At 44.4% G+C, this 72,089-nt stretch overlaps 1 protein-coding gene across 1 annotated transcript; it reads right to left on the reverse strand.

Moving 5' to 3' along the window:
- Positions 1 to 7,274: 7,274 nt before the first annotated feature.
- On the reverse strand, positions 7,275 to 32,034 carry EGLN3 (egl-9 family hypoxia inducible factor 3). The gene is made up of 5 exons (XM_080925100.1): positions 31,403 to 32,034; positions 13,726 to 13,845; positions 12,075 to 12,211; positions 9,907 to 9,980; positions 7,275 to 8,847 (listed from the first exon to the last, which is right to left on the reverse strand). Exons 1-5 carry the CDS (start codon positions 31,757 to 31,759, stop codon positions 8,816 to 8,818), a joined length of 720 nt encoding a protein of 239 aa, XP_080781226.1. The 5' UTR covers positions 31,760 to 32,034; the 3' UTR covers positions 7,275 to 8,815.
- Positions 32,035 to 72,089: the final 40,055 nt, after the last annotated feature.

The following is a 72,089-nucleotide window of genomic DNA, read 5'->3' on the forward strand; positions in this document are numbered from 1 at the left end:
AGCCAAGGAACCCTTAAGCAAAAATACAAAGAGCAGAAGGAATCCTGAGTGGTGTTTATTGTTTGTCGCGGACATACAGCCCTGGCAAGGACCAAAGTTTCAGAACTCATGGCATCAACAAAGCCTTCCTCAGGTCTGGTTCGTAAAAGCAAAGCCTATTGTTGGTCCAAGTACTAGAATTTACCAATTATTGGCAAACTAGCGACTGTAGCTTATGTCTCCTGGATGCACTGTTCACCTATAGAGACCTCCTACCCAGACTAGATAACCCCTCCCCTGTGCTGTACATAGGAACTTACTGAGGCTCCAGGTTGTTCCCGTAGTTGGTACTGCCCCATTAGAGAGTGTATGACCCACCAGACCCCAGCTTTTCTGTACCTATATGCCTGTTAAGTCTTCCCTCACTCCCTCACCATTCTCAGCCAGGTTTCCAGAACCAAGCCTCCTGACTGGGTCTCTCACTGGACTTGGAATTATTATTATTTTAATGATTTAATTTTAATTTATGTGCATTTGGTGTTTTGCCTGCATATGTGCCTGTGTAAATGTGTTGGATCCTCAGGAACTAGAGTTAAAGACAGTTGTGAACTGCCATGTAGGTAATAGGACCTGAACCCTGGTCCTTTAGAAGAACAGCCAGTGTTCTTAACCTCTGAGCCATCTCTCCAGCCTGGAGATATTATTTTAGAAAATACTGGCTGGTAGAAAGTTCCCCTCCCCCATCCAAATCCCAAGGCTCCAGTTACTGTGCCCAGCTTTTATGTGGGCACACTGACTCTGACATTAGGTTCTGATGCTTTTGAGCTTTAAGGCCTGCTCCATCTCCTCAGCCTGTATCATTGCGAGATTCCTCCACGCTGTGGTCTACCTCTGCTTATTGCATTGTTGTGGAGTGTAGACTGACGTCCTCAGGCAGTTTTGTGTTTGGTAAGTATCTGAGTATTTCCTACCTGGAGGTGTTGTGAGAAGCAGTGCTGAGCCGTTTTGATTTATCTCTGCCACTGTCTTTCATGTTCTACTTCATAGAAGCCCATGGGTACAACTGCAGAGTCAAAAGATGCATGTACATCTGTGCATGTATGCATGTATGTGTGTGTGCATGTACCTGCCCAGCATTATAGCAAAGTCAGCAACCCTCATGAAATGAATAAGAGGCTTCATCCTCATCAACCATGTTCGGTCCTTTCTCATTTGGACAGCTTTGATGAGTGCATATTGATTTGTGATTTTGTATAGTTTGATGAACTTTCCTATACTGACACACGTTACCACCAGCATCTAGACACCCCTTTCATGTTCCCTCCTCAGTGTTGTACATGTTCTTTGCCATCAGTTTTCTTCTGTGATGTTTTTATTCCATCTTGTTTCATGGCTTTTTATGGAAGCTCTTTATGGTACATATAAAGTTCACTCTTAAACATATAGACTATATTGTCGTAGATGGGAAACTGAGACCCCAAAAGGGAAAATGGCCAGTCGAAAGTGGAGTGAGCTAGGTGTTTGGACCATAGTGTTATTCCTTCTTCTGCAGGGTTCAACCTTCAGAGCTGGCATGGTTACCATCCTGTACCATGGAGCTCCCTAACTAGTAACAGGCTGGCCTTGTGCCCACAGAGCCACCTGCCTCTCACCTGAGTGTAGGGAATAAAGGTGTGTGACACCATATCCAGCTACACAGAGTGGTTAAGCACCTTCAAAGTTCTAGAGAACTTTCCATACTTTCCCAGAGAAAATGATTGCAGCATTTTTCACAGGCTTTCTTGGCTAGGAAGTCACTGAAAAAGTTCCAACTGTTGCAGCGCACCAACCAATGCTGCCTGCCCTATACAGACTCTGTTTTATGAACCACCACTGTCTTTTCATCCTGGTTAGAGATGGACGGAACACAGTCACATTGAACATCATCCTCCCATCCTGTCCCAGGGCCCTGAACAGGCCCAGAGACTCTTCTTTATGCCCTACATCAGAAGACCTATCTGACAATCCCTTCAAGAGCTAGCCTGATATAAGTACAATGTCTCACAGTGACAGTGGAAAGGACCCTGGAAAAATCTATTGCCTGGATAGTGCATCTAGACCCCACCTGTGCACTGCAAGCGTGAAGATCCATGAATAGAAATAAGTCATCCACGGTTGTGAATAAACACACATCACATTGTAGACTGCCTTTGGTCCATCATAGAGACTGAAAGCTCACTTAGTGTCCTAGTCAGGGTTTCTACTCCTGCACAACATTCCATGACCAAAAGGCAAGTTGGGGAGAAAAGGGTATATTCAACTTACACTTCCACATTGCTGTTCATTACTAAAGGAAGTCAGGACTGGAATTCAAGCAGGTCAGGAAGCAGGAGCTGATGAGAGGCCATGGAGGGATGTTACTTACTGGCTTGCTTCCCCTGGTTTTCTCAGTTTGCTTTCTTATAGGACTCAGGTCTACCAGCCCAGGGATGGCACCACCCACAATGGGCTGGGCCAGGGATGGCTCCACCCACAATGGGCTGGGCCCTCCCCGCTTGATCACTAGTCGAGAAAATGCCTCACAGCTGGATCTCATAGAGACATTTTCTCAACTAAGGCTCCTTTCTCTGTGATAACTCCAGCTCGTGTCGTCAAGTTGACACAAAACCAGCCAGTACACTTAGCCTTATGTCTGTGAAGTAGGTACCCACATTTTACCTGGGGACTGAGGTAGAGCCATGAACAAGCAAAGGAGGAACAAACTTTTGGCAAACAGAATCAGAGGGTAAAGGACAAATAGGCATTAGAATGCCACAGGAAGACCTGCAGAGGAATGAAAGACCAGACACAAAGGCCAGACGGGACGCAAACTGGTGCTACATTTCTCTTCACTCAGTGCTTCTTGGCACATCATAACTGCATTTCACTCCTTCCAGTGGGTGATGTGGCCATAGCTCACCGGCTGGGTTTGAGCCTAAGTGGCTATCCATGCCCAACGAGCTCCCTGTGAGTCTTGTGCTCTAGACGTGCTAATTCAAGCCCCAGTGTTTATGATGGTGCTGTCAGCCATGAACCAAAGCAGGCACCTTCTTGGACAGATTCCTGTGTCCACAACCCTTCCAAGTGTCCCTTCCTCAGAGTTACAGTGAAGACTGATGTGGCCCTGGTCACACACATTACTGTCTGTCATTTTAGTCTTTTAAGCATCACTTCCATGACCTTCATCTGAGCATGCTCAGGAATATGCTGGCCTTCTCCCACTGAGCATGCTCAAGAATGGACCTACCCATCTATGAATATATTGAAGCTCCTTGAATCAAACCCCCCATGCTTTCTATGTTCAAGGAGACCTTCAGAATGGAGACCATGCTCTCTTAACCTGCTGCAGGTATTACACATTCTCTAGCCTTTATCACCCATCGCTGCTCATTTTGGCTTTGTACTCTCTGGCATAACAACCCTCTGGTGTTTCTAAACACAGTAAACATGAGTAATGCTGTTCTGATTACCTCAGGTGGAGGACCTAACCTGGCTATGGCTCCTTCCAGGCAGAAAAGCCCTTCGGGTGAATTAAGGGGATCATCCACTCAAATGAAGAACCTAGACAAATGGATACTCGGGTGCAGTTTCCTAGTCCTGATGGCCAAGGCCTATAACCTCTGCAGGGAATAAGGCCATGTTGGCTGGTGTACAGATGCAGTACAGGGGCAGGCTGGCTTTGTTAGCTGGCCACCCACCTCTCTTGGGTAAGACTCCAAGGGAACTATCAGTGTCTCCTGAGCAGCATGAACATGGCTGTCCACAGGGAAGCCAGCCGGGCTCTTGGTTGGCACCTCTGTATGTCCCAAAGACCCCAAAGACTCAATGTCTGTCCTGCAGCCATGCCTACTTAGATCCACTTATTTGGCTTATCCCTACGGACTCCCCCCGACAATGCAACCTCCTTCCCCCACCTGCTGGTTTTACAAACCAAAGGACTGGCTCAGTAGCCACCTGCTCACCCTGATCCCATGAGCAAGCTGTTTGGTATCTCTGGCCCTGTTTCCCATGTGGGGCTGTCTGGGACTTACATGGTGGTCATGGTTCTGGAGCATGATGTGGTGCAGTGGGTAGGCCTGTGATAGCAGGAACATTTTGCCATGCCAGTGGGAGATGACTTGGCCACTCCCTTCTATATGATGTGGTGCTCCACAACGGTCTGGGGACAGACTGACAGAGTGAAGACCTACTGTCTCCATCACAACAGACACCAGGAACCCTCTGCACTATCTCAAGTGTCCTTTGATCTTTAGTAAGGACACCTGGGGGTTTGGAAGGCTTGCTCCAGCTGCCTTACACTTCTCTAAATTCAGACCATCAGTAGTCCTTGGAGACCTGTCTTCTACCACAGGCCATATTTAATGGATTCACTGTCACTGTCAGCAGTGCAGAGATTAGTCCCCTCCTTTCAGTACGTGGTGCAACCGCTGCTAATTCCAGGGAGCTGCTCTCAGCCTGGAAAGTACCCCATGAGAACTCTACAGGATCCATCAAAGGCTGACAGCAGCCCCGTGACTACCATGGCTTCCTGCTATTCTTGTCCCCGATGTGGCCGCCATATACAAAGCATGGTTTGTTGGCTGTGTGTTAGCTGATGTCCTGGGAGAAGGTTAAGTAATACACCCCCCCCCATGTATTACTTTACTGGGAACAGGGCCTTTTCTGCTTATGGATGGATGCCTATGTCCTGTACCTTCCAACTCTGCTCTTCAGGGGGAGTTTGTCCCAGCCCAACTCACCCACCCCTTTCTCCTCAACTGGGTAAATGGAATTTCCTCCAGACCCTTTTCCTCCTCCTGTTCCTCCTTCTTTTCCCTGCTTCATTTCTTTCCCTCCTCTTCTCTTCCTCCCTTTCCTCTCTTCTCCACTTTCCCCTGCCCTCTTCTTCTCCCTCCCTTCCTGCCTGTCTTCCTCCTCCCGGGCTTGCACAGAATCTGTTCAGGTGGCTAGTGTGGATTTTGGTGGGGATGAGGAGAGAAGCTGCTGAAGACCCTGAGCCCTGTGGGGTGCACAGTGAGAGAACTGTGGGTGCTGAGTAGCTTCCTAAGATGGAAGCCATGTAGCCCTGTTGGTGTCTGACAGGCTGGTACACAGCCTCCTGGAGTTCTGGCCTGGTTTCTTCCTGTGGCCCAACAACGACAGAGCTGGTCTTCAACCCTTGACAGATGTCTCCCATTCCTCAGTGTTTCTTTGTTCTGTCATAGCAAGGAGTGGGCCAAAAGGGCAGGGAACAACCCAAAATGGCTTCTCTCATAGTCTGTCTCCAAGGACCATATTGGTTATTTTTCTCATGGCCACAATCAGTTCCCTGACAAGAAGCAACATAAGGGAGGAAGGGTTTGCTTTGGTTTGTGCTTTCGGCAGATGGCAAGGTGTGGTACTTGGAAGGAGCGCTGGCTTAGGGAATGGGCCTGAAGCAGCTGGGCACATGGTTTTGGCAGACCCTCATTCCCTCTAGTTACCTAATTGACTTGCTCATTTCCATCCCCTGAGGGTTTCATTACTTCCCCTGAATAACACCACTTACTAAGGGTCGAGCATTCAAACACATGAAATAGTATGGAGCCTTTCACATTCATCCATAAGAAGATTTTGACTTTAATCAGAGTAATGGTAGCAATGAAGACAGACCAAAGCTTTGTGCTTCTCTGGGTTGGAGACATGGGCACTGGCTCGTTACAGAGTGTGCGTATAAGCTGCTTCACTGGACCTTTAAACTGGGCCCTAAAATTCCCTAACACTACACACCTCATTTCTATACATAAGATTTTCTTTCTTAAACTCATATTTGTGGGCACCAAAAACCTGGCAACATCCTGTTCCTAACACTGTGAGGCTGTCCCTCAGGTCACCCCAGGGCATATTTCATCTCATCTGTGACATGGTAGAAGGGGAAGAGACCTAAAAGCATATTGAAACATAAGCCAATGAAAAGACTAAAGGAAATAGAAAAGGTGAATAATCAAGGCGCATGCTGTAACGAGACTCCTTATCCTGTACAGTTAATACATATTGACAAAAATTGGTTTTGTTATTTTGTCTCGTTTTGTTTTTTGAGACACAGCTTCTTTGTGTAGCCCTGGCTGTCCAGGAACTCACTCCATAGATCAGGCTGGCCTCCAACTCAGAGATCTACTTACCTCTGATTCCTGAATGCCAGGATTAAAGGTGGTGTGCCATCACCCCACTAAATAAATGTTTTAAGATAAGAAAAATAAATAATAATGAATAGTTCTCGAGATGTTAGTAGCCTTGAAAAGGTAGTCATTATTTTTACAGAACCTGAAATGCTTGACACACGACCTATCTACCTTCCTGACACTGAAGCTTTGAAAACAGTCTGAGGGTACCCTCAGACACTCTTACCATTTCACGGCCATAAAAATGCAAAGCAAACATTGCTCCTGGTGGCAGAGCTGTGCGGGGTGCAGCTCTGGCTGGGAACGTGAGTTGAAAGGAAAGAAAGAAACTCACCTTCCTGAGGTATATTGTTGATGTGGCCATGGCCATGTGAAGGGTCCAATGCCTTAGACCCATGGGAATGGCAAAGCCTGCCTTGGATGGGTGAAGCTCAGGAGGGCAAAGCACTAATGTTGACAGTGTGTGCAAGCATGAGATTGTCTACCACTGTGTACAGCTGCCTCTTCTCAGAAGACCGTAACCTGAGACTGCACCCCTACAGAGACATCTACTAAGATGACCTAATTCCTCTAGTGCTATATACAGGCCCTGTTGTGTATAGGAGGAATTGCTCTATCAGAGTGAACACCACCCACCCGATCCCAGCTTAAATGTCTGTCCTTCTTTTCATTCAACCTCAGCTCCCGGTCAGATCAAGTCCCAGCTGTGTGAGACATGGTACCTGTGAATGACCCACTCACCATGACCAGAATTTTCTATACCCTCAGCCTAAGATTATAACCACAAGGGTCATAATGGCACAATTCAGCAGAAGAGTGCTTGCCAGGTATGTATGAGCCCCCCTCCCCCATCAGTGGTTCTTGCTAATGCTGGGACCTGGTAATACAGTTTCTCATGTTGTGGTGACCCCTAACCATAACATTTATTTTCATTCCCCCTCCAGAACTGTAATTTTGCTACTGTTGTAAATATCTAATATGCCCTTGAGAAATGGACATTTGACCTCTAAAGGGGTCACACAGGTTAAGAACCACTTTCTAGATCCAAGAGAGAAAGAAATGCAAACAGTCTAAATGCTAGAATCAAAGATATAAAATCCAGCAAGCCTTTCCTGCCAAAGACAACGAGTCAAACCATTACAGAGACTGAGTTTATTGAACACGTATGTACTAAGCCCTTGCTTGCTATATATGCCAGGTATTAGGTTAGGGGCTGGGAATATGTTGCATGGATCAGAAAACGTACAAAATCCCTGTCTTCGTTGTATTTAACACTCTAGGTGTCATAGGCTACAAGACAACAAACATAATAAATAAGGAAATGACATCAGTTAGAAGGTGGGAAATACTAAATAAGACAAAACAAGAGCCACGGAGGAGGGAATGACAGTTCTTCCTGGACACTTTCCAAAAACAATTAAAGGAAAAGTATCAACTTCTTTCTTGGAAAGTCTGTATGTCTGAACATGATGAAATCCAACACTGTCGGGTCCGTGCTGCTTGTGGGATTCTAGCGAGGAAATTAGAAAGGTCTGAAAGATGGGGAAGTAGCAGCAACAAACTAGGATGGCTAACTTTCGTAAAATGGGGGTTTTATGCAGAGTTCTGGAGGAAGCGGCACCCGAGTCCTGCAGCAGGAGAACCTCCCACAGTTCTAGGAAATTCCACAACTCTGGCCACACTACCAACCAGTTGCTCTCAAGGATCAAAACAGCTAAAGTGAGGCAGGCAGAGCAGAGGCCGTGGAAGAACTCCAATAGCTTTGAGGTCTTTTTATTTCCATATCTTTTAAGAGTACAGCACGCAGTTCTTTGTTATGAACGATGAACCTTTAAAGGGAGCACTGATGAAAGGGGGCTGTCTGCACTCCCAACCACTCCCTCTCCAGATGCTCACTGTACACATGGTGATTGTAGACCGCTAGGCTTTGCTCTTTCCGCAGAGACAGCAGAAGCTAGTGCTAAATTACCAGGAAGCTTTCTGTCCTTTGCTTTAACTTCAAATTTCAATACCAGAAAAACAACCCAAACTGCCTGGAGAGTTTTATTCTCTGGATAATTGGGTTCCCCAAGTAAGAAGTAAAAGTAGAGCATAAATGCTGGGGTCATTGATTTAGTAATGACCTCTAGGAAGAAAAGGTTGTAGGACCAGGAGAAAGAAGCATCCACCGTGGGATACTTATAAGTCTATCACTTGACAGCAGCCCTTTCTAGAGGTTACAATGTCATTATGTCGTCGTAATTGTCCAGTCTTGGGTTGACAACATCTGGAAATCGTTCAGATATTTCTTGCTGTTAGGGTTTCAAGGGTGCCTCTCTGTGGCACCTTTCCCCAAGGAAGTTTCTTTGCAAACCTCCTCCTATCCAATCAGGAAGTTTACATAAAGTGCGAGTAAGAGGCAATCCTGGGCTCAACAGCTGTATTCCCAGATCTGTCAGTTAAACCGCTGGCCATCTAGGATGTCTGCAGGTATTCCTGAAGTTAGCAAATGAGTCATCTGGCAAAGAGAGGGTCTGAAGGTCAACGCAGTCCCGCCAAGAAAACATGAAGTACCACAAACAAGGTGGGGAGCTGAACGATGCAGGCATAGGGAGATTGTACAGACTCTTTGGATCTTGACATTTAACATTTCAGGAACTGTTACTAAATGAATGTGGCCAGCGGGCTGCACACCACAGTCAGTCTTTTGCAAGAGCAGATTCAGTTTTTCCTGGGTTGGAAACAAGAAAAAAAATTTAGTCAAATTTAATGAAATATGTCAGTCATCATCATCATCATCATCATCATCATCATCATCTCTCTCTCTCTCTCTCTCTCTCTCTCTCTCTCTCTCTCTCTCTCTCACACACACACACACATACACACACACATACACTCCTCTAGTAAACAACATACCATTTTACATAGCTAATTGAGATTCTGCAAAGCTGTCTTTCTTGGCATTTGATACAATGGTCAGAGGTCAAATAGGTAATGAGTCAGGTAAAGTGATGTCAATTTCTTTATGTCAACATACATTTTATTTATCTGGCAGTGGACAGAATTATACCTAGGGCATGCCACATATTAGACAAATGCTCCAACTCTGAGCTACACCTCTAATTCTCCTTGTAAGACTTCTTAGTATCAATTCAATATACTAATGTTCAGAAGGATACAGGACATAGTATTTCCTGCACTCAGAGAGCCAGAAATTTATGTTTTCATGAACTGACCTGGTAGAATTACTGCTTTTATGTAACTTTTTGGGGAGGCCGGACATTACAGAGGTCAGACTGACCTCACATTCATCTTCCTGCTCCAGCCTAGAGTGATGGTTCCACTATGCTTAGCTTATTGCAACCAGTATTGAGAGGTGTGGCTTATAAATACTGGCTGCAGAGGACAGGGACGATGTTAGATCATATCAGTTTGACAGTGTGAGAGCCCTGCTTCTATACTGAGCCACAGTCCCATACCAACTTAACCACTGGAACCAAGATCCATTCTGTTTTCTATATAAATGCTAAATTTATGAACAAAGTTTTACATTGCATACGACTGATTAAAATTCACAGTAAAAAGTTAACTCTTTCTATCTATTACAAACCATCACACCGTCAATGAGCACCCGGAGGGGGACTGTCCCATGCATTTCCTTCTGATTCTCTTAAGAGCATGAAGGCCAAGGCTTTAGATATTATATATGAAGCCAGGTCACAACTAAGCTCAAACAATGTCATCACGAAAGATACAAAACTAAAGTCATAGAAAACAGACAGACACCTACTCGTTAAATTCCTGAATTTCTTTTTGGCTTCTGCCCTTTCTTCAGCATCGAAGTACCAGACAGTCATAGCGTACCTGTGGGAGAAACGCATGTGCTATTACTGACCACCAAAAGCTTCAAATTCACTCTGTGAAGCTCACGGTAAAATCTTTTACACTATTTTAATGTACAATTATTTCCTTGCGTTTAATTTTGTATAATGTCATATAACACAGGTGTTCCGGGGATAGCCAGATCCTGGTCCGAGCACTGGGAACTCAATGACGTTATCCCTAGAAACTTCTTTGAGAGCTCCGGCTCCTGCGGCTGATTGGATGGGTAAGGACTCAATGGGGAAATGAAATCTGCACAGAAAGGGCTGCTCAGGATGGAGGCTCAAGGCACTGGGAAGGGAACAAAGAGAGGTGACATTTGAGGGAAGCTTTCACAAGTAGCTTCGTTCAGTCACAGAGCCTTTTTTACCCTCGGCCCTCCTCTCTTTAGTTTTAGGCACTGGTACGAAGATTCAGTTCAGTACTGATACCTGTGGGCTTCCCACTGCTCCTGTTACTTGCTTTACCTTATCCATGGGATTGACTGTCATTGGAGCGATCTCATGCTTGGATTTTAAACCTTTCCCTTTTATTATTAGCCACAGTTCTTCCCGCGCCCTATCCCATCGCCCACTCTACCCTAAGGGCCTCTAATCTCTTTTGCTAATGTTTCCTCTATAAAGTTGGTCACCATGGGGCTGGGAAGTAACAAGAGAATCCTGCCACATAGGGTCTTGTTATTGAACCCCATAAAACAATCCACAGGTAGACTTCAGCGGTGAGGACCAGTGGCCTCTTTATGCAGAGCATGTCACAGTGTGATGGAAGCTGTAACTCTGGGGTTCTGATCAGGAAGTCTGCAGGGAAACTCTGGAGGGCTAAGCTTGGTAATGTTTAACACCGTCCTTCCTCAGCCTTCCCCGCCTCGACGCCCTTCCCAGTACAAGCCCCACTCCACATCACGCCGCTCCCTGCCTGGCCCATGGTAAGGGAAGAGGAGGGGGAATTCAAGGCAGAAGAGGAGATAAATACTTTTATCGCCTTTCTAGATTAAGATTAGACAATTCTAAGATGTTCGGTGACTTTAAAACTCTGCCTATCCATGTGCCAAAAAAGGAAGGAAGGAAGGGAGGGAGGGAGGGAGGGAGGGAAAAAGGGAGGAAGGGAGAGGGAGAAGAAGGGAGGGAGGGAGGGAGAGAGAGAAGAAGGGAGGGAGGGAGAGTGAGAAAAGAAGGGAGGTAGGGAGGGAGAAAAGGAGGGAAGGAAGGAGGGAGGGAGGGAAGGAAGGAGGGAGGGAGGGAGGGAAGGAAGGAGGGAGGGAGAGAAAAGAAAAAAGGTTTTAAGAACATTGAATTGTGGTCTGGGGTCTACTCAGTTGATAGAATGCATGCACTGTGTGTATAAAGCCCTGGCAAGCATCAGAAAAAACCATATGTGCCAGCACATACCTATGGTTTCAGCACTTAGGAGGTAGAGGCAGGGGATCAGAAACTCAGGGTCATCCTCTGCTACATTGTGAGTTCCAGGCCAATAAGAGATCTTGTCTCAAGGATGGATGGATGGAGCGAACAAAACTATAACAGCCAATTGTTATACCTCGGATGAAGCTAGCTCAGACAAACTTTAAGTCAGAGTTGAAAAGGAAGTAACTTCAAGACAAATTACTCTTTCCTCTCCCAAGGTTCCTTCTTTGCTTCCACTGACTGTAAACTCACTCAAAGAAGCAGAACTTTTGACACATGATAACCAAGGCTAGCTCATTAGCTCTGTTCCCTGATGCTTTTGAGACTGGGTCTCACATTGCCTTGAACTCTCAGTCCTCCAGCTCAAACCTCCAAGTGCTGGAATCATAGGAGTGTACCCCAAAACCTGGGAAACTCTAACTTTTTTCTTAATGGTTAAGAAGGAGGGAACAGAAGGCTAGGGGAAAACAATCTTTGGTATGTACAACTCACAGAAAAGGAAACTAATAGTTACTTTAAATTGGAGTTGGATTTATAAGCTAATGAATCCTAAAGAGGCTTCTTCAATCACTCCAAGCAGGTTCATTCGCCTATCAGTTTTGGGGTGTACCCAGCACTTATTTATATAGGACATTATGCACCCCGGAAGAGGAACTGTGGCCCCAGCTCTTACCTGGTGGCATAGGAGGGTTGAACTTCGTGTGGATTCCTGCGGTCTGACCAGAAGAACAGGAGTCTATCAAAAATGGGTTCCACATCTGCTACAAATGATTTTCCTTCTGGAAATATCCGCAGGACCCCTCCATGTAACTGAAGACCAAGAGGATAAATTAGTAATTTCCTGGTCTCACATGAGGTTTATCAGCAATGATGTCTTAGCAGTGATTTCTCCATCCAGGAAAAATACTCCCGGTAGCTCAACTTTAAGTGGGTTTCATCTCATAAATATTTACCCCCTCTCATACTTTGGGATCAAACTTATATCAGACTTAGCTATAGACAGCTATATCCAACTTCAGCTCAGCGTCTTCCCATCCTTTCCCTTGGCCACAAAGGCCATAGACACAAAACAGAGGACAGTCTGAGAGCACCACACAAAACTGTCCAAGTTAGATTGCTTCAACCCACCAAAAGCAAGCAGACAAATCCTGAGCGATTTCATAGTGCCATCAAATACTAAGTCTAAGCATGCCTCCCATACAGCTGCTCCTCAATAAGAATTTATAGCTGTCCTCTGAACTCTTCAAATGCCCTCTGACCCCACTGACTGGGCAACTCTGTGACCGTTCACACTACACTATCTACATCTTGTCCGACATCCATCACTTTCTTCACTCGCCCTTTCTTCTTTCAAACGTACAATCTACTTGTCCTACTGGAACAGTCATCTTCTGGATAGAATTCAGGCTCCACATGTAAATGTTTTCACACAACACAGTCCAACACTGACAGAAACTCAAATCTTTGTTGATCTCATTCTTCCTTATCCATCGTTGTTGTCCCAACAACTCTGCACATAATAGCATCTCAAAGATACATTTTAGCCCTTAAGGAACTATTCTAGTCTTTCGACCAAATAGAGAGGAGAGATACAGTATCACATTGTAACAGCAGCAGGCTACACTAAGGAACAGCAAACAGATGCAGAGTTCAAAAGCTTAAGAAGCTTGTGAAGTTCCCCGGCTTCACCGACTCCTAAGTTATTCCTAACTTTCAGAGAACTTTACATGAACTTCTTACCACTACCATCTGCCATACAAAAAGAAGCCACACGAACCTCTGCCATTCACAAGCTACCAAAAATGCCATCCTCTTGGGACATATCATCCTGAGATAGAGGACTAAAACTCTCTCAGGGACAGTTTTGATAATCCACCACTCTATTTTTGTGAACTTCTCTTATTTTTGTGAACTTCTCTCAGGGTTGCTGCTGGAAGGGAAAGCTGAGAATCTCAACTCTGCATCCCTTCACTAACCCCTGGTCACAATCACCCCCCCCCACACACACACTTACTTTAGAGCCACTGTTCTTAATCTTATCAACTTTGGCACTAATTCCATAAGTGTGTGGAGAAGTGCATAAAACAGTGGAGACCAGCTATCAGATACTGCAACTCTCCTAAAGTCACCGGAAGGTTTTACCTAATTGGAAACAGCGTGCTCTTTTGATCTGAATTCTCAATACACCCCTATCTGCACATTCTGTAACATATAACTCTCAAGCCACACACACACACACACACACACCCACACACACACCCACACATACACACACACACACACACACACACACACACACACACACACACAGTATACCACAGTACCTTGGCATCCCAATTCTTATTCAGGTAGTAGATACAGGTGATACAGCGACCATCACCATTGGGGTTGTCCACATGGCGAACATAACCTGTTCCATTTCCTGGATAGCAAGCCACCATTGCCTGTGGAGACATCCCAAAGATGCTGTTTAAAAAGAGTTTCCATAGTATCCTCCTAGGGCAGACATATACAGTGCATAAATTTGGATTACTATCAGAACATAAAACTAACACAAGATAATCTTTGGTATGAAAGCTTAACAGGCAGGCCCTGCCTTCAGACTCAGTGCATGGTAAGTAATTCAGTCACATTCCCATGATCTAGAACATTGAGAACTTCCTAAAGAAACCCATCTACATCACCAACAAGATGCTTGCCTTTCTTTAATATTTCTTTTTGGAAAAACATGTTCCGGGTTTCCATCCAAACCCACAAGATCAGGATTCAGAGACATGAGAGGCAGGCATAGTGGACACGACCATGGAAATGTCAGTACTCAGAAGCTGGGGCAGGAAGCATGAGGCTAGCCTGACCTACACAGGGAGACCCTCTCTAAAAGGTGGGAAGGAAGAGAGTGTGCAGAGAGGAAAAGACAAAAGAAGGAATCTTTGGTGTGGGGCTTAGAGACTGTGCTTGGTTAGCAGTGCCCCTAAGTTGTGGAATCATGCTTGTGTTACAAAAACATATGTCTGATTCTAAAGGGAATAAAGTTCAACTCAATAAAGGGCTTAGGACTGAAGAGAGAAGGGTCAGTGGGAAGCCAGACCTTAACGCTTTACAAGTTAGCACAGATAACACATGGAGATCTCTTTGAAGGGGAAAAAAATCCTACATTTATTTATGTAAATATATATATATACTGTACACACACATATATAAGTATAATGTATAAATGTAATACACATAAACAAATGTGTCCCTTAATCCTATGCTCTTCCCGATGATCATTAAACCTATACCTTTAATCTGAAAGAAGAAAACCACCTAGAAAAATCCTAACCGAAAATTACAAATCTTTGTGGTTTCGTGAGGGAAATGTAATGGAGATGGGGAACAAACAAGCAAAATATAAAACCTGTTCTCATTGTAAGACACTCTATAATTTTTAAATACTTTACAGGGATTTGGGGTATCTGAGGAAAACACTGGAACTGGTAATGACAGCCCAAAGCTTCCCGCCTATCTTGTTTACCAGTGTGATCTTGGCACTAAGGAGTAACAGACACACAGAGACTGTCCACGGAAACGCTGACAAATCCGATCAATGAACTCATGGATGGTTCTCTGTTGAAACCACATTAGCAGCTTTTCTTCCTCTGCTTTGAAAGCATACTTACAGACATACTGAGGGGGTCTGGGTTGAAATACTCCTTGATAAATAGCAAGGTGACTTCACGAGAAAAAGGACTAGTCTGGAACAGCCCCAAACTGAGCCACTGACAGTTCAGGGAGCTGATTCCCAGTAGAGCCTGAAAACGGAGCTGTAACTCACACACACTGTGTGCTAGCGGTTGAATGGCGGCCTGGCTTTGTGATGAACCTGAAGCTAAATCAGAGGATATCTGGACTTTACATTTCCCGCAGCTGGCGATCGCTCAGCTGGCCTCAGAAAGAGCCGCTGTGCTGTCATGTGTAGAACTGAAGTTGCTCTGTTAGCTTGCATGTCTCCCCAAAAGTCAGATTTTGAGGTAACTGTAATGAGGATTTGATTAATTATGGTGTTACCAAATCAAATAGATGGTGACTTGGAATAAAGGTGATTGGGAGCAACCTGAAGTGACTGGCCTGGCCTGGGAGGAAGAATGAAGTTGCCTAGAACACAGGGAATTACCTATTCCTGGAACCATCGGTCATGAGTGTAAGGGCCAGCAATGAAAGTCACGTAGCACAATTGCTCCATGATGTCCTGCCCCATCCCAGTCTCCCCACTACTGGGTGGACCTAAACTTAAAAAAAAAAGCCTGCTGTCAGTCAGTGCTTGAGCTTTATATTCTGAAACAGCTCTGCTCCCAGAAAAGGTCAGCAGCGGTCTGGATGCCTGCCATCTACCTCACCTGCAACCGACCGTGATCCCAGGCTTCCTCCTGTGATCACGAGGACAGGCTACATGGTTTCTATCGATTGCCGATTTGACAGGATGTAGGTTCACCTTGGAGAGAAATCTCTGGACATGTCTGGGATAGATTTTGTAGACTGGGTTAATTGAGTTGGGAAGACCTGTCCTAACTAGAAAGGAAAAAAATGAGCCGGCCACCAGCATCCTTCTCCCTCGGCTTCCTGACTGTGGAATCACCGTGACCAGCTGCTTTGAGCTGAGACATGACTTCCTGCCACCAGGAACTGGGCCCTGGGACTTGAGCCAAAATAAATCCTTCCTTCCTTCGGTTGCTTTTGTCGGGTGTTTTGTTACAGCAACGTGACAAGTAATCAACACAGTCCTCCAGTGTCCAAAGAGAAGACTCAATCTAAGCTCAGCACAGAAGAGAGAGTGTCTGGGAGGACATTAAGAAACACGAATGGACTTTAGAACTCAGCTTGAATTAAAATACAGGCAGGAAATACAGATTTCCTCCCCACCCCCACACCTTCCCCTAATGACTGCAGGTATAAAACAGAGAATGTGTTGGCACAGTTCCTTGTGGACTTACCACTACCACTAGGACACCCCTCTAATTGTGAGTATACACGTTGTTAAGGGAAGGAAGAAATCATTTTTCTGGCCAGAGTGCAAGTCACCCTCTCTCCAGAAGCCATGTGCATCACGTTTAAACAATGGGAGGAAACCAAGGGAAGCTCAAAGGTCTTGCCGCAACCTCGCTGACCAATTGTACCACTGAGGTTTCTGGCTGAGTGCCACAGGAGATGGGTTTTGGCTCGGACACATTCCCAACTGTCTGCTGGTCCTTGCCAGGATCTCAAACTGAAACTTAGGGATGCACTGACAGGCAAACCTCAGTGAGGAATCATCACGCCTGTGCCAATTCCTGCACGGGGCAGTAACAGACTCCGGAAACCGATGGGTTTATCAGATCTGTTATCTAAACCTCATCAAGTCTGTAAAAGGAGCCCGAGTGCAGGTCAGAGGGAAACGCTGCAACACTTCATTGTTTTATGGGAATGAGGAAGGTATCTTATTATAGGGTTTTTTATTGGCAAAAACTTCCTGGCCTAACCAATACTTGGAAACTACAGCAGTTTAATGGTACATCTGTGCCCCTGTGGTAGTGTGGTCACTGTACCCCGGTTCTAGTTCTGGCTTTGCAATGAATCAGCTTGTCCTCTGATTTTGCACGTTCTCTGATGCATCACTGGTCCCGGCAGTGGCCCCTGAACAAACCGCCATCCCCAGAGGCCTCTCCATTGCTCTGTAGCAACAGGAAATGAGAGGAATGAACCAGGTGTTCCCGAGCTGGCTCTACACCAGAGATATGTTCTTCAAGACACCTCCATGGTCACATTCAGGCACAAAGAGTGAACAAACATAGAAGAAGTATAGCAGAATCCAAGTGTAAAATCTACTTAAGAAAACAATGCATCTGTTAGGGCTGTGGGAAAATTAGAAAAACAAACAGAAAAACAAGTTCAGAGATCAAGCCCAGGTTGTACACTCCAAGGCCTCAATTGGATGTTCTAAAGCAACTGTCCACAGCCTTACTAAGGATCCAATTTAAAACCAGAATCAACAGCCTCAACAGTTCACTCAGTGATAATAATCATTTTCAGACAGTATACTTAGTACTTCTCTATAGATCATACTGCAGACCGGGGAAATAGAGTCACACCTAACATACATGGTAGCCTAGGTAGAGAAAGAAGCCATGCTGTGTATTTTATAAAAAATGAATATATACACATATAAATGCATATGTATTTTATATATTATATATGTATATTACACACACACAGCTCAGGACTCGGGAAATAGATGCCTTAATATAACTTCACAAATGCAAAGTTGCATTTTATGCAAATATTTACTCAGCAAACTTTTTTTAAAAAATGATCATTTCACTTACAAAACTCACAATTGACATGCAGATATTGCTTAAGCCTGACACTGTATCACACACCTGTCACTCAGTTCCTAAGGGGACTGAAGCAGGAGCATCACAAATTTTAGAGTAGCCTGTCCAACAAAAGGAGATACAATCGTAAAAATAAAAAGCCAAGTCAGGAACAGTAGAACTTTAAAGATATCTGCCTGAACAGCCTTTAAAATTTGGTCTACTAACAAATTGGACCTCTAAGTTGCTAAACAAATATTAGCAAAAGTTTTTTTTTTAAAGAATTATTTATTTATTTCAAGTATGCAAATACACTGTAGCTGTCTTCAGACACATCAGAAGAGGGCATAGGACCCCATTACAGATGATTGTGAGCCACCATGTGGTTGCTGGGAACTGAACGCAGGACCTCTGGAAAAGCAGTCAGTGCTCTTAACCACTGAGACATCTCTCCAGCCCTAGCAAAGGCTTTTTAAGATTTTTTTTTCTTTTTCAAGATTTTTTAAAAAATTTTTCTTTGGGGGAGTGATATTATTGCTTAATTATGTCTCTATGGTGTGAAGAGACCAGCTCTGGGAGGCCAGGTGGCATCGGATCACAATGAAACTGTCTTAACAAGCTGCTCTTAGCTGCTTGACCTGAGTGCTAGAAATCAAACGCAGGTCCTCGGTCAGAGCCCTATACGCTCTTAATCACTGAGCGCCATGTCTCTTGTCCTTGGATCTGTTTAATTAAGAATGGTTCTGTTAAGGAGACACGGCCTAGAAGAAGGAGCAGAAGACAGAGACGGAGGAGATGGGAGAAGAGGGCAACAGTGCAGGAGAGGAAGGAACAGATTCTGTGCATAGAACAAACCCAGTAAGTGCAGCACAGCCTAGGCACAGGTTAACAGTGCTTAAATCTCTTTGTACCTCAACTAACTCATCTGTAAAATGGGTTTAAGCAAACTGAAGTAAATAATCCATGTAAAAGTCATAGCTCAAGACCTGGGATTGCTTTCATTAGCATCGAGAGCCATGGAGGTCCTTTCCTTCTTTTCCATCTCTACCCTAAAGCATAGCCACACAGAGAATTAGCTTGGACAAAAGCCCAGTGGGGGAGTCACAGCTGAGGTCTGTGGCTTGAAACAGTCTCATTGGTACTCAGGTGGCAAGGTCTAAGTAACATGTGGTGGCAGTGTTTTTGGGGTCAGTGAGCGGAGGAATGGAAGTCAATACCTGGGGAGAGAGGTTTGTGTTCAGCACATATTTTAACTCACACAATGAATGTGGACAGTGAGCCGGGCCAGCTGCCCTTCGAACACTTCGTGTGCTGCACTGGTAAAGGGACCTGCTCAGGCCGGGCCCATGAAGTGACACATGGAGACAGGGGCAGGGTGATGAATCACTGAACAGAGACCTACACGGCAAGCAACAGCCCTAAGCTTGAATTTCCCCTATTAGAAGGGAAAATAAAAATCTCGGAATATCCAAATGCTTTCTGCAACGGTCCAACCACAAAGCGCCGAGTGAGCTGACAAAGCAGAAGAGGCTTGGTCTTTGCGAGGTTTGTTCTTGAACGTATTTTTTAAGTTAAAGGCAACCGAAGCTGGCATGTCAACTTACATTCCGTATTTGGCTCTGACAACAAGCAAAAGAACTCCAAAAATCCTTTACAAATTAAATGCAGAGAGCTTGAAGCCCGAACTAGAACTTCAGCTCCGTCCCTCAGACACGTCCCTCCTCCTTCAGGGGTTGGTGTTCTTCAAGGACATCAAGATTAAGTTCTACATTAATGGCTCGAGAGCAGTGGGTTGACCCTGGGAAATATACCTGCTACCAAGCCAGGCTACCTGAGCTTTATCTTTGGGAGCCACAAGGAGGATGGAGAGATCAGACCCCATTTGTCATCCACTGACCTCAAGGATGCACACCGCGGCACGAGTGTGCCCATATACTATTCTCACGTACACATAAACGCACGCACACATAAACACAAAAATTAATGTGAAGGCCTCTTAATAAGATGGCAACAGTCATGCAAAGCCTGTTTTAAGCTTAGGAAAATGTCACCAGCACAAAGTTCACAGTAGCCACCAGCTGAGCCAGCACATGAAACAGAACAAAAAAGGGAAGGTCTGAATGTGAAGAAGAAACCGCACTCAAAATGTTTCAGAAAAATTTTAGTGGCTTCTTAAACTCTTATGATGATTTGTGTGTGTGTGTGTGTGTGTGTGTGTGTGTGTGTGTGTGTGTGTGTGTAAGCATGTGTATACACACTCAGAGGCCAGAAGTGAACTTGTGGGAGTCAATTCTCTCTTTCCCTGCGAATTCCCAGGGACTAACCTCAGAAGCTCAAGTTTGGCGGCAGCAAGTGCCTCTACCGGGTGAGCCAACTCACTGCTCAGCTTCAGAACTCTTACAAATTTATTTCAAGCACTTACAGGGTAAAGAAAGGCGCCGTAGACAACTCAAGCACTTGGAGAACAAAAAAGCAGATGAGGGCTCAAACTGTCATTACTGGTCTTCGCATCTTGCTTGTTATCCCTATCAATGGTTCCGATCACGCCCTCCCATTTCCTCCCTTGGAGGGCCTCTGGTTAGAGACCAGCAGGACAGACTGAGGGGAGAAAAGAGAAGCGCTTTGGTGGCCATGGGGCAGCCCAAAGTTTTCCTTCCCAAAGTTTCAAGATGATAGAATCCAGGGCTTGTCAGGTCACAGTCCTTTCAACAAAGTCCAAACTCCCTCATGTTCCCTGTGGGTCTAGTCTCACAAGGAAAACTTCCGCCCTCCTCACACACCCTACGTTCACACTAAAACCAGCGCCATTCCCTGACCCCACATGCCCGGCGTGCTGCTACACATTAACCTCACTGCCAATGCAGCGTGGTGATGTGCGTGCCCTTCCACCTGAATTGCACAACCAAGAAGGAACTTCGGGACTTCTGCAAATGGGTGTTACAAATGGCTGAGTTCCTTTGAAGTGGGTCTGCCTGCCCTTCCTGTTCTGGCAGGGGCGCTGCACCTAGAAGGGAAGATTAATTCACCATCTTCGCTCTCCAGCCACTCCTCCGTGAACTTGGCCCTAGCTTCCAGATCATACAAACACGAGCAATTATGGAGAAGATAACCTTCTATGTAATTGTTCTGTGTTGATCATAGAGCTAACAGGTACCAAGTACCTTAACAGTCTTTTGAGATCTATATGTTAAAGAAACAGGCTCCCACTCCACACTCTAAGAAACACTCAGGAGAGCACAGAGACATCCCCCGCACAACACACATAGGCCCACAAGGTTGCTTAAAACTACGGGAGACCACAAGACTCCAGTATCTAATGGTATCCCGTCAAGATTCTTCGGAGGGTCCTGCTTCATGTTGGAAGTTCTGAGAGAGTTCTGAGGGCTCCCCCAGGGAGTCCCTGAAACGCTCAGGAGACCAGGGCTTTATTTAACAGACAAGCTTCATTCCTTTCTCAGCTGTAGCTAATTCCTTGGCTTGAAGGGGATTCTTCTAAGTCCTGCAATTAGGCACAGTAAACAGGCCCGGCCACATCCACATATCAGCGCAGGCTGTCTGGGTTTGGGAAAGCAGCCCTTCCCGTGGACGTCTGGCTCTGGGCCAGCTGGGAGATGACTGAGTGACAGGGCTACGTGCGCTTCGTGAGAGTGGCAGCCAGCCCACACCCGAGCACACCGCCAGGCAGCCAGAGGGGGGGAACAGACTCTGGGGAGCCCTGGCTCCTCCCCCACTGTTCTCCAGTCAGCAGAGAAAGGCTTTCAGCGGGGGCTTTCTCCTGGCAATTACAAAATCGGCCCGCCTAGCAGGCTGGGGGACACAGAGAGGAGTGGTTAACCATCTCCTTCCCGAGGCGTTGGCCCAGATGTTAACAGTTGTCACTTCCTAAAACTTCCACAGAACCTGTTTAATGGCCTGGTTCCTGGGAGGGTGAGCAGAAGCTTGTTCAGAGTCGAGGCTGTTCACACGTTCTCAGAAGGGAGTCATTAGCCCTGGTTATTATATGGACCTAGAGGTTACCACATGTCCCTGGAGAACAAATGCATTAGTCACCCCAAAGGCACCGGTGGGGTTGAGACTCAAGGCATTTAACTTCTTTAACGTGAGAAACAAGCTTATCAGAAAAATCAGACTTCACCTGGAGTGCCCTAAAGACCACACACAATACAGAAAGGTGTGACAGCCTCTTCATGCTTTCATCTTAAATCAATCCCAAAGTATATGAAGAAACTCATGGCGATTTAAATACAACCTATAAGGAAACTTTATTAACAGATACGGTCACCAATAAAAATGTCCAGGGAGAAAAAAGGCCTTCAAGCATCGGGAATTCCATAGGAGAATCCTATATTTGCATTTCAGCACTTAGGAGGAAGCATCAGTCAGAACTCAGGAAAAGCAGCACTCCCATGCAGTTACTGCACAAACACTCATGCAAGCTGAAATCCAAAGCTAAGGAGCAAGACCAATCTGTCCCCAAGCTTTCTGGGGGAATTAAGGTCTTCAGTTCTATGCAAAGTACAACTGCAGGACCCACCTCAGATACCAAAATACATGCTGAAGTCCTCCACATAAAATGGTGGTGTGTTTGCATTCAGCCTGCCCAAACCTTCCCAAATTCTCTAAGTCACCCTGAGGTGACTAACACACCTTTTAGAATGCTATGCAAACAGCTGTCAAACGCTACGGCTTAGGAAATGACAAAAAAGATCTAGACTTGTTCAGTGCAGAACCGTCTTTTCCTGATGTTTTCAGTCCAGTTGAGATACAGATTTAGAGGAGCTTGCTATACTTGTCTCGCCGTTTCCCACGGAGTTAGAAAGTCACGAGAGGCAACAAACAAAAAAAGAAAAAAGAGAAGAAAAAGCAAAACCAAGGAATGAGTGTGCCAAAAGTCATTTATGAACATAACCTGAGGACAGAGCCAAAGGTAAAGGGAATTGCCTAAATCACGCGACAAAGCAGGCTGGCAGAGATGTTGTCTTGGTTTGTGTCACCATACTACAGAGACAACCCCAACCCCATTAAGTTGCAGCTGCCCCTCGGCCTCTGCACCGATGGGCTTTTCTTCCCTCTCCTTTCCCAGTGCCCCAGTCCCCATGTTAACCCAGGGCCAGTCCACAGCCAGCTACACTGTCCTTCCACAGTCTGGGTTGTTGGAGACTTCTTTCAAGCATCTTCCTTCATTAGGTCATGTAAACACAAACTATGGCTCCCAAACTGGCTTCAAAGTGAGCTGATAAATGGCCAATTCAGGAGAAAAAAATTTGAAGAAACATAAAAATTCATTTCCCCCCTGGAAAGAAAATGAGAAACACCAAGTAAAAGCATCCCAGGGAAGAGATCAATTTTCCCTGCTAGGGCATAAAGCTAGTTTGGGAGACATCTGAACTCTGCTACTAGCACATTAATTAGAATTCACAGGATGCAGAACTTCTACAGTCACAGTCACGTTAATTAGAATTCACTCGATGCAGATTGCTGGCTTAAAGGAGGCAGGCATCCAGAGGACCTTTAACAGGGGTCGGAGGGGGCTTCTCAGAGAGATGCCTCAATGGTTTGGAGGAATGTAAAGGGAACTAGAAATAAAAATGCCTGGCCCCAAATCGAGCAGCTAATTCAATTGTCCCAAAGCTCCTCAAAGACAGCTATGGACCTATCTGACAAGTTTTTGGGAACTGCCAGGTATGACCCCACCCACTTGTAATCCTGGTATTTAGCAGAAGTCAGAGGTCTATGGTCACAAATTCAAGGTCTATCTTAAAAACAGCAAAACCCACAAATGAATGTGAGAACTGAGGGTCAGAGACTCCAGGAAGGTACTGGACATTATAAAGCTAAATGTTCCAAAGCACTGACCTTCCCCGCACTCAACACCACTTCCAAATCACTAGGGAAAGTGTCATCTGAAATAAATGCTATTCTTTCTAGAGGGGCCAGGGACGAAACTGCCTTCCTTCAACTCCAAAAAAAGCAAGGAAGAAGCAGGGTACATTGAGGTCAAGCCTGTAATCTTAGCACTTGGGAAATGGAGCGGATCCACAGTTCAAGAACGTCCCCCAACACCCAGCTAATAGTGAGTTAAAGGCAGCCAAGGCAACTAAACTGTCTCCAAACAAAACAAGCAATAAAGAAAGAATTCTAAGTTCCTCTGAATTGCCAAACATACCTTCCAGCACCCAACCTGGGGGAAAAAAAATAACCAGGACAGCGGCATCCATACCTAAGCAGGATGAAGCAAAATGGCAGCCACACCCTGATTTCTATTGAATCACACCTTCGATTCTAGTCAAGAGATGTCAGGGCAGAGAGTCCCAAACTTTGGCTTTCTCACGCCCTTTATACCTAGGCATCTTTATTCTGGAGGGCTAGGGGTTCTGGGCTCCTAAGTGGTATCCATAGTTGGAATATATAGATAACTTTTCAGAGACTCAACTGTTTGCAAGGTTTCAGATTTGCAATCACCAAAGTGACCATGAAACTTTTTTGCTCCTTTCTCCTAATCTGTGGTCACCAACCATTTACTTTCCTGTGGACTTACAAAAGGGGAGGAGACCAGTTCCAAGCTTCCTTCCAACCACAGCGTGAAAAATTAAGCAGAAAAAAATATAATAGGAAAGCCACAGACATGTGCAGCACGGTTGTTCCCCCAAAATCTCACAAGTAAATTTAAAATGCTTGCTCCCCATTAGCTTCAGCAATAAATAAGCCTAGATTTGATCAACCAAACTCTTGCTAACAGAGAAAGTGGGAATAGAACCACACTATGCTCCATGAACTACGTGGTAGCTCTCACACTAGCATGTCAGGGACTCACAGAGATTCAGTAGGTCCAGAGAAACCCAAGAATATGTGCTTAGAGCCAAGGCGATACCAGCCCAGAGGCTCTGAGAGCCACAGCTATTCTAGGCCAGAACCAAGAGTGTGCAAAGCCTCCCTTTAAATGCTTGAAGGTAAAAAGGTCAGCTGTGCACTGGTTAGTTCAGGGAGCCTGGTGTTGAGCAGGAAGCTTTCTGTACAAGCTTGGCTCCCCCCATTCTAAAGAAGGAGGAACACCCAGCTGTTCCTTTGCAGCATGCTGTCTGTGCTAGGTTCTGCCTCTGAGGACAGTGATCAGGACAGTCCCGAAGTTGGGATGAGCTGGTGGGAGGCCTGTTATTATTCATCTAGTGAATGCCAGAGGCAAGCTCAGGACAACATACAAACTACATACACCTCCACACATCCGGACAACGTCAAGTTGTAAAAACCAGGTTGCGATAACACTTGGAACCGAGTTTCCCATTTTGTCTTCTGACTGGCAAATAATCCAGACTACTCTTGCATCCTTCGATTATACATATTTGGAGGTTACTTTTGTTTTGAAAGGCAAAAATAATTAATATGAAATGCACGCATTATTTTAGGTTTTTTTCCCCCCTGGCTGATGTGACCAAATACCTGACAAGAAGCGTCTTAAGATAGGAAAAGTTCATTTCAGATTAAAATTTGAGGGACTTCCTGGCCAGGGGAGGTTAAGTGGCAAGAGTGTGAGGGTGCTGCCCAATTTCCTACGGACAGGAAGCTGAAAGCACAGGAAGGCTCCCAAACCACAAGACCCTCCTCCTCCTGTGGCCCACTTTCTCTACAACTTTACAAAGCAGTGCCAACTCAGGAATAAGTGTTCAAACACCTAAACTTATGGAGGGGGGTAGCTTACGTCAAAGTGACAACACATATTTACCCTACAACTTAGGCAACATTATCGATGTACCTTCTAAAGAATCAAAAGCTGGCTTGCCTTACTTAATAAGGATGTATCAATACTGTTCTGAGCATAGATAGGGCACACTGAGCAAGGGACCAAATAAACCCCAACTCAAAACCCGAGGGGCTACATTTTACAGTGTAGAGCAGGGGTCAGTAAGGCTGAGACGGGCAGAGGGTCAGAGATGCACAGTTCATCATAACCATGGGCAGAAACTCATCCACAAATGAGTATCACAAGAGGAGGCAAACTAAAGCAAGAGCTATACTGGTTTAAGATAGAAATAACCAACAGAAAAGGGTACAAATCCCATGTATAATTAACCAAGCTCACTAATCTTACTTGGCAAACACCCACAGAGCTACGAATCCAAGCCAAATCAATGGTCCCTGGCCATCTGCCAAAGTTGAATTCTTTAGTCTGGCATCATAAAATGATCTGTCGTATTTACAATTCTGGTACCTCTGGATTCAGCCACCCACTGGGCACCCCTGGCACATACCCAGCAGAAGACATCAGAACATCATTACTGTCTGAACATGTGCATTTGACAAACACCAGAGGAAAGCTGACAGGCACCTTGAAGCATTAGTTAACAGCTACAAAGTACTGCTAAAACAGAATCATCAAATCTGTGACTAAAATAGCTTTTTAAAAAAGTGTCTACAGTATAAACTTGCTCACTACTCTTTGGTCTTCAATGGGCATAAGTCAAATGTTCTTTGTTTACCTAGCACCAGAGAATCCAGCCAAAAGTAGAGGTGCCAAGCTCATCAAACAAAGTCCCAGGTGAAGAGCCTTCTGAGTCTTGTCCTGAAGGGACACATTGTACTGTGGCACTTGAAGATGCTCACCAGACAGTTCTGTTCAGTGAAAGTCTTCAAGCCTCCGCATATTGTCTCCCATATATGGTGTGCTCCCAGGATACAGTCCTCGGGTGCAAAGCTATTTTTATTATTGGGAAAAACTAGTTTTCCTAGCCAGAGTCAGGAATCAGGAGAAAATTTACCAAATTTGCGCAAGCTGTCAGAAAGGGAGATTGTTCTCTGACATCCAAAAGCCCATTACAGAGATGAGCAATTTAATTCTACCATAAAGGTGCTTAGCATTTTTAGGCTGAACCATATTTTAAGATCTCAAATAAAATACTGAATTCACTAGACAGTTCTGGGCCACATGACCCATGACCAGATGACCCAGCCCCAGCCTTCGAGGCACCTGTTCCCACAAGTCCTTCTCTGTGAAGGTGACTGGTGAAGGATTCCTCTCCTAGGAGAAACACCTTTTTTCCTGAATGAGGGACCAGACACACACATGCACACGCATGTGTACACACACATATTAGGAGCTGGAGACATGGCTTCACTGTAAGCAGGAAGGACTCCTGGATGACCACACAGCTCCCTTTACATTCCCCAAGTGTCATTCAACAACACAGACCATGAAGTCACCCTCCACAAAGACAGGATTCCCTCTTAGTGAGACTGTGTTCTATAAATGATTCCTCAGACTGTTTAAGATTTTGACCACAGAGACACTACAAGTCTCTGCTCTCTAAGGATCACACCTCGTCATGGGCTCCAGCAACCATATTTGTGACATATAATTCTATATGCTTTCACCACCCCAACCAAGGCTCATAGTTCCCCAGAGCTAAGGTCAAGACAGACTAGCTTTCTCCAGGGCAGTGGAAGCTGGGATTCTGCTTCAGGCCACCTTGACCTAACAGCTGAAGCAGCCATTATAAGGGATCATCTTGAGCCATGTGTGTAGAGCAGCAGTAAAGGCTGGATTAGAAGGACAGAGGGGAAGAAATACAGAATCGAAACAGAGAAAAAAAGAAAGGTATTCAAACTCAGAGAGCTCACACTAGCTGGGAATGAAGGTTCTACGTTTACAGCCCTAGTCCTCTAGATTCCTGACAGCATTTCCTGAGCTTGTGTCCTGAGAGAAATCAGATCAGCATGGTACATCACCCCATTTTTTTCTTTTTTCTTTCTTTCTTTTTTTTTTTTTTTTTTTTTTTTTTTTTTTTTTTTTTTGCTTAAGAGTCATTTCCAACCAGCATAAGTTTCATTAAGTAACAAGCATTCTTCACACTACCAAAAGGGTGGGCCAAACAGCTGCTCCACAAGGGGAAAGCAAGCCCCCCCCACACACTCTCTCATTCATTAACCTCAAGCTGTTCAGTCCTCTTATTGTCTCCAGCAAAGGACTGGCCTGTCTCTTCACAGTACAACCTTTTCATCACCATTGTCCACAGATGTGCTGGTCAGGGTCCTAACAACCAGTCTAGCAATACTTTCCCCAAAACAACACTGGAAAAACTAACCCAGAACTTCACTTGCACCTCAGACTCACTCAAGTGGCCCACTTCCACAATGTGTGGTGTGTGTGTATGGCCTGAGACACAGTTAACAAGGAACTAGACTACCCTGCAGTTCACATGTATTTGTGAGTGTAAGCTGGTTCACAGGAGTCCTGTACAGAGACTCAAAGACATACATGCACATCTGGGTGCTAAACAGGAAGGCCTGATGTTAAGACCAGATGAGAGTCAGACCAATCTGGGTAAGGATCTCAAACCTCCTCACCTGGAGCTTTTAAACAGGGATGGAGACTAGAAATTCTAAGAATTTTACATGTATTGTCACAAAGTTCTTTCTCCCAAAGCCTTTGAATTATTATTTTTACACTTGATAAGACCCAAGTGACTTATCTAAGACCACAAGGCTTAGTTACCCCAATTGTCCCCCAACCTCCTTCTAAAGCTGCCTCTAGCCCCTGACTGTGAGAGACTTTGGGTCTATTATTTAAGTGTTTGATTCATTATTTGGGGATGGGGGAGCCAAGGCTCAAAAAAGTCAAATTAGTACAGTGCCTCGCAGAGCACGGGGCAGTGCAAATTGCTCAATAAACAGTATTTATTATTGTTAGAGTTCCCAACTCTGAGTCTACGGTGAATGCTTCAGGCAAAGGGACATTCGGTTCTATAAATTACACGTTCTCTGGAAAACAGCCATTCGCAAGCTCTAGGCAGCCAAAGAAATAGGAGCAAATTATAAGCAGTATTTATCTTGGATAAGGCCTAGATCTCCAGAAGGGAGTAGAAACAGATAAATGTTGCAGGTTGGAAAGCATGACTACACTTGAGGTTAGGGGGCGCCATGATACTCCTCAGGACCACAGGGATTTGCTTTCCCCAGAGGGATTCCAAACCCCATTCTGCTACAAAGGCAAAGCAGACAATTTCTAACACACACACACACACACACACACACACACACACACACACACACACACCAACCACAGGTACACAGACAGGGACAGGACTACTAAGAGTTCTTCCACGGTTTAGGTCCAGTGAATATTCTTGTTTATCCCCAATACCTTTGCAAATCTGCTGACTTTGATTCAATGACCTTCCTTTACAAGTTCGGTTTAAAGAAAAAGATGTAATGAGGATGGAAGCATCTATAAGTGCAATGCATAGGAGTTTAAAGTATATTTTTTTAAAAAGCAATCTAAATTAAACTGGCAGTTGGTAAAATAGCCTGGTGGGAGTTCATGCTAGCCTGTCTACACGTGTGTGTGTGTGTGTGTGTGTGTGTGTGTGTGTGTGTGTGTGTGTGTTTTGAAATTCCCTCTATCAAAAGTCATAAATAAGTTTAAAATCAGTACAAGTTCTCTCTCTCTCTCTGAAGAAACCCATTTTCCCCTGGAACCATAAGCAGGAAATTAGGTCTATCTATATCAGGACTGTGGGAAGCAGTACAGAAGAAAAGACACTGAGGGAGGAAAGGCACGTAAGAAAGAAAACAGGCCAAGTGAAAGGAAGCCAGGGTAGCTCCTATAGACAGGATGTGCCTTGACAATGAATGTATCACCAGTGAACTCAAGTACAGATCCGAGGCCACAAGAGTCCTGGCGGAAGTAAATCAAAGTTTTATATATGAAAAAAACTATAGTAATTGTTTTGTTGGTGGTGGTTTGGTTTGGCTTCCGTTGTTGTTGTTTTGGTTCTAATTATCTAGGGAATAGACCAATGGAGAGGTGGACTGTGTAAACGGTGTGAAGGAGAGCTTTGTGTCAACAGCCAGGACCTGGATACGGAAAGATGCCTCTTCAGCGGGTCCGACAGATCTCTTTCCATGCTCAGTCACCTTCTTACACGGTTAACTGAACAGTTGCTTGGTCCACCCCGGGATCTACAGAGCCTGCTTTGCTCACCCTGGATGACTAAGTACTTTTTTCATTCCCTTTGAATTAAATTCTAGCTCGGGGTCCACCTGGCACCCACTAAGTCAAAGCGAAATAATAAACTATTAGTGGCCCGGCTCATCATTCATTCCAATCCCTCAGGAGACATTATTCCTAAACCACCTAGGGGACATTCTTTAACAGCGAGACTTGGAAGAAACTTCACAAAACTGAGAAAGTGTCATTTGCCTTTCATTAAAGGTTAAAGCGGCAGGTGCCTCCCAGTACAGAGGATAAGCCCAGGGTTATCAGCAAAGATTATTTATAGCAGAGATGCCCCAGATGAAAACAGACGATTGAGTCTACCACCAAACTGATGGAAGAAAAAAAAAACTCCCTATCATCTCTAACCGAATTCAGGTAACTGCACTACTCCCAAATCAAACTAACACTCAGAAACCAACCCTTTGTTCAGAGCCCCCTAGACTGACAGCAGCCTGCAGCTCCTACTCTTCTAACACATCTAGACCCTTTGCTTCCAGACATTTCCAGGTGACCACTTGCCTTTGATAAGGGTGCTTTTTCCAGCTTTGGGGACAAACAAAACTACAGTAGTTTATCCCAAGAACAAAGCTACGCCGAGAAAGTTTACATCTGTTACAGGGAGTGGCAGCAGCTGGCATGCTCTACCTTGCTGAATTTGCTCTGAATTGCTCCTGGAGAGACGGTTTGACTATCATCATTGGAAGAAATGGCCAAGAGCACCAGACTAACCCAAAGTAATGTTACAGCTTCTCCACCTCCCATTGGCCTACCTGCCAGCTACTAGTAAACATTTTCAAGATAAATCATCACCACCCACTGCCCCATTACTGTCTGTGAACAAAAACAAGGATTCTACTCGGAAGTACTCAGAAGCTCTCTGTCTCTCTCTCTGTGTCTGTCTCTATCTCCCTGTCTCTCTCTCTCCGTTTCTCTCTCTCCCTCTCTGTCTCTATCTCCCTCCCTGTCTCTCCATCTCCCTCCGTCTCCCTCCATCTCTGTCTCTCTCTGCCCCCCCCCCCCCACACACACCTCTCCCCATGGACCTTATCATGAGTGGACTTTGCCATGAGTTTATAGGAAACGAAAGGCGATGGTGTGGGGCTCAGCACCAGGAGAGAATTTTCACTTCGGCTGAGGGGTCTAAAAATTCTGGGCCCCAGGGCTCAAAGGCTGCACGCAGAAGTGGAGGCTTACTTATCCTTTTCGAATCAAACTCTTCCCTCCCACCCTAACTCTACAAGCCAACTAACACAAGGCAGAAATCACACTTGCCTCTACTGTAGAGTTAAGAGTGCCTCTGGCTACTGTGATGGGCAGTACCGGATGGCTTTAAAGCAGGCACTTCGGGTCATGAACATGTGTGTCGCAGTGTTTCGAATTATCTTTTCCCTCCACCAGCCAGTTGTCCTTGCAGTCATCACCAAAACCAGGGCAATTCTTTCAGTCAGCAGAAGCTCATCAACACGAGACACCTGAACCCCTTAACGTGGGCTTTTGCTTAAGGGGTTAGGCTGGGAGGTGGAGGGGACGCAAGTAGGGCAGACAAGGCAAGCTGACTTCTTGGTTAAAAAAAAAAAAAAAAAAAACAAAGTTCGCTGTGGCCCAGCGAAGGCGCCACAACACTCCGAACGAAGGCTTCCCGTCCCCGGCAGCGCAGCTGCGGCTGGGCGCACGCACGCATCCTACCTTGGACCGCTCCTTGACATAGTATTTGCCCAGCCGGCTCCCGCAGTACAGGACCAGCCTGTCGATGAGGGACAGGAGGAAGTTGATGGCCTCGCAGCCCTCCTCGTTGCCCCCAATCCACGTGATCTGGTCGCCTCGCAGGTGCCGCTTGGAGACGCCGGCGCGGGGCCCCGCCAGCTGGCCGTCACGCAGGACCCCGTTGTAGTGCAGCTGCTTGACTCGCTCCAGTACGCAGTCGCCCACCACCTCGCCTAGGAAGTTGTCCAGGTAGCAAAAGCCGACCTCGTGCAGACAGGGCACGATGTACTCCAGGGCGATCTTCTCCAGATCCAGCCTCATGATGTGTCCCAGAGGCATCTCGCCCAGAGAGCGGAGGCGGGGGACCCCCAGGATGCACACACCGAGGGCTTGCCCAGCGCGAGGGCACAGCGGAGAAGCAGAGAGTCGGGCCGGGGGCTCTCCCACCTGCGGCAGCCACGGTCACCGAGCCACTTTCGCTCCAGAGGCAGGGAAAGTTGCTTGAAACTCTAAAGAGAAGGGAGCCCCGCTCTGAGACCTGCGGGAGTAGTCACCTAGCGCCGGACTGGCCCAGAGAGAAGTCGGAGGGCCCCTTTTGGAGATGCAGAGCCACGACCGCGGCGTCCGCAGCCGGGGGAGGAACCAGAGGAAGCCCCGCCTTGACCTCAACGTCATGGTCCCGCCCCTGGGACTGCCCTCCTCTTGGCCCTTCCTCTTGGACCGGTGCTGCAGAGCATCTGGGCGAGCTCCACACTAGCTAACCTGTGTGTGTGACCCTAAAAGGACTGAATTTTTTTTTTAATGCTCTCTATTTGCATATTGATTTGCATTAAATCCCCCAGCAAACTTGAAAACCTGGATCTCAGGTCTGAAGATGCACAGGAACAGATTTTGCCACTTTCTGGGCTAGTCACCTCTCTGGTGACTATTTCTTAAACATTGAAGTCTAAGCCTGGTGTCTTTCCTCCCTCTCCTTTCCTCTACTGTTTGACTCGGGTCTGGCGGTTCCAACCCCTGAGATAGTGAGGTGAATTCAGTTTTAATCAAAACTGACTGATTGACAAGCATTCCCCTTGACCTCCCCACACCCTGTGTGCCAGGCTGGTGTGTATCCCTTAGGAGGGGGTGGAGGGCAGGGGATAGGGAGGCACTGCGGGAAGGCACTGTTGCCAAATTCTACACATTTTTGTATTTTGCCCTGCGAGACATGTTCATGCACCATTTATACTCAAACTTTCTACTGAAAGGTTCTGAAATTCTCCCTCAAAATCACTCGTGTGCTCCCCCAAAGATACACTGTGTTCCAGGTCTCTCTGGCATTTACCACAAGCAACTGGACTTGCAAGAGAGCACTAGACCCTACCTAAAAGATTTAAATAACTATGTGTAAGCTGGTGTCTATACAGATTTCTTATGCTGGGGGGGGGGGTAGAGGGAGGGAGGGAGGAAAAGAGAGGGGGGAGGGGGATTCAGTTCACATCTTTACACATCTGGATTTTCATTTAACCGATTGAAAAACTTCACCAGCCTTTCAAGCATCATTTATTATGGACATAAAGTCCCTACAGTCTTTTTGATTTTATTCTCTTCCCAATAGTCCCTCTGCTAACCTCCTCTGAGGGGAGAAGTGGGGTGCTATCGTGACAAGGAGAGGCAGAAGAGGAGAGAGTGCTGAGAGACTGGGAAGAAGCCTGTGTTGTAGCTGGTAAGGACAAACAGAGCCTTGGGGAGTGGCAGTCAACTATGAAGGGTGTGAGCAGCTTTGGGGAAACCTAGCTAGCTCTATGGAGAACGGGGCCCTGTTCTCAGCTGGCCCCTTCCATATGTCTGTCCGGGAGGAGGTGTCTTTCCTTAGGGTAAAGGCTCCAGTTGTCCTAACTTCAAGAAGCTGTCATCCAAAAGCCTACAGCAACACTAGGGTGATAGAAACCAATGTCCTTGGAACATTTGGTGCCAGCACATGATAGATGGTTGGAAAATAGTTTCCCGAGACACTGACATCTGAACCTGCAATCACCAGGGATTGTAGACAGGAAGCCAGCAGGACAGGACCCTTTGCAAGAGGTACTGAGGAGCCTCCCAGGGTATCTAGTCACAGGGACAGTATCAAGCAGACTAGCCTGGTCTAGAACAAGACCTCAATGGCCACTGGAGGGGGACAGTGAGAACTTCTGCAGGACAGCTCTCTGGTCCCACCCCAGCAGTGGCAAACAAGGGCTGGAGAGTAATTTATCTTCATTGGGAATGGAATGGAAATGAACTCTAAAGAGGGGAAAGGCCACTTCCCTACTGTCATCTGAACCCCTGTCTCTGGGAGATGCTCTGACCCCTCTTGTGATCTGCAGGGACACCTTGGAGTAGGCAGCTGTGTAAGATGGAGCTTTTGCAGCACAGACTGTAGCAGACTTGAGAGGTATCCCAGGACTGAAGTTATTAACTTAATATTTAAATAGTATTTCCATAATTTCGGAGCACGGTGGCTTCTAGTGTAGTCACAGCTAGAACATCAGTCCAGGCAAGTTCAAGCCCGATGCTGTTCTAGTTGATTTAGTCCCCAACTTGTGCTGTTTAGGAAGGGAGTCGATCCTGCAGGACCATCCTTACTAATCAACAGCCCTGCCAATCAACTCAGGCTGGCCAGCACTGAGTATAGGAGGGTAGTCAGACATACTGCAGCTGGTAGAAATCAAAGTTCATGATTATATAAAGGGCACAGTCAGGCTCTGAGGCCAAGCACCAGATGGACAAAATCCAAGTTACCTTTAAGTATATTTATTTCAGATATTTTTCTATTAACCTGAGTCACTTTAAAAATGAATATTATATTAATCAGCTTTTCATCGCTATGACAATGTACCTGAAACAGTCATTGTGGTGGTTTGACTAGGAATTCCCCCTCACCCCATAGACTCATGGGTTTGAATGTGCGGCCCATAAGGAGTGGCACTATCAGAAGGTGTGGCCTTGTTAGGGTAGGTATGGCCTTGGTGGAATACATTGTGGAAGAGCAGGCTCAAGGTCTCAGAAACTCAAGCTTCATCCAGGGGTGCACAGCTATTTCCTGCTGCCTTTGGATCAAGATGTAGAACTCAGCTCTTCCAGCACCATATCTACCTGCATGCTGCCGTGCTTCTGGCTATGACAATAATGGACTAGAACTCTGAAACTGTAAGCCAGCCTCAATTAAATGTTTTCTTTTATAAGAGTTGCCATGATTACGGAATCTCTTCACAGCAATAGAAACCCTAACTAAGAAAATCACTTAAAAGAAACAAAGATTTAGTTTGGCTCATGGTTTTTAAGGTGTCTGTCATAGTCTTTGGGGACTGTGGCAAAGCTCATCATGTCAAAGAGAACCAGGAAGAATGACCAAGAATCCAGGGTTCCGGGTTGAGGTGTTGAGGCAGCCAGGGCTGGCCTGTACACTGAGTTGAGACGATTTTTAATAAAAGTGCACAAAAACAAACAAAAAAGAATCCAGGGTTTCATATCTGATACAAGGGCGCACCCCCAGTAACCTAACTTCTTCCTGCTAGACCACCCTCTAGAGGTTCTACCATTTCCCAGTGATGCCACCGGCTGCTAATCGGCCTTCAGGAGACACTTAAGAGCCAGACCATACATAACAAATATCAAAATAACTTTGAAAAACATAAGACCAACTTTCTTGTTTTCAATTCCTTTATGATAAAATACCCTGATAAAAGCAACACAGAGGAGAAAGGGCTTATTTTAACTCAGAAGTCACAGTTTATCACTGCAGGGAAGCCAAGGTATCAAGATGTCACATCACATCCTCAGCCAACAGTTGAAAGGAAAGCAGTGAGGGACTACATGCGTGCATGCTTCACCATCTCTACTCTTACACATTTAGGATTCCCTGCCTAGGGAATGGTGCCACCCAGAGTGAGCAGATCTTTCCCACTCGGTTAAGTTAATAAGTAGGATATTCCCACAGACTTTTTACAGGCAAATCTGACTATATAATTCCTCACTGAGGGATTAGAGAGATGGCTCAGCAGTTAAGAGCACTTGGTGCTCTTCCAGAAAACTGGAGTTCCATTTCTAACACCCTTATGATAGCTCATGACCATTTAAAACTCCAGTTCTAGGAAATCCTACTCCTTCTTCTGTTCTCAAGGGTAAGTGGACACATATATGGTGCATAGACATGAATGCAGGCAAAACACACCATTATATATATGATGAAATATAGATGATTCCTTACTGAGACTCCCTTCCCAGATGATTCTAGATTGGGTCCAGTTGGCAAAACTCGCCATCACATGATTTCAAAGTGAAAATTTCAGCATCATTTAGTACATTCCCAGCATGCTACAATCACCACCTCTGTAGTGCCAAAACATTTTCACTGCCCCCAAAGAAAAATCTAAACCTCTTGGTCAGTAATTTTCTGTTCCCGCCTTTCCTCAGTCCCTGGCAACCACTGATCTACTTCTGTTTCCAAGGATTTACTTATACCATACATTCCCTGTAAGTGAGGCATACTATATGGCTTCTTTATCTTCACATAAAGTTGTTTTTCAGGTTCACCCACATTGTACCACATATCAGTACTTCCTTATTTATGGCTGAATAATTGTGGCTATACTATAATATCCTACTTATCAGTTGATAGATGTTTGGGTTCTTTTCACATTTGGGTTAGTTAGTAGTACTGCTGTGAACATGTGTGCCTAAGGGTTTAAATACCCATTTCCAGTTTGGGGTGGGGGAGAGTGACATTTTGAAGTTCCATTTTGAAGAGCCACCAAACTATTTTCTTCTACAGCTTTACCATTTCACATTCCCACCACTAATGAGGAAGGAGTCTATCATTTGTTTTCTTCAAGAAAGATCTTGCTATATAGTCCTGGCTGTTCTAGAACTCACTACAAAGTCCAGGCTACTCTCAAACTCATTGAGATCTACTACTTCTTGTGTGCTGAAATTAAAGGTATATGCCACTGTGTCTACCTCAAATTCTTTATTTTATGTGTAGCACGTTTGTCCTACATGTATGTGTGTGAAACATGGGTGTTCCTGTTGTCTAAAGAGGTCAGAGGGGGGAGTTAGGTCCCCCTTGAACTGGAGTTACAGATGCTTGTGGGCCCCTGGGTGGGCCGGGTCTGGAAGAACAGCTGGTGTTCAACTGCTGAGCTGTCTTTGTAGACCCTCAAATTCTTCCTTAATCCTCATGTAACTTATTATTTCCTATCAAAGTCCTGCAGTGTCTGAGTTTTCTCTTATCCTAGTAGGTGCCCAAGGATCATTTGTGTCTGCATGCAACTAAAATACTTTTGTAACATTTAATGTGGTGTCATAGCATTTACAACCACTAATTCGGTCAATTTTTATAGCACTAAGACATAACTTCTATTACGAGCCCCCATTGTGAATATGACCAAACAAGTGGAACATGGGGATGGTAAATAATTTGCTGCAGTTTACACTGAAAATAAATTAATGTAAGGTGGGCAGTTCTCCCAGTGTACTGGGGCTGTGGGAAATGCTAAGCCTCATGATGGGTGTAGCGTTCTCTTACTCCTGAGCACTGTTGTTGTTGTTGTTTTGTTGTTTGCTGTTGTTCTTAGTTGGAATACTTTCATATTCAATGACATTTTTAATTCTTGACTTTCTCACTAATACTTGTTGTAGATGGGACATAAGCAAATATACCATACATCATTTAGATGACAGTCACTTTCCAAACTGCAAATTAAGATCTGCTTCTTGCTCCATCCTAATTATAGCCCAGTGTTCCAGGATGCAGGATATACATTTCAGTGATGTATTAGCCTGTTGAGAACAATCCCTGGTCATGAGCTACATTTCAGTCCCTGCTTTTACAGGATACAGGAAGTGAGTTCATTTCATCATGGCTAGTGAAACAAGACCAAGATGAATTAATTTATGGCTGTAAACTCATGGGCATAACTCAGGTTCAGAGAAGGAAGTATTTGGTTACATTATTGTCCCCGTGGACCTGAGCCATCCTGGTCTTTCCCAGGTCTAGGAGGAGGACAAAGAAAGCAAGCTTTGTGTAGAACCTAATTACTTCTCGGTTCACAGGTGTGTCTGAGTCCATCTCCTTTGTCCTCTGACTACTCTGTCAGGTTCGGGCTCTTAATTTTCAGTTTTCTCTTGTTTAGGCTTCAAGTGTCTAAATCTTTTGCATTAATCATAAAAATATAGTTATGTCAAATTTTAAGATGGAGTGTTTTAAAGAGCCGTGTTGCTTAATTTTACAAAGGCCTTTCCTAAAATGTTTCTATTCACTAGAATTGTACACCATATTGTACATATTTTTTAAAATAACCACATCTTAAAATAATCATAGATGTAGAGAGAAACTGTGAAGATTCATGCAGAGTTTTCAAATACCCCACAGGCTGTTTTCTCTCACTGTTAACATCTTGTATTCTTTGGTAGAGCAGTGGTAACTTATGAGCAGTGCTGGTATATTCATAGTAACAAAAGCCCTTATTTTTGCCAGATTTTCTTTATTTTCATGCAGTGACCTTTGTCTTTTCCAGGATCCTTCTGACACTGTATAGAGGTTGAAAGAAAGCTCATAGATTCCCAGCCCTGTAGCTCCTGTAGAAAGACCAAAAGATTAGTCCAAAGACCCCTGACATGAAGAGAAAGAGACAGCAATCAGAACTGCCTGTTTCCTTCCTGTGTGCTAATTTGTGTGGCTAGGAGGTAGTGAGACTATTAGAAGGTCTCCTTTGGCTATGGAGGGATCTTTGGGGCCCAGGTAGCTAACTTTGCCTTTCTTTCTCTTGGCCAACGGTGTGAACTGCATGATAGGTCCAGCAGCCCTTGGCTCTAGTCCTACCAGAACCCTGTTTTGCTTGACCTGTGTCCCTTTCCTTGCTACAGAGAATGCATTTCATGGCCTAAGACAGACAGTCTCAAACTTGAGCTTCCATGAGAATCCTTGGCAACAGAATGACTAAGATCAAAAACTCAGGTGACAGCAGATGCTGTCGATGATGTGGAGAAAGAGAAACACTCCGCCATTGTTGGGATTGCAAGCTGGTACAACCACTCTGGAAATCAGTCTGGCAGTTCCTCAGAAAATTGGACATAGTACTACCTGAGGACTACTGCTGGTCATATACCCAAAAGATGGTTCAACATATAACAAGGACACCTGCACCACTATGTTCATAGCAGCCTTATTTGTAATAGCCAGAAGCTAGAAGGAAGCCAAATGTCCTTCAACAGAGGAATGGATATAGAAAATGTGGTACATTTACACAATGGAGTACTACTCAGCTATTAAAAACAATGACTTCATAAAATTCTTAGGCAAATGGATGGAACTAGAAAATATCCTGAGTGAGGTAACCCAATCCTCCCCCCCCACACACATACACACACACACACACACACACACACACACACACACACACACAAACCACATGGTATGCCCTGATAGGTGGCTATTAGCCCAAAAGCTTGAATTACCCAAGATAAAATTCACAGACCACATGAAGCTCAAGAAGAAGGAAGGCCAGAGTACAGATGCTTCAGTCTTTCTTAGAAAAGGGAGCAAAAATATCCACAGGAGGAAATATGGAGACAAAGTTTGAAGCAGAGACTGAAGGAAAGGCCATCCAGAGACTATTCCACCTGGATATCCAGATCATATACAGCTGCCAAACCCAGACAATATTGCTGATGCCAAGAAATATGTGCTGACAGGAGCCTGATACAGCTATCCCGTAAGAGGCTCTGCCAGATCATGACAAATACAGAGGCAAATGCTCAAAGCCAACCATTGAACTGAGAATGGGGTACCCAATGGAGGAGTTAGAGAAAGGATTGAAGGAGCTGAAGGGGTGTGTATGTAACCCCATAAGAAAAATACCAACCAACCAAAGCTCCCAGGAGCTAAATCACTATCCAAAGAGTACACATGGGCAAACCCATGGCTCCAGCTGCACATGTACTAGGGGACAGCCTTGTTGGGCATCAGTGGGAAGAGAAGCCCTTGGTCCTGTCAAGACTTGATGCCCCAGTGTAGGGGAATGTCAGGGCAGGGAGGGTGGAGGGGGTTGGGAGGAAACCCTCATAGAAACAGGGGAGAGGTGATGGAATAGGGAGTTTATGGAGGGAAAACCAAGAAAGGCGATAACATTTGAAATGTAAATAAAATATATCCAGAATCCTTGGCAAGCTTCTTCAAATGGTATTTCTGCCAATCCCCACCCCTGGAGCTTCTGGCTCAGCAGGCTTAGGGAGGACTCCTGGTCTGTATCCCAATCAGTTCCAGGAAGCCGGTCTTTTAAAAGTTCAAATAAGTAGTATTAGGTACTAATCATCACATATGCAAAATAACAATAAGCAAATAGCAAAGCTTTGTTGTGGTAGCAAAACCCAGGCTGTCTGGGCAGAAGAGATTTTACATTGAAAAGGCCATACGGGAAAAGGTGACACAAGCCAAGGCAGCCAAATGGATACCATCAGAGGAGCCCAGTCTCGAGATGGAGCCCACACAGGGCAAGGCAGAGCAGAGCAATGAGGACCGGGGAAACGGGAAACTCTGACATCAAAGAGTGGCTCATCTCTCAGTTCTGAGAGCTGTTCCACCTGGGATCTCCGGTTACAGGAGACAATATGTTTCCTTGTTCTTTAAGTCAATGCATGTCACAATTGTCAGCTATCAGCCTTCAAGATCATCCTAACAGATACTGAGAAATATGATCACCCTGTGATCCTAAGAAACAGTACCTATTTTAAAGCAGGTGTTTTGATGCATGTTCGGGTGTAGTGATGCCTGCTTGGGTGTAGTGATGCATGTTTGGGTGTAGTGATGCATGTTTGGGTGTAGTGATGCATGTTTGGGTGTAGTGATGCATGTTCGGGTGTAGTGATGCCTGCTTGGGTGTAGTGATGCATGTTTGGGTGTAGTGATGCATGTTTGGGTGTAGTGATGCATGTTTGGGTGTAGTGATGCATGTTCGGGTGTAGTGATGCCTGCTTGGGTGTAGTGATGCATGTTTGGGTGTAGTGATGCATGTTTGGGTGTAGTGATGCATGTTTGGGTGTAGTGATGCATGTTTGGGAATATTGATGCATGTTTGGGCATAGTGATTCATGTTTGAGCATAGTGATGTATGTTTGGGTGTAGTGATGCATGTTTGGGTGTAGTGATGCATGTTTGGGCATAGTGATGCATGTTTGGGTGTAGTGATGCTTTTTTGGGTGTAGTGATGCATGTTTGGGCATAGTGATGCATGTTTGGGTGTAGTGATGCTTTTTTGGGTGTAGTGATACATGCTTGGGTGTAGTGATGCATGTATGGGCGTAGTGATGCATGTTTGGGTGTAGTGATGCATGTTTGGGAGTAGTGATGCATGTTTGGGAATATTGATGCATGTTTGGGTATAGTGATTCATATTTGGGAATAGTGATGCATGTTTGGGTGTAATGATGCATGTTTGGGTGTAGTGATGCATGTTTGGGCATAGTGATGCATGTTTGGGTGTAGTGATGCATGTTTGGGCATAGTGATGCATGTTTGGGCATAGTGATGCATGTTTGGGTGTAGTGATGCATGTTTGGGTGTAGTGATGCATGTTTGGGTGTAGTGATGCATGTTTGGGCATAGTGATGCATGTTTGGGTGTAGTGATGCATGTTTGGGTGTAGTGATTCATGTTTGGGCATAGTGATGCATGTTTGGGCATAGTGATGCATGTTTGGGCATAGTGATGCATGTTTGGGCATAGTGATGCATGTTTGGGCATAGTGATGCATGTTTGGGCATAATGATGCATGTTTGGGTATAATGATGCATGTTTGGGCATAGTGATGCATGTTTGGGTGTAATGATGCATGTTTGGGCATAGTGATGCATGTTTTGATGTGGGTGTTTGGGTGTAGTGATACATGTTTGGGTGTAGTGATGCATGTTTGGGTGTAATGATGCATGTTTGGGCATAGTGATGCATATGTTTGGGTGTAGTGATGCATGTTTTTAATCCTAGCACCGAGAAGACAGAACATGTGGATCTCTGTAAGCCTGGTTTATGTAGCAAGTACCAGGCCAGCCAGGGCTACATGGTGAGACTAAATCTCAAAATAAATAAATAAATAAACACACACACACACACACACACACATTATTTTATTTTTAAGACAAGGTCTCACCATGCATACCTGATAGTCCCAGAGCTCACTATGTAGTTCAGCCAGGCCTTGAACTCTCAGAAAACCACCTGCCTCTGCCTCCTGAGTGCTGAGATTAAAGGTAGATGCCACCACGGCTAGCTAAACATCTATACCTGAGTCCCTGCCTCATATACTCTGTAGAAGGATGGCTGTAGAAGTCAGACTGGCATCAGGTGGGGACAAGTCTGATATAGGAATGGGGATGGGCTGAGGCAGCCGTAGGCAGAGCTGCTGGTCTAAAGTAAGAATGGGGATGGGCTGAGTCAGCCATAGGCAGAGCTGCTGGTCTAACATAAGAATGGGGATGGGCTGAGGCAGCCATAGGCAGAGCTGCTGGTCTAACATAAGAATGGGGATGGGCTAAGACAGCCATAGGCAGAGCTGCTGGTCTAACATAAGAATGGGGATGGGCTAAGACAGCCATAGGCAGAGCTGCTGGTCTAACATAAGAATGGGGATGGGCTGAGTCAGCCATAGGCAGAGCTGCTGGTCTAATGTAAGAATGGGGATGGGCTAAGACAGCCATAGGCAGAGCCCCTCCAGTCTTCACACTGCTTACCTTTGCCCTTCTTCCCACCAGAGAAAATGAACCGAGTGAGCCAAGACCTGGCTTTCTTGTGTGTTTAAAAATGATTTATTTTCTACTTCTACCTAAGTAAATACTCAATGGCAGTCCAATAGGGGGGTATGTTCTGACTGTATGTTGCATAAACTGTTTTCTTGAATTGCAGTTTATTTTTAGCCAGTGGTTCTTTTTTAAAAAAATATTTACAGTTAGAAATGTGATCATGCAGCTCACTATTAGGGGATAGAACAAAGGAAACCTGTGAGATGGTTTACTGCATACGTTTAGTACACTGGGTTACCGAACAGAATATAAGGTCAAGAGAAGGGGAGAGACAAGACATACTGGGGAAGGAGAGGGCTTTGGGTGAGCTTTTGATGTTCAGTTGTTTGTGCTTTCTTTTTTTTTCCTAATGGGTTCATATTACTTTTTTTTTTTTTTTTTTTTTTAGAAAAAAATATATTGTTTTTCTTTGCCTGTCTTAAAAACAAATCTGCATCCTCCTGTGCTGGCCCTTGGCTTCTCTTCAGTGCCCTTCCTGACTGCACTGCTTCGTTGGTGGGGGCTGAAAGCCTGCAAATTCTATTTCTCAGAGGCCTTTGCGAGCTATCAGAGCATGGCACTGCCAGGGATGAGAATCCATGTGCTGAGGAAGCAATCTCCCCATCATCGTGAGCTTCTAGACATGACAAGGGTAGGTAACACTGGCAGTAGTGGGATCCTGTGGCTTTTTACCATTTCCAAGGGTGTCATGGCCCGGCCAGCTCCAATTCTGCTGGTGGCTTCTCACATGGCCAGAGGCCAGGCACTCTGGGCCCTTTGACAGCGCCACACTTTCCATTTTCCATCACTTGTAGAAGTAACAGTGACTTATATATCCCTAGGTTGTCACACCTGCCCCTTCGAGCTCCTCCAATCCTCCAATATCTTTATGACTGGGTCCCTGTGTTGAGTTCCCTCACATCATAATGTCTTCTGAGAGTTCTGCATCTCAGTGAAACACAGACAGATATGATCGCACATGCTTCGAGGTTATAGAGAATCTCTCAGCGAGGGCTGCCACTGGTACCTCCGGCACCTCTCTTCTCCCTGTGACCATTGCCTTAGCCAGTCCACCTGCATCACCATTTCCAGTGAGGACCACAGACTCCTGCAGACCTTCCATACTTGGGCCACCTCCACCCACTCACCATGCAATTCACAGAAACACCAGCCTCGTTCCCAGGGCAAAGGTTACATGTAGTTTTCTTTTTGTGAAATCCATGAAATTAAAATTCAAGGCCAGCCATGGTGGGTGCTTTCTGGTAATGTCAGCTCTTGACAAGAGGGGAATTTGTGGCTCACCTGGGCATCAGTCACAAAAAGCTCTAAGTCGGGGCTGAGGACATGGGTCAGTCACTAAACTGCCAGAAGCATAGAGACCCGAGTTCTGAACCCCAGAACCCACATAAACAGCCAGGCAGTTGTGAGTGTGTAATACCAGCCCTGGGGAGACAGAGATGAAAGATCTTTGGGGCTTTCTGGCTGTCTGTCTGACATTGGACTCAGTGAGAGACCCTGTCTCAAAATATAAGGTAGAGAATCTATTGAGAAAGACATCCAACACTGATCTCTGAGAGACAGAAACACACATACACACCTGTATGTATGGTAACACACACACACACACACACACACACACACACAGAATTCAAGCTCATGCAGATGAATAGCTTTGGTCCAGCACTGTCCTGCCTCTTCCTCATTGTGACCCATCTCAGCACTTTTCTCAGTTCCCTAAGCAGGCCGAGCCTCTGGCCACCTCTGCAATGTGTCTATCCTCCTGCCTGCCCCATAGAAGCTTGAATGTTTCTGACCTCAGCACCCAGAAGCCTGAGGCAGGAGGATTAAAAGTTTGAGGTCAGCCTGGGCTACATGGTGACAATAAACAACTGACATTTTTACTGGTTTGTTTTTATGGTTCTACCTCATTTCTATTCCATCCATAAGTAAGGTGACAGGGACATGCCAGTCACAGTATTTCTAGTACCAAGTACTGAGCCTCACACAGATCAGCTGCTTGCTATAAACTGATGGCTGTTCTGCATATTTTACAGTCTCGGTACTCATACAGAGGCATCGACACGTTTACCTCTTGCTTTCTTGAGTCCCTCCAATTGAGATTCACCCGCCCAGCCATTCAGTTGACAAGTATTTTCTTGCAAGCCTCATTTCTTGTGAATGAGGCCTCAGGAGCAGAGCTGAAGACAAGAGGACAGACTGAATGCCTTTGCTTCTCAGGTCTTCCTGTAGATCAGGAAACCCCTGGGTAAGCAGAGAACTTTAGGAAATCGGAGAGTAAAAGAGCTGATTGAAAAGGTTTGTGGAGGCCACATCAAGCCGTAGCTCCTTCAAAGTCTTCCTTGAGAAGGCTTTCTTTGCCCTGAGGCTAGAGCCTACCGGGGGAGTTACAGTCTTTCCTCCCACCTTAAGAAATTAAAAGTACACAAATCTTTAGAACAGGTGCAAAGGTCAACAGAATCCTGATCCCCCCCTTAGTGGCAACTCCCTGAATACTTCTATGGAAATAACTAAAATCCAGTTCTTTCCTAATAATTTTTTCCAGTGTTAGACTTTTCTCTGCTGATTTCCTACAACCCATGTGTGTTCAGTGAGGCCCATGCAAATATCTGAGGAGAGTGTTATGGGAAGTAAACTCTAACTTGAAGGCTGGCGCTTCCTGCCCGTGGAAGAAATGCTTTTTTTAGGGCAACCGGGCTTCTTCTTTTACATGCTGCCTATGGCTATTTTTTGATCAGCATGACTTTGAAAGCGGTGTCCCCCTCACCAGTGTGGTAGGACAGACGGCAGTAATAAATTACCAGGCTGCTCATTGTGGTTACAACATGAACTATTTTTTTCCCTGAAAGGGTCCTTAGTGCCCTTTGGCACACGGACTGACCAGCTTTTGCAGATCACCTCCACTGAAGACATCAATCGCAAGAACTAAGTTGTCACTACACTACACCTTTAGCAGATTAGCTATAAATCAGGGTTCCTGCTATGCTTTCCTTGTAATTGGCCAGGGTGACTCAGCACTTGTGAGCAGTCAGCTGCAGAGACAGACAGGGCAAGGCAGTGGAGGGAGGGCAGGCCGCCCAGCCTCTCCTTCCCCATTTTAGCATCTCTATGTTCAGGGCCAAGGGAAATTCCTCCAGGATTTTTGTAGACTTTAATCTCTATCATCCCCACCCCCACCCCTTCCCCTTTCCTTGGTAGGTGGGTCCTAATCTAGCTGAGACTAGGGTGGTATATTAACATAAGGTCATCTAATGGATGGTTTAGGATCAACAAAAGACACACCTATCACTCAGGAAATTCCCAGGATTTTAAAACCTAGTACACTGTCTTAATCACACTTCTCTTGCTGTGATAAAATACCCCAACCAAGGCGGTTTATAAAATAAGAGTTCATTTGGAGCTTATGGTTTCAGATGGTTACAGTCTATAATCATCACGGTATGGGAGCCTGACCGCAGGCAGATGATATGGTTGAGGAGCAGTAACTGAGAGCTCCTATCTTGAGACATAACCTTGAGTCGGGGAGAAGAGGGATGACTAGGAATATGGAGTCTTTTGAAACCTCAAAGTCCACCTGCAGTAGTACACCAAGGCCGTACCTCCTAATCCTTCCTAAACAGTTCTACCAGCTGAGGACCGGGTGTTCAAACCATCCCATGCATCCCCTTTACTGGTTCATTATGTATCTGAGAGAACTCAGGGTGCCTCTGCCCTGATATCAAGATATGGAAGCTTCCTGTATACCTGCCACTCCTGCACCTAGAACAAGCCAGGCTGCTAGGAGCCCCACAGCTTCTGCCAGGAGCAAAGGTGAAAACTCGGAGGCTAAGCTCAGAGCTACTGAGATCTTCATTCTGCCCATGCTCCTCCTGCCAAGACATGAGAGCTCAGTCTCCTGGCCCTGGCCCAGCCAGTGTTACATTAAGAGCCACAGGCTGGTTCAGGGCAAATTTGTCCCCTTCCTGGGACCCATAGCAGTATAGCCTGGGCTCTCACTTAACCCATACCTTACCTTGCTTCTTTCAGTCAGCTCCCATTTCTGCTGCTTAATGTTTCTGCTTCTCTTTTCCTGTTCCTCTTAGTGTTTGAATATTTGAGACCCAATATAATTAAAATTTAATAATAATAATAGTAATAGTAAATAAGCTACTCCTCTTAAATTGCAATGAATTTGGAGTTGGAATTATGAGCAAAAAAAGTCTTACCATTTTGTGAGTTTGCAGGCAAGCAGATGGTGACAGAAGCTAGGCACCATGAGACAATATTAGTAAGAAACTAATGTATGTATGCATGCGTGCATGTATGCATGCATAAGCGTATGTGTGCATGTATGTATGTGTGTTGTGGAGAAAAAGTTTCAATTCAGACTGGCTTTAAACTCTTGCTCTCCTGCCTCCTGTCTCTACTGCAGAGTGTAAAACAATGCTCTTTGTATTCTTCAAAGAACAAAAGCAAAGACAGAAACAAATTCCAATGAGACACTCATAGCCTCCCTTGATCTGAGTCCCCAGAGCTGTGTCTGTGGCCTCCTCAAAATCTCCTCGAATCTCCCTAGCGTGTTTTGTCTGACAAATGGTAAAGAAGGGAGCCTACAGGAAAATTCAGAGCCAGATAACCTTTGTAAGGTAAAAAACACTGGGGCTTAAAGAAGTCATTAGATGTGTGCCCCACAGACTTCTGTCATCATGGTACACCCTGGATGAGGGGAGATCGTGTGTTCATGAGAGGTCAGAAGCCAGGGAGAGGAGGTGGAGTGGGGCAGGCAAAGCTCCCTAGCACTGCCTCCTCCCCACACTGAAAACTAGGACAACAGGGCTGATGAAGGCAGGGAGATGCAAGCTTTTAATAGCATCAAACTGAGCTCTTTCAAGAATGGTCATGCATGAAAGTTCCTCTGAAGAAACTTCTCTTCAGTGGAAACCTTAGTTTCACACAAAGAGCAGAAACAAGCGTTCTATTCCGAAGGTGCTGCACTGGAACATGCTGGAAGTATCGGAGGCGGTGAATGAAGCCCTTGGTGCAAACTCAGAAGAAAAGATCATGGGTTTAGATCGGGAAGGGACTGAAGCTCAGGCACCAGAAATGAAAGCATTTGGAGATTTCAAATGTCGTTATAGTGATTGTTCCTAGTCCAGGGTGGAGAAGACCTCTGGTGTTCAGTAGGGACTTTCCTGTTGCTGGGAGTTTCCAGACAGATGTGCCACACAGCTAGGAGGCTGACTGTCTGTGAGGAGTGGATGATTGACATTTACCACCAAGACTTTGAGAGTATCAATGATACTAGCATTCTAGAGTCTCTCTTTTCTCATGGGGAGAGGTCTCTCTCTGTCTCTCTGTCTCTGTCTGTCTCTGTCTGTCTCTGTTTGTCCCCCCCCCCACCTTTCACTCATCTGCTCTCACTTGATGCTACTGCTATGACTAGCCTGTCTGGCAGGAATGGAAATGTTCTAAAGAGAGACTGTGCTCTCTGGGGTAAGACTCTTGATAGGACGAACCCCAAGAAATTAGAATTTCTCCCAGGAATCTCTTGCTGAGAAGGGGAAATGGCTGAAGCCCTGGGAGCAGCCAGAGATTATTGTCTCCTAGAGAAAAGATGTACATCTTGTTAGGTGGCCTTGAAAGACCAACTGCCCTTGTACAAGGGCTGGGGAGCTTGACTAGTCGTAGGCAGGAGACACACAGTTTGCCTGACTGTTTAGTTACTCATATTTCTTGCTTTATATGTAAACTCTACCCTGATTCCCCATCAAAATGGACTCAGAAGTTGCTGCTTTCCTTTGTCCCTCTTCCTAGTGTAGCCATATTGAATACATTTCTTTTTTTTCCCTGTCTTTCACTATTAAGTTGACCCCTTTAATTGGTTTATTGAGGATGTGTGTCAAACCTGGCTTGTAGGAATCCAAGTTGGGATTCCTAAGTTTGATAACTCTGTCAATGATTTATTCTTGGTTCCACTAGTTACATTAAAGGTCCTAGTGATACAGTGTTTGCATACAAGTATGTGTTATGTCTCTACCCAGCACTTTCATGTACCTGCCAAGGGATCCCTCTTTGACCTAGAACTTTCTGAGGATGAGAGCCCCTTCTTTTCCCTGAACCCCCCCTTTTTTTTTTGGTGCACAGCCTCAGATTCATAAGGCCCTCAATACACATGCAAGGTTAATGGCTGTCAGTTGAGATGTAGAAACAGCAAGCATAAACTGGTCTGATCAAAATCAGAAATTTATTTGGGAGTTTCTCCTCTAGACAGTTAAATCCATATCTATGGATGGGATCCCTAAGGCATCATGCAGCAGAGACGGTGGCAAAGGCCATGGGAATATGCTGTAGCTCTAGGTAAGGGACACTGGAAAACTGTCACCTAATACTAGATTTAGGGAGAAGTCTGGTAGGATCTGACACTGAGGTAGGAAGAAAAGAAGGAAGAAGGAAAAGGGGGCAGCACAGAGCTGCAGTAGGGATTTGGGGATGAGAGATAGTGAGGGGTTACATGTACTGAGCACCCTTTCAAGGCCAGAAATGAAGAACATTACAGATTTTTGTCTCACTTAATTTCAAAGCAACCCTCAAAGGTAAGAAATTATTATCCTAAGGGCTAGCAAAACTGCCTTAATGGGTAATAGCATTAGCAACTGTAGAAAAATAATGTTTGGTTTTGTTTCTGTTTTGTTCTGTTGAGATAGGATTTCTTTGTATAGCCTTGGCTGTCCAGAACCCTGTAGACCAGCCTGGCCTCCAACTCAGAGATCCACCTGCCTCTGCCTCCCAAGTGCTGAGATTAAAAGTGTGAGTCACCACCAGGCACGAGTATTTTTGATGTTGTAAAAAGAAACACATGAACAAAACAAAGGAAACCTGGCAAGGCGATTTCTTTTTGAAAAATGGTTCCATTATGATCCAAACTACCCAAGGGGGATCTTGGCTGCTCCTCATTAGCTGAGTTCCAACCTTTATAATCTACTCAGGATTGGGTAATTTAGAAGCCAGGAGAGGTCTGCCTACCAGCTGTTGAATTCTAGAAATGTAGCAGGGTTTTCGCATAAACAAAAGTTTTACAAAGTTGAGGAGATGTATAGAATATTGATCCTTGGTGGATAACCACATTTTATTGAGGGGAAAAGTTTTCCACAATTCACAAACATAAACACCTGAGTTCTATTCCCAGCCCCCACATTCAAAGCTGTGCATACCACACAAACCTGTAATGCCAGCATTTGTGGGGGATGGGACTTGGAACTTCACAAGGCCTGCCATAAGTGGTACATCTCTTTTAGTCCAATATTTGTGTCCCACGACCAAAAACAATGTAGGGAAGAAAGGATTTATTTCAGTTTTCAGTCTATAGTCTGTCAGAAAGTCAGGGCAGGAACCTAGAGGCAGAAGCTAATGCAGAGACCGTGGAGGAGAGATGCTTACTGGCCTGCCTCTTGTTCAGCCTGCTTTCTAATATCAACCAGGAGCACCTTCCCACGGGGGCAGTACTCCCAGTGGGTTGTACTCGCTCACGTTAAACATTAATCAAGAAAATACCCTGCAGACTTGCCTATAAGCCAAACCGAGGCATTTTTCTCCACTGAGGCTCCTTTTCCCAGAGATCTCTAGCTTGTGTCAAGTTGACAAAAACTAACCAGGACAACTTGGAGGCCTGGGCTAAATATTGAGTTTCAGGCCATGACACAGTGAAACTGTGTTACAATGAAACTGTATCTCATAAAGAACTAAAACAACAATAACAACTTTATCTACAGTAGTGGGTTGGGCTGCTGAGGCTTGATTTGTAATGCTAAATATTCACCGCAAGGCCAGAGTACCACCAGAATCTACACAGCCCCAACAGCACCATACGACCTTGTCCCTATGTAATTCCTGATTGGTGTGATTGGTGCATTAAAATGCCTACAGACTAGCTGGGCAGAATTGAGGTAGGCGCGGCTTCGGGTTGAGAAGTAGAGAGAGGAAGGTGGAGAGAGGAGATGCCCTGGGGTGAGAATCTTAAAATCAAAGCCATGAAGGCTGGCCAACTAGAGTTAAGAGCAACCCAGATGGAACACAGTAAGTAATAACTCGGAGTTATTGATAAGAAAGAAGGTTCTAACAGCATAGAGGGTAGACATCTGCCCAGCACTAGTGCTAATTAAGGCTTATTATAAATATAAAGGTTGTGTGTGTGTTCGGGAACCGAACACTCAAAGGTGGGTTAAATATTGAGGTTAAATATTTCCACAACAATTTACTACAGTTTACAGATGAAAGTGGGCCTGCTTCAGATTGCTGCGCATATTGCTGCATAATTCAATGCCAAGCATTAAGAATCTTAATCTCATGATTTTCTCAGCAGTGCCAGAGTTTGACATAGGGAAACATTTGCAACAACCAAAAGCTATAGCAGAACGCAAGAGTTGGTTTTCTGTTTTTAAAAAACCAGTACATGTATTCCACACAACAGCTAACTCCAATTTTATACTCTGCCTACCTTGTTATCAATAGGTGGAACAAAATCAGGGAAGCAGATCTACAAACCCGTGATGATAGGACACAATCTAACTCAAAAGACAGTGCACACTGTAGTAAACATTGCCAGTGTATGTCTAGTTTTTTATTATTATTGATTTTGTTTTGTGACCCAGGGTCTTACTATGTAACCTTGGTGGTCTGGAACTCATTATGTAGACCAGGCTGGTTTAGGATCCACCTGCCTCTGCCTCTTGAGTGCTGGAAATACAGGCATGCACCCCCGTGCCCTCCATACACCTAAGTTTAGAGTGCAACGGAAGCCAGTATAGAAGCAACCGTACAGGCTGACTGACTTGTGCGCAGTCCTTGCAGATCCTGTCAGCCTTTGCTCCTCCCTGCTAATCACGTGACTCCAGTTCTGCCAGTCAGGTGGCGAGTGCAATTTGAAGTCATTTCCTGTCTCAGGGTCTCAAGGTTCTCACCTCTATGTGGAGGTACAGGATCTGTCAGACTCCCCCAAATAATACTGCTGGTTGACCTTTGCAGACGTTCTAGTCTCACCATCCCTACCACCCCCTCCTGTTTCTGCTCAGCAGACCTACTTTGATTTAGGCGTTTCATTCCAAGGCTCACAGTGTGGCCATGCTGAGCTAACAGGATTGAGAAAGGGAGGGACAGTGAAATATCATGGGGGGAAGCTGCCTTTTGAAGTGACTAACACTGTTCTCAGGGACCCACATTACAGCCCTAGAGCATTTCCTACAATCTCTCGGGCTTTCTGTCTCATCATATACTCTCTTTATATGCACCCTAGCTCTTGTGATTCAGCCTCCCATTAGACCCTCACCAGAAGCTAGATGGGGGTCCCCAATCCTACACATTTAGCCTCCAAAACTGTGAGCAAAATAATCTTTCCTTTATAAAATCTCCAGCTTCCAAGCATGTCGTTATGGCAATGGACCGAGGCAAGGCTAGAGTGTTATGAAAAGAAAACACAACTGTTCTATCAGCACTTCTAAAGTAAGGCACACACGCCCTACCGCTAAAACAGCCCACTGTCACCCAAGCAGAGCCCTCCTGGTGCTACCCTCTGTGGGTCTTGATCAGGTTCATTTTTTCTGTCAGTTAAAGCGTTAAAGGGCAGGAAAATTGTGAGCACCCAGATACAGCTGGGGAAATCGCAAACTGCAAACAGGAACAGACAGAATCAGCCGTTGAAGAAAGGGTTTTTACTAAGGGTGAGGAAACGCATGCGCACAGCAGACACAGTGCAAAAGACCCTCCAAAAAGCAGAGAGCTTGCAGCCTGGGAGGTTGTAAAGTCTGTGAAGGTCTTCTTCCTCTTATAATTTAGGGTTGGTCAAGTTTAAAGACAGGATGGCCGACTGGTCCACAACTGTTGTGTGACATGTCCTCACCTCACCTTGAACTCACTGAGTCCATCAGCAGGGGCCAGTTAGTGGGGAATGAAAACTTACACACCTTTGTCTCAAGTCTGAGGATGAGGAAGAGGCCCGCCATCTTGGAAGTTCACATCTTGATCACCTAGTCTTGGCCCCCTACCTGTCTGCCTATCAAGGAGTCTCTAACTCCAGTCCCTCACCTCACTAGCACAGATGCTGGCTTGTAACATAATCACATGACTCTAATACATGAGTCATGCTGTATATCAAAAGACTGTGCTTCAATTTGATTTAAAAATCTAATCCAGCCTCATGATAAAAAAATTTTTTTTCATCTAAAATTTTGTTCTTTGTTTTTAAGTTGCCCCATTTTTTTAAAGTTCACAATAATTTGTATTTATTTTTGGCACTACCAATAATAAAAGACAGTGAACCATCTGCAGAATTTTAGCAACATTTCTGGTACCTTTTGTGGTATGAGTCCATATGATGAACTCTGGCAGGTCGCTGAAAGGCATAACACCCCGGAAAAGGCTAGAAGTTGGTCTTTAATTTCTGTTTTAGACACATTATAAACTTGAAAATTTATTTCCTAGTTGATTCAATCTGCCATCACTAAATCTTTAGGGAGAATTACAGGAAGGGAGATAAAATCTTGGTAATTTATTCAATTTTATCACTTTCACTGATCCCATAAAAAGACTCCATCTGTCAAATTATCTTTTCCTTAAAAAACAAAACTTTTCATCACTTTCTTTCTATAGGCATGTTGAAAACGAGTACTTTAAGTATCTGTGCCATGAAAACTATTGACGTTCCAATAAAATCTGCTCTTTTGAATTATCTGTGCTGTGCCTCTTTAGAGAGGGAAGCACCAGCATTTGTCATTTGTTTATAATTTGCTCCTGCAACCCAGGATTTATTGCTCTGCGTGAATACATTCTGGCATATTTGAGAAGTGTGGAGTGAAATATTCTTATGCTAACACGTTCTGTGATTGAGATTCCAACCCATAGTCAGTACATCTTTCTTTTACCAAATTCTGTCTGGGTTCTCTCAGAAGCACAAGTGTGGAGGATAAGATGAGGAACTGCTTGAGCCATTAGTCGTGTGTGTGTGTGTGTGTGTGAGAGAGAGAGAGAGAGAGAGAGAGAGAGAGAGAGAGAGAGAGAGAGAGAGAGAGAGAGATCTTGTTTCTGAAGTCACAGGCGGTGTGTAAGCCCGCACACCACACCGGAGGGCCTGAATTCCATTCCAAAGCCCTCCCCACTGGGTTTTCTGGCTTCTAACCTCTGAGTGTTTAGTTAGCTCACACAGTGTCAGGGTGTTTCTTCTCTCTTCAAGAGGTTCCTAGGATTGTAAAACAAAATCTAGGACACCCCAGTTAAATGTCAGTTTCAGATAACAGTAAATACCTTTTTACTAGATGACCCGTGTGGAATTTACTGTCTCCTATATTTTTATTTGCTAAATCTGAGATTCTATTCCTGACATCTCTTTTAGGGTAAAAATGGAAGTCATTAGCAGAAAATTTCTTTACTTCCTGCCATCTCTTCTACAAAGGTACCAACTGGAGACACAACCTGACCCAGCTCCTTCATTCCAGTTACTGGCTACATAAATTACTCCCCCCAAGGTCTTGGTCACTTTCCTTCTCTGATTCATTGGATGTTCTGACCTTTGGGTTCAAAGTGCAAAACCACAGGCTACAGTTCAATACGAACAATGTTATAAAGCTTGGCCTGGGATGAAGGGACAGATGGAGAGATGGACAGACAGATGGATGGGTGGGTGGATGGATGAATAGATGGAGTATGTGGAAGGAGGGATGGATGGATCAGTGTGTGGATAAATGAGTGTGTGGAAGGAGAGGTAAATGGATGGATGGATGGATGGATGGATGGATGGATGGATGTGCACAGTAAAGGAAAAATGAGCCTAAAATATATAGATTCCCAAAGAAAAACTCTACTGAAATTTGTAACTTGTATAAGAAAAAAAATATCTGTAACTTTAGTATTGGGGTGGTTAAAGCCAGAGGAGCTCAACTCAAAGTAAGCTACATACTGAGACCCTGTGCAAATAAATCAGGTGCTCCTCCAGCCTGCCTCCCAGGGACTCAGTGCCAGCAGCTTGTCATCACCTGCAGCTGCCAGGTGTGACATATTCCCAACACCACTACGCATTGCTTACTTTCCTATGCCACATGCCCTTTAAAGGGTCTCTCTCTATATCGCCCCCCACGTCTCTCTTTCTTCTGGTCCCTCTCTCTGTCTGCCTGTCTCTCTGTCTCTCTCTTGCTCAAGATGTCCAAACTCTAAGTTGTCCCCCCCCCCCCCCCCGCAATAAACCCCTTGCATTAGATCTGTCGCATGGAGTGATCTCTGTTGCACTGTTAAGGCATACCTTGGCCTTGACCCATCAAAGTGCCACCCCACCCCTGCCCCCACCCCCACTAAATCTTAACACCCTGTCACAACCAAAACACAAATAAAACAGAAGCTGGAAAAGAAAACATAAAGCAAAACAAAACAAGACAAAAGACCAAAGTACTAGTTTTCCCAAACAATATGCCATATCATTATCAAGGTGCTGTTGAAAGTATATTTGTAGTCACTGTGGGTTGTTTTTTGATGGGTTTTCACTGTGAAGTCCTGGCTGTTCTGGAACTTACTATGTAGGTCCGTCTAGCTCTGTTTCACAAATGCTTGGACAAAAGGCATGTGCCAACACACCCAGCAAACAAAGGTTCTTAACTAGCTATTTTCAAATGTTTAAATTAGCAAGTTACAAGCAAGGTTAAGTTACTTTCTGTTTACTCTGTGGAAAATTACATTACAAAACCACCGTCAAAAGATGAGATTAAAGCCAAAGACAAAAAGTATCTCCGGAAGTATTTAAAGCAGGTTTTTCCACTTTATAAAACTGTTTCTGGCTCTTGTGATGCTTCGGGTACATGTTGACTTTTTTAAAAGTACAACTCTTTTATTTTTGTCATTCTTAACAAACTCTTGTTTGCCTACTCTTTTATGTATGGTATTATATTGTTTTTAAAAACGTCTTATTATGGGAGAGAACTCCTGTCATGTCCCCTGGGTGGCAGTCAGACTGATCTCAGGTCACTGGCATGCAGAACAAGAACTTTACCCACAAAGCCATCCCATCCAGCCCCGTGTCCCTTAGCAGTCTCCATCTTTATGTGATCTTAAAGGTATTATCTAGACTGGAACTCCTTCAGGTTTGGAAAAAGAAGAGAACAGAAAACACAAATAGAACAAGCAGAGTGAAAAGGGTGGATGCCCTGGCTAGTAGCTGAAAACCCACAGTGGGTGGCAGGGGAAGTTCAAGGTCAAGAATCCAGAAGTTCTTTGATGGAAACTTGACAAATTCCAGAGAGCCGCACAGGGCTTTGGCAGCAGTTCACACATCTGGGTTCTTTCTTTCCCATTTAGACGTCTTTTGCTGTCTTCATGGCACTATCTTCAGAGTAACTAATGATCCGCTCCTCTCCTGCTTGTTTGTTCGTGCCTTATTTTATTTTATGTGTATGGGTGTTTTACACACATGTATGTCTGTGCACCATAGGCGTGCAGTGCTCTCAGAAGCCAGAAGAGGCCATCCCCTTAGAGTTACAGATGGCACGTAGGTGCTGGGAATCAAACCTGGGTCCTCTGGAAGATCAACCAGTGTTTGTAACTGCTGAGTGTTAGGTCTCAAAAGGGAAATAAGTCTGAGGTGCCTATTTAACACATCAAAGCACACCTGGCTACCTGTATCCCTTAGTCCCTATCTGTGACGGTTATGGTTGGCATACCCCACCTACTACCCTAAACTTTTCCAGCCTAGGGACTGGGCTGCCCTTCCCTTAGCTGCCCTACATAGTTCATTCCTTTTGGTTATCCAGACCTTTTGTCTATCCCTTACCTTTCTGGTCTCCTCCCTCTCTCTTCACACAGCCCAGTTCAGGGTCAGGTTCCCTCTGGCCTCTCCAGTTGCCTGTGCTCTCCCTTTTAACTACAATAAGCCTCCACCATCCCTAGGAGCAGGCCCGAGTTTCCTTTTTGCTGTCTTAGTTCTTTGACTTGGCCCTTCTCCGCTGGACTGCTTGCAGCGTCTACACTCTCCAATGAGTGCCTACAGTCTATAGGACCCACTTCTCTCAAGTGTCTTGTTCACAAGTCACTTTCTGAGGCAGTGATCACACCATGACTTCTAACCCCATCCTTTAGCCAAGACAGGAAAGACTTGTAGCCAAGGTGTTCCTGCCTCAGAGCCCCACTTAGGTAAAGTAGCAGCTGCCTGGCCAGGTCTGTCAGCTCTTTTTCTGTGAGTGGATCCGTGAGAGAGGAGGAGAAAGATTCCATCCACCTGCCCTCTATAGAGAGCCAGCTGTACATTATGTTTGAGCCATAGAGTGAGACTCGCACATAGCCTGGCTGGTATTAAGGGAAGGACATGCTATAAAGTGCTTAGCCTTATAGGTCTTTGTGTCAGAAACCCAGCCCTAACCCTACAGGGTTCCAGCGCCAAACATCTCTGTATTCCCACCAGAATTTTTTTCTTGGACCTTAGTGCAGGCAAGAGCTAATTTATAGTGTATTTACCCAGAAACGTGTTCCTAACTGTTGCAGACAATTACGAGGCCCTAGCAAATGCAACATACAATGAAGAGACCTTTCTTTACCAAACAAGGCCTGCAGCAACTGGAATCTGAGGGTTTTCCTAAGGGAGGATTCTTGGCACTCACTCCAACTTGATTATAGAAAATGACATTGTGATGCATCACGTGGGCTTCATTATGGTCATTCAGATCATAGTCCAGCTGCTTTTTATGGAGATATAACTGGATGTAAATTGGATTTCTCTATAGGAGATGTAGATTATACTGTATTTCCTGGAGTGATAGAATGAGTGGCAAATTGATAAAAATTATTCTATGGAGTCTACTAATAATAATTATGAGAAAAATTTTTTTCCCTAACAGGCACATTTCATTGACTGTAGGCAAATAAAGCCTTTATTTAAAATTTTAGGAACTGACCTTGCCTAATGGCACAATGTGTTATTGTCTTCATTGTTTCCAGGACATTCAGCTTCCCAGTAGAGGATTTAAGATTGTGAAGGGGAAGAGGTGGCTCCGTTGCTGCACATTTGCTGCTCTTGCAGAGAGCCCAGTTCAGTTTCCAGCACCCACGGGGCAGCTCAATCACCTGTGACTCCAGTTCCCAAGGTCTGGACGCTCCTTGGAACACCTTCTGGCCTTCTTGGGCACACACAGATAAGCATATGCACACATATAATGTTTTTTAAAATAAATATAAAAGAGGATTCTCTAAAGTATAATAGTGTATAGAAGGATGGTTAGTTTTCAAACGTTTTTGGGAAGGAGAGACTTTTTAAGCTCTTTCCCATAAGACACACATGATAGTGCACTCACTGCAGCACTGTCTAAAATCTGAAAACACTTCCTACAGCCAACTAATAGGATGTTGGTTAAGTGAATTAGGGACGTCTATGTAACTATTACAAATGACGACGTAGGTTTGCAATTGTCCATGTGGAAATGGATTCCATGGGAGAAGCGAGATACAAAGCTGCCTACTATAAGTAAAATGAATAAACCGGAAATCTCACATTATATATATCAAATGTGAATAGTGCAGCTTTCCTTTGAGTCAAAATATGAACAAAGTATTTCAATTCATCTATTATCCTTTTTATTACTTGTTTGTTTTTCCAGACATGCCAGAGATCAAATGCTAGGCAGGTGTTCTCACCGTGGAGCTAAGAGTGTTAGCTCTTACCTGGTCTTTAAAAACAATGCACACATGTTATTTCACATCTAGAATCAGCAATAGCAGTGACTTTTACTTTTACGAGTCTCTTACCTTCTGAAAGGCAAACTCAAGGATTATCATATAGAAAGTACTGGAAGACCCCCGATCCAACTTCTGTTCTGCCCCAACATCCCCTTCAAGGAACTCCCTTCTGGATGTCTGACAGATGGCCATGTGTAATTAATAGGGAACCGGCTATTTCACAAGTTCACAGTCATTCTGATAGCATTTAATTTGGATGGATAATTGTGTTAGCAACACACTCCACTGAGAAAGGGAATCAAATTTGAAAAGCAACAGAATACTTTGGCATACTCTGGGTCTGAGGATACCCCTGAATTATGACTGCATGCTCATAGCAAAGTGCTCTGTCAGAGATGAAGAGAGTAATAGAGGCTCTTTGTAAAAGGAATAAGGGGGACAATTGCAGAGAAAACCAAGGCCAGAGGGCGTTTACTGGGATGGAGAGAGAATGGGATGGCCATGTTCATCTTTTAGTGGGACTGACTAGAAGTTTTCCTAGTTTTCCATGGGATCTCTTTCTCTGTCTCTCTTTGTCTGTCTCTCTGTCTCTCTCTCTGTCTCTCTCTCTCTCTCTCTCTCTCTCTCTCTTTCTCTCTCTCTCTCTCTCTCGTGGGGGGCATGGGTGAATGTGGAGGCCAGAGATCATTACTGGTCACCTTCCTCTATCACATCCCACCTTATTTTTTGGTACAAGATTTCTCACTGAGCCTGGAATTCACTCCTCGTTAGACTGGCAGTCAACAGCCTCCTGGATTGTCCTGTCTCTGCCTCTCACCATTGGGTTTATAGGGCACGTGGTGTTATCAGGTCTGGCTTTTTACATGGGTACTGGGGTATTAACTTGGGCCCCCATGCTTGAGCAGCAAGCATGCTGCCCACTGAGCCATCTCCCTATTCTCCCATGTGAGTCTTTTGTTCTGTTTTGCCTGTTGTAGCAACAGCTCCTGGTGCCTTTGCTTTACTATTTCCATCCTAAAATGTTTTCATTCTCACAAATTAAATTTGAGGTGAGTTTTTCTTTTAAACCTGGATTGATAGGCAAAATGAATATAGCACAGTTATAAACAAAGAAAGTAGGGAACAGTCTTGAGCATGTTGGCACATGATGAGACTTTCTGAACCCTGATAGCAATAAGAGTAATAGTCGATAAATGGGGCCTCGTGAAACCGAAAAGCTGCTCTATAACAAAGGACATACAGAACGCTAAGGGCTTTACAATTACACGTCCAACAGAGGCTTAATATCTAAAATGTATAAAGAGCTTTAAAAACACTGGACATCAAGAACAAGTAACCCAGTTTAAAAATGGAGCACATATCTAAACAGAGAATTCTCAAAAGGCAGAACACTCAAAGGTGCAGCCACAATGGAAATCGGTGTGTCAGTTCCTTGGGAAGCTGGAAGTTCTGTCTATTCTAAAATCCAGCTGTACAGCTCTTGGGCATGTACCCAAAGGGCTCTCTATATCTTACATGGAAACATGCGCTCATCTATGTCCATTGCTACTCTATTCATAATCGCCAGAATAAGGAAACAGCCAGGATGCCCAGCGACAGATGAACCGATAAGGAAAATGTGGCACATTTACACAATGGAATATCATTCAGTTGTTAAAACTGAAATGGTGTAAATCACAGGTAAGTTGATGTAACTAGAAAAAAAAAAATCATTCCCAGTGAGGTGACCCAGACCCCAAAAGACAAATTGGCATATATTCTCTTATCTGTGTCAGCTTTTAGGCCTTCAGTGGGCACACTACTATTCATATAACCACAGAGGTTAGGCATAAAGTAAAGGAATATGGGGAGGGAGGATCTCTTAAGGAAGGGGAAACAGAATCGGCAGTTATAAAAAGATGGGGAGAGACTGGAAGGGATTCAGGGAAGGATGGTTAATACCAAGGGCCATTTGTGGGTGGTTATATGGAAACTTACTACAGTAGAAGCTTCTTAATATATATATATATATATATATATATATATATATATATATATATATATGAACTCTAAATGGAGACACCAAATAATGGCGGTATGTATGACAACTCCCCAACTAGACATGTCTTGGCACGAAATATAACTCCCCATGCCAGGAGTAGATTATATTTAATTAAACTGTGAGCCACAGGGGCCCCATGGAAATCCCCAAACAATTCTTTACAACCTGATGATAAGTTTCTATCGCTAAAGACAACACTCACATATTTCACTGAACATGGAGAAGTCAAGCTGGTGCCCAAGTAGATTCATATCTCTAATGACTAGTGTTCATGGTACTGGAAGGCACTCTACACGTTGCCAGAGGAGACAGGTAAACACCAGCCCAGCCACCCTTCACTCCACAGTGGTAACCTGCCTGCCTGACACACTAGTGCACCAGTGGCACAAAAATTATGGGAGAAACCAACCACTATCTGATCAGAGTTAAAGTCTGTGAGATGGAACCCAGGCCTGACACTGCTCTAGTAGCCAAGGATCTGACACTCAATAGACCAAAAACCTAAGGGATAAACAAATACTATTGTTCAGCCAGTGGAATATAACAATTAACCGCCTTCTAACAACATTCAGCTAGACCCACGGATCAGTGTCTTGCCTCTCGGAGTAGATGTGAGCTTATATAGAGACCCTCAGCTGGACAATGTGCAGAGTGGCGGACTTCAGAACACTCAGCGCTAAATGGGCTGTCTTCATTGAACCAACTCTGCAGAAAATGAAACAGAAGAGCCAGCGGGGAATGAAGAAACCAAAGAAAAGTGTCTTTCAGACACAATGGAACTGACGCACATAGGGACACACAGAGACTGTGGTAGCAAGAACTGGGCCTTCACAAGTTCAAGACACACAGGGTCCCAGTGCTGAGTGGGGAAGTGAACAGGAGACTCTATCTTTAATCAGGAAACTATTTCCAACTGATTTCTAGCTAGCAAAGGGAAAACAGTAGTTTTCTGTCATGGAGTCTCACTGGAGATACAAAGCATGTTTACAAGCCCAGCAAGAGATGGCCAACACAAAACCAACTCAAGGGTGTTTTTGGCAGTCGTTTCTTTTGTCTCATATTGCTTTGTCTGGGCATTTTGTTTACCTTACAAGTCTTTGCTTATATATTATAGTTTTATATTTTATGTGTTTAGAGGTTGTGTGTATATGCACTGTGTGTATGTGTGTGTGTATGTGCTTCTTTTTTTTTTTTTTTTTTTTTTTGTCTTTAAAAAAAGTCTGGGTTTTGTTTTAACTTGCTCACCCATTTGTTTTCTAATGAGAGGGAAGAAGGGCATAAAGTTGGGTGGCTGGGGAAGTGGAGAGGATCTTGAAGGAGATGAGGGAGGAAAAATTGTGATCAGAATATATTGTTATGAAGAAATATTTTCAGTTAAAAAAAAGAAAAAATTTGTATGCCAAGGATGACCAATAAATGTGATGGACCAGGTACCTGTCATCAGCATTAACACCGAAGAGACAGCTCTGGATTGTTATTTGGTAGAAACACGGGCATGTGGGAGAGTCGTCTTAGATTCGAGCAGGCAGAGACCCCCAGGTGACATCTGGCTCCATGACGCTAGTCTCCCATTGCTTCATAATTCCCTTTTCTTATATCAAAATCTGTCTCTATCTCTCGCCAGTCCATCAGCCTGTAACGCAGAGTTAGTTTAATCCCTGATCCAAATGAAAGATAAAAGCAGCATGCTACCCTTGAAATATTAAGCCACAGTAATTTTCATTCCCCGGAAGTGGTGGTGCCCTATGACCCCTCTCGCTGTGAATCAATGGGTTCTACCACTCCAGGGGAAGGCTGAATGCAAAACTAGAACAAAGCCATTACTCAGCTTAGAGTGTCAAACTTAATTTCTTAAGTTCACAGAAAGATAATTCCAGGCTTTGTTAAGAGAGAAAGGGTTTTGCCTAAATCCAAAAAGTTTTCGTTTTCAACATCTTCGAAGCCACGCCAGGGGTTCAAGGCAAAGTTTACTGCAAGGCTAAGGCCTTCAAATGGCACGTCTGAATCTCTGAGAGTTACGGCTTCTCTGGTGATGTGAAGGAAAGAGGTTTTAAGGTTGTCAACTTTATATATTCTTTCTTAAAATTATCTGCCTCTGGGATTTGCTGTAATTTACTGGCTTCTCTCATCCTAGTCTCCTCTATTTTCCAGCAGCTCCTTCCCAGTTTTCTGTCCACCTCCCACCACCCAAATCCCAGGGCACTAAATGACTAGCTGGGGGAACTGCACAGCCCTGGAGGAGTGCCGGGCAGGCTCCTGGGGGGGCAGCAAGGGCAGCGTACATCCGCTGGAATTCACAGGCAAGATGGCTGCCATGAAACGCTCATGGAAACACTTCAGCGGGAAAATGAAATCAAGGCTTCTTTTAACAGAAGGCATGGCTGGCTGGTGGGCTGGCTGGTTGGACAAGAACTGACTCTTGCGGGTAAAGCTCAGTATGAAAACATTGCACTGAAAAACAATGACTCAGGAAATGTAAGGTCCTCGGGTTTCAGCAGAAGGGAATTTAGAGCACACACACAATGCAAAACATACTACCGGCTGTATCTTTTGCAGTTACTGGACCTGTGACAAAAGAAATGGAGATGTTGATTTGATGAATGTGGAATTTTTCCAGAAGTCTCTAAAGCATTCAAAGGAAGAATAGGTTTGCTAAAAGGTAGAACAGAGAGGCAGGATAAGAGATATACTGAGAAAATGCCTTCATCAGATTAGCCTGTAGGTAAGCCTGTGGGACATTTTCTTGATTCATTGATGTGGGAGGGCCCAGCCCACTGTGAGCTGTGCCATCCAAAGCAGGTAGTCCTGGGTGGTAAAGGAAAGCCTGTTACAAAAGCTCTAAACCAGCGAGCACAGTTCCTTCAAGTCCCTGGCTCTTCTGCTTGGGTTTGTGTTCTGACTTCTCTTGTGATGGACTTGTGATCAGGATATGTAAGTCAAATAAACACAGGCCTTCTCAATTTGCTTCCGTCAAGGTATTTATCACAGTGACTAGAAGCTAGGCCATGAAACAGAAGTGTAGACAGGTGAAGAGAGTTTAGATGTAAAGGCAGGGCTCCTACCGCCCTTGACACAGGGAACTAAACAGTCAAGAAGTCAATCAGCAGTGGGAAGAGCCAGCAATGAATAGATCTGTTTGGAGGAATCTAGAGCAGAGAATTGTTTCTTGACAGCCAGAAAAATCGCTAGCTAAGCTATAGCTAATCCCTATAGCATGGAGTCACAGGGAAGGGGAGGCTGTAATCAGATGTCAGGCAGAAAAAGTGTGCTGTGAGACCACTCAGGCCTGACTCCACATAGTTGACTTGGGGCATGAAAGAAGTTCCCAAAGCCCCAGAAAATGTGCTGAGTCACACCGAAGGAAACTGAGAATTAGGAATGGTGGCTGTTTAGGGAGAATGACAGTTAGATTCTCAGGGCTCCTTATCCTCTGACTCTGGAGGAAAACAGCCCTGGGCCTGGAAGATTCCTTAAGGAATAGTTCTAAACCAGAAGAGACTCCTAATTGTAATGTGGTTTCAGTTGTTTTAGACTAAACTTGAAATTTCATGTGACAAACATAACTTAAAGGGGAAAAAAAAGTTTTATTTCGGTTAAAAGTTTTTTCTATCATCTCAGAGAGGGCATGGCAGAGCAGAACAGCTAGTATCATGGTGTATGTATGTGTGTGTGTGTGTGTGTGTGTGTGAGAGAGAGAGAGAGAGAGAGAGAGAGAGACAGACAGACAGTCAGACACACAGACAGACAGACAAAGACACAGAGAGACAGAGAGAGACTAAGAGAGACTGGTCTGGCTCAACCTTCCTCCAACAAAGCCTCACCTCCTGATCTTTCTCAAGTATCACTTGTAGCCATATAATAATGAAAATATGAATTCAGACCAACTTTAATACTCCCCATCATTTATCACTGTCTCAACACTGTTTAAAGTTCAAAGTGTCTTCTGAGGCCCAAAGCAATCTCTTACTGTAATCCCCGTAAACATGTAAACTCAAAATTAGTGATCACATACTTCCAACACAAAGGCACAGAATATACATTACCATTCCAAAATGGAGGAAAGGGACCCTAATGGAGAAAAATTCTGGACCAAAACAAGACCCCCCCCCCCAAAAAAAAATCAAATCAACAACAAAAGAGCTGAAAAACCTCCAGATTCTGAATTTCCATGTCTGATGTCAGAGTGGTCTTCAAATCTTTAACTCCATTCAGGTTTGTTGACTGCAACACCTTTCTCACTTTTGGGCTGGTTCCACACTCTGTTAGCAGCTCTTCTTGGCAGGTATCCCATGGCTCTGGCATTTCCAACATCTGGAAGGCATCCAGGTATCTTCAGAGCTTCTTTCAATGACCTCTAGGGGATTCCACACACGGACACCCCTGATACATGACTGGCTCAGCAGCTTTCCTTGGCCACTAAGGAACCCATGAAAGATTCTACAACCCCTTTCTTGTGTCCTTGACTCTAAAGCCAGAACCATATGGCTAAAGCTGCCAAACTTCGCAGCTTGCTGGGGCTGGAAGTTGGCTTCTTTGTTCAAATACATTAATAATCAGCTTTCTGTTTTTGACTGTTTCCTTTACTGCTTAAGCTTTTAAATTCTTTTCCACAGTTGGAAGCTTAGCTCAGAGGGTTCTTGCCCTGACTTCACCACTCCCTTTATCCCATCTAGCATCAGGCTTCTTTTTTAAAGTTTTCATCTCTTTAAGTACAGGACTTAGCTTCTTTTTACATCTGGTGCTACATTTCTCCTCACACAGTACATTTTGTATTTTTCCCTTGCTCATCTTGCTCTTTATCATTATAGATCTACATAAGACTAGCCACTAATAATCATACAACAGAGTCAATACTAGGCTGTCTTAAAATCTCCTCTGCCAATTCCATTCAAAACTTTAAAATTTAGCCACAGGCAGTTTTGGGGTTTTTGTTTGTTTGTTTGTTTTCTGGACAAGGGCAAAAGGCAACTACATCTTTTGCCAAAATATCACAAGAATGGTCTCTAGGCCTCTTACTAACATTCTTCTCCTCGGAAACTTTTTGAGCTAGGCTTCTACATTCAACATCACCCTCAGCACCACAATCTATTTTCCATGTTTCTTCTAGTATGGCCCATTAAGCATCATTTAAGGCATCTAATCATTTTTCTAGTACAAAGTCCCAAAGTCTTCCATATTTCTCCAACAAGCAGCTCTAGATCCTCCTGCCTCTACCTTCAAGTGCTGTGGTTACACAGTGTGACTCTTCCTTTAGATGGAGTGTGGGACATGGTGAATTCCTAGGAAGCTGTTGTAGCTAATTTAATCTCTGCTGTATTCCAAGTTAGAATAGGCTGGATTTACTTATTGTGGCATCTAGTCCAAGTGTTTCCATCCACATTGGATTTGTACCTCTCTTCTTGTAACCAGAGGTGAGAAGAAATGCAGCCCCCACCACCACCACCATAGCTGTGCAGTTGGATTTCCCACGTTTAGGGAAATCATAGCACATCCCAAGTGCAATGGATACACCGTGCCCTGGGAAAAACACCTGTGTGGTTATTTTGTATTTTTGTAGTATTGTTAACCTTTGAAGTAAATTGTTTACAATTTTACCAGTTGACAAAATTGCTAATTTACTATTGAATCATTTTTGTATGAAATATTTCACACAGCGATCCATATACCATCCCCAAAGTCCACAGATGATAGAATCAGAACCATAGAGATCTGCTGGCTACAGCCGGCCTGTGGTCAGTCAAGCAGAAGAGACGTATGGGACAGAGGGGACACAGTACAAGTCTGGCTCAGTTTCCTGATCTATAAAAACAAGGGCACAGGCCAAGATGGCTTTGAGCCCACTGACTTTAATATTTTTAAAAACTGAAATCTCATAGCTTCTTTCCCCTAGTTTGGTAGGTACTTACAAATTTGGGTGGTAAGATTGATTTCTGGTTTTTGTTGCTGTTTTGCTTTTAGTTTCATTTTGAGTTTCTATTTCCTCTAGGCAAGAAGTTACAAGTGAGTTTGAGCTTAGGCATCAAGCACCGGACAAGAGTGACCTCCTGGAGTCATGCTGAGCAGCTTTTTGAGACCAGCTCCAATTTGCAGGGTTCAGAAAACCATGGTCTTCTTGGGCCTGGGAAGTAAGAACACATAGGCCTGTGCCCCATCACTCCCGATCACTGAGCCAGTGTTGCCTTTGCCTCTTATTAGGCACTTCTGCTGTGAAGGGACCTGGGAGATTTTGCATTCTGCCACTTGCTGCTGTGACAACACATTATCAAGCCAGCACTGGCTGGAAAACAATCCAGCAACAAAAATGTACCCGGTGAGTATGCAGCTAGCAGCTTCAATGCCATTACATCTTTACAATGGTCAAACAACCATGAATGAACTTGTTTAAATGTCTACTCAAAGAAACTTGATAGTTAACATTGTTTTTGCTAAGGCAGGAAAAAAATGTTTCTGGTGTTTTTATTTTTCAGGCAGCTCATTAGACATAGCCTACAAGTAAGATAATCTGTAGCCTTTCTTTCTTCTACTTCCTTAGATTTTAAAGATGGTGGCTTCTATTTAGGCCACATGACACCACAACATGTTGTGAAAAGTGATTGAGTACTTTAGGAGTTAATTCAGCACAGACTTTAGCAGGAGCAATCTCATCACTAATAGCTACTTGGCAGAATGATCCTTCCTTCTGGCTCTTCAAAATTGGATGTAGTAATTGCTCTAGAATTTAAAACTCACCTGGGGAATTTCTTCTTTAACATTTAGGGCACAAACTACTAATGGCTCAGGCATGGTGTTTGTATGTGAGTGTGTGCCCATGCTTGTGCCCAGCTTGGTGGCAGTGGCCTGAGAATCGCAGAATGTATAAACATGGCATCTTCTCACTGTAAAGGTCTGGAAACCTTTTTAACTGACTGGGTTGTAAACGTATGATAACCAATAAACTGACCACACATTGACATAGACACATGTCTGTGAAACAAGTCACATGTTGGCACACATGTCTGTCAGGAGGAATTCTCCTGAAAAGCTCTTTTTATCTGGGTGCTCTATACACATGTGCTCCAGCTGCAGAAATGCCCACCTTTGTGTTGGTTTGGAGGTGCCATCGCCTTTAATAAAACTGTTGTGGGGCTTGTTTCTTCAGAGCTGTGCCTTAGTTTCCTATGAATCTGTTTTCCCCTTCATCCCACTCTTACAAACCTCCTTTCTGTGCCGGTTAGATGGTTCTGCAGCCTTCCCCACTGCTAGTGTCCAGTGGTTCTTGAGACTGGGGATACCTCAAGTCTGCTTTCTCCCATCCTCCCCAGCTGCTTAGTTTTGCATAATAGTACCTGTCAGGAGCTACTCTTCAATCCGAATAGACCCACAAACTGTTAATATCTTAACTGCTTGAAAGGCTAAAAGAAATCCAGTCAGTAAACTAACCCCAAAGTAGGAATAAGTCTCTGATCTGGTGATAATTTCAAGAATCAGTGAAGAAAAAAATTTACTTCTTAAATACAGAAACAAGAAAATAGAAAGAAGAGAGCTAGCTGAAATTCACTTGGAGAAGACTAATGAACGAAGGACAGCAACCTCCTTTGTCCTAACAGTGCTCTATGAGTTCAGAGGCAAATGTGAGCCCAAGAACAAGTGAAGGAGCCAAAACTTGAGGGATAAGGTAACTGAACAAGGTTGAAGGAGAAGGTTTGGGATGGCAGAAGAAACTATGCAGGCCTTCCTAGTGAGGTCTGACCAGGCAAAGCCATGGGGGTGGGGGTGTAACCAGAGAGGTCATGAAGACTGCTGTCCTATTTAGGTGCTGGGACAACAGAGACTCTTGTACACTTGATCAGTACGAGTCAGATCTCTGGGGGCCTTTAAGGCCACACAGAGAAGCTTGGAGTTAATGTGACACAGGATCGGGAGCTGCTAAGGGATTTGACCAAGGGGGTGACTCAATTTCAGTGATATTTCCAGACTCTATTTTGGCCATGAAGTATAGGATGAAGCTCGACCTAGGAGCAGGCTATTCAGTAATTGGTGAGATGAAATGACCTGTCCAGCTGTGGGGGAAGGGTAAGAGATACCCAAAGGACAAGCTCTCTGGGCTAGAAAGATGACTCAGCAGTTAACAGTGGCAGAGGAACCCTGTTTGGGTCCCAGCACCCATGATCCTGTAACTTTAGATCAAGAGCACCCATTACCTCTGTCTCCTTAGTTATGCAAGCTCACACGCACACACCTCCACACAGATCCAAATGCACAAACATAATTAAAAAATAATAAATATCAGTAAAGATTTGGATCCTGAAAATTAACAACACTGTTACTGGGCAGTTTCTAGAAGAGGCTCCCGTGTGCTTGTCTGATGAAGGGCAGTACCTTTATAAACAAAGAGTCATCTGAAGCTACTTTCTAGGAAAGGCCTTGGGCACAGAGGTCACTTAGAATGTCATGGACACTCCAGAACTACCACACAATCTGGAAGCAGCATATTTTCTTTTATAAAAGGAAGAAACACCACACACACACACACACACACACACACACACACACACACACACACACACACGCGGGGATAGGGTGGGGGAGAATATAAGCATGCCTAAGTAACTAAATATTTCATTTTTGCACATGCATTAGTACAATCTTATACATTGCTAACACGTATTATTAGTAGAAGAAGAAAATAAAGAATAAAAGATAAGATCAATATTGAACTGAATTACCACCGAAAACTTTATAGAATATACCTTTTTATACAAAATTTTAATAGATGCGTAGGAAATGGGGTTTTAAATGACTTGTTTCATTTAGTTTGAAATTTTTGAGGCATGATAATGTGATTTTTATAACCATAGTAGGTAAAATACATGATTTGAACATTATTGTTAAGGGGAAAACGTTATCAATATAATTCATAAGAGATAGAGAGAATCACAAACTACTAAACAGGAAACTGAATAGAAATCATAGATAAGTGTTCAATCAAGGGATTTGATCTAAATAAATGCTGTTTGCAACAGAATTCACTGAAGCACAGCAACATGCTTGCCTTCACATGTTTTGCACCAGAAGTAAATTTGTTGTCCTAGTTCTCACAAAACATAAAGGAGGCATGTGTGCAACTTTTTAATAACATCTCGATTCCTTCAACCAAAGGAGTTTCACATATAATGTGTATTATTCTGCTCTAAAAGCTGGGTATAGTTATCACTCCCTTGGAAGGAACTGAAAAGACTGACCTGGTACTGTGTCTCAGACAGCAAGTCCTCCTACTCCTGTGTTCAAGATTCTTATCCTTAAGACAGATTGCAAAAAGACCCTTGAATATGGAATTCTAGTTATCGGGTGACTATATCATTATAGACCAATGTTGTACAATAATGACTTCTCAGGCTATTTAAATGTTTATTTATTTTCATGCAAAATGTTCCTAGATATGATTTTGTCATTTGCACTTCTGAGTCATTATTCTTGATTATATATTATATGTTTATTGTATATCTTTGCCCACACCTCAGTGTGTGTGTGTGTATGTGGGGGGAAGTATGGGGTTGTGTGACTTCCTATTGCCTCTACCCGTGCAGTTGTAGCAGGAGGAGAATGTTAGGGTAACACGCTCCCTTCCTTTCCAGACCACCATAAGTTCTTCAGGAGTGGCCCCATGACTTAACATGGACCATTCTGTTCTTTCTCTGAATATTCAAAATTGGAAGAAAGGGAGGAAGGAACAGAGAAAGGGGCATGGAGGCAGGTAAAGTAGTCTCTGTCTAAGCAGCCAGTCCTATAAAGTGGATGCTCTGAGAACTATTGAAGATCACATTTCTGGCCTGTGAGTTTGGAGACAGAGGTGGCAGCAAGAAAAAAGAAGCAGATGCAGAGATGAGAGAAGTGGGCAGAGAGATCTGACAGCATCCGAGAACATGAGTCCAGTCCCACCCTCAGTCCCAGCTAGATCTATACCTTTTGATCCCATGAGCTACCATGCATCCAACGAATAATATTCCAAACAACATGTTACAAGGCCAAAGATGAGGTGCAGACAAAACAGCCTCTACTTGGTCCTGGAATCCCTCTGGTGATGAAGCTTGGCATTCGGAGAGGTCCCCAGGGGTGAGCAGGCTTGTTGAGGCAGTGAATAGACACCAGGGAGTTTCGCAGCAACAGGAACCAAGTTTTCCAAGTGCAAACAGCCAGGGTTGCCACATAGGAGCAAGTATTAGCTCCGTCTGAGCCTTTTCAAGAAGTGTTGTCTCACTGAAGCTAGCTTAAACAGTTCCTATACAAACTGAAGACAAGTCCTAAAGAATAGGTCTCATGCCATAATTTGTCATCTACTTTACTGGCCGATTTTAATGGTAACTTTATAAAACCTTGAAGGCTGGAACAAACTGGGAAGTAATTTTGTCTGCGTCCCCACCCCAATTTCCTTTTTATCCTAATAATTTATCACAAGGTGTGGGGGGGGTCTGCTTTCCACTTAGTAATACAACATACTTTTTATATTATCATTTAATATTTGTTTATTGTAGGAAATTTTTAAAAATATAAATGAAGGGGGGATTTTTAACTTATGTATCCAACCAATATAAATAATAATAATATGTTCTATATAGCCTTGGCTCCCAGGGAGTTTGAATTACAGCCCATTGTGAGCTAAGATGTGGGAGCTAGGAACCAAGCCTGTGTTCTACAGCAGAGCAGCTAGTGTCCTTAACCACTGAGCCACCTCTTTAAAGGACCACCTCTTACAACAGTATTTTGTGGTCATCTTTTCACAAGCGCAGACTGTTTTACAATGTGTTTCATTTTCTGGGCACACGTGAAAAAAGGAAGACTCGGTCAGGGTATATAGAGTGTGAGGTCTGTGTGACACTTGTTCCTGCCTGCAGTGTAGGCCTCATGAGTTAACCTTTTTTCCAAGGCAGAATTATTCATGTCACTACCTCTCGTGTGGAAGTTGTGTGGCTAGTCCTGTCTACCTGAGAAAGGATGGATTTACACATTACACATTCAGCTGCACATGCACGATTCTCATCCAAGCCCGTTCTTTCATCTCCATTACGAACTCCCAAGCTGCAGAAAGGGAAGAGGATCAATGAATTCCGGAGCTTCTTCTGTCCCTTAGCTTCTCCATTCTATCCACTGGGGAAGTGAAGTCTTCTTAAATAAGAAAAGCAGTTTGTACTTGCTCACTCCAATGCGAATGCTGAGTGTTGTTTAGTGCAAGCTGTCAGGAAATGAGGACATGACAGGTCAAATGAGATGGTGACCTCCTGGGGAGAAGATGTGAGAGGACACAGAGGACAGCTCAGGCCTCATGGAAAGGGTAGGCAGGAGCTAAACTTCTGGAGAGTATTCAAATGTGTGATGATAGCAAACCTCCTGAAGGCCCAGAATAAGAAGACTTATTGTCATACTGGCCTGTGGCAATGTTCGAATAAAGAGTAAGAGTCTCAGAAGGCCATTGTCCCCATCCTCTGCTAAGAGAGTTTCTGAATTCTGGAAACCCAGTAGAAGAGATTGGCAATTTAGGACAGGCCCAACAGCTCAGCAAGCCAAGACTGAAGGTCAAATAGGAAAGTGTAAGATCCAAAGTTCCATTCATTTGCAAAAATGAAGATTGAAACAGAGAATAGTGTTTCCTATTTATGAATTAGAAAGGATCTAAATGTGTATGGGAATGGAAATATTTACAGGAGCATCCACGAAGGTCCTGCAGCCACCAGATCTCTCTGTCATTCAAGATGGGACACAAAGGGAATGCGTAAGTAAGTTTGCTTCAAATAAAAATTTCTACTCTAAATATTGATGACTACTTTACAAAAAATGCACACAATGTTTGTAATTATCTTGAAACCAATAGGAATACAAGGAGAGAATGAAGCAACCAAAACTTTGACTTGGATGGGAAAGAGGGAAGACGAGAGGGAGAGTGAAGAAGAAGGAGAGAGAAGAGGGAGAGAAAAGAGATTCTTATTGTCTTTACACTACAAACGACACACATGAATTCCTTTTTCTAAAATTACATTTATTCATCTTATTTCTGTGTGAGTGTTTTGCCTACATGTAGGTATATGTGTGGACCACATGCATGCTTGGTGCCTGTGGAGGTCATCAAATCCCTTGGAACTGGAGTTACATGTAGGCACTGGGAATCAAACC

This window comes from Micromys minutus (assembly GCF_963924665.1).
Source record: "Micromys minutus genome assembly, chromosome: 1".
NCBI classification, from domain to species: Eukaryota; Metazoa; Chordata; class Mammalia; order Rodentia; family Muridae; genus Micromys; species Micromys minutus.

Coding starts and splice junctions, on each gene's coding strand:
- EGLN3 (XM_080925100.1), bottom strand. CDS start 31,759: ATGCCTCTGGGACACATCATGAGGCTGGATCTGGAGAAGATCGCCCTG. Junction 13,846..31,402: donor ATGTCAAGGAGCGGTCCAAG/GTAGGATGCGTG, acceptor ATGTCTCCACAG/GCAATGGTGGCTTGCTATCC. Junction 12,212..13,725: donor ATAAGAATTGGGATGCCAAG/GTACTGTGGTAT, acceptor CTTGGTCTTCAG/TTACATGGAGGGGTCCTGCG.